Consider the following 72089-nt stretch of genomic DNA (forward strand, 5'->3'; position numbering starts at 1 on the left):
ATTGCACCGTTTGAACCATGGCGTTGCAATAGATTGACATTAACACTATATTGCTAAAACTTTCAGAGCGCAAAGAATAAATGACTATTCTCAATATGTCTGAAAAAAATCTAGCTCTGCATAACATGAGTTTTGTTTTAACTCTGGCATGCTTGCAGCACCTGGATATTTCTGTCCAGTAGCACTGATCTTCTGCATGACACATTGGGCGGGCTGGCTGCATGGAGCTCAGTAACTGCTAATTATCTGATATCGATAAATTACAGTAAGTAGGGGAGGGCAGATGGACTTGAGAGACTCTAGTGATCTGGCTTCAATTCTTGGCTCTGCCATGGACTTCTTGTGTGACATTGGGTAAGTCATTTAAACTCAAGTGCACCTCATTTCATAATCTTCTTGTCCGTTGTATCCCTTTTTTACTTTGTCTATCTTGTCTATTTAGAAAGTAAGCTCCTCAGAAAGAACATGGACTAGCATGTGTTTGTACAGTGCCTCGCACACTAGAGCCCTGCCTCTAGGCACTTTGTAATACAAATTATTATAAAAAAAGAATGGCTCTAGATATGTGCTTACACAGAGCCTTAATTCCATAATTACAGGGTTAACTGTCTCAGTGAAATGAGTAGTCTGAATGGGTTTCTATTTGTATTGGCTAGAAGTTCTTGGGAATATTAATAAGTAACACATTAGCTGCAACTAAAGTTCAGGACTTCTGCTCCTCGGTGTTTAATTAGTCTGGAGACAGCTTGAGAGATGCTATTAATGATTCCAGTGTATGTAAGCTGGTTAAATTGCTGTTTCAAAGATGTTCTGAAATATGTTCATATAACTTCTCTGTTTCAAATATAAGCCTACCTCTGGGCTCAGGCTGCATAAGGAGTTCTATGGCAGAGCTGGGAGTGGAACCAGAGTTTCTGACTGTCCTACCTTTTTATTTTAAGCACAAGACCAGTCTTCAGCCCCAGCAGAGCCCCTATCCATGAGCTGTGTTGCTCACCAGAACTGAACTAGTAACTCATAAGAAATAATTTACATAAAAGCAAATGCCTCAAACTCTGAGTTGTTCACAAGCTAATGAACAGACATCTTTTGCTACATACGTTGAAAGATTACATTTTTTGCAGAGCTCATCAAAAAATGGGAAAAAATGTGTGGGGAAAATTAATGCAGTTTTTCACCAAATGTTCAAATGTTGATGAAAAATGGCACTGATTTTTTAAAATTTCAATTCTTGTCACTAGATTTATAGTTTGTAAACCACTAAAAAAAGACACTAAACATTCATTACATTTTTCTTCATATTTTTTCCACAGAAATTTTGGCCAAAAATCTAATTTTGCAAACTTTCAACTGGCTCTAATTTTTCCTCATGGTGGCCTTACTTGCAGATTGCATTGGTGAGGGTGGCCTAGTAAGGATGGTGTCACTTACTTAAAGTTTGTCCAATAGATATAACATACTTTCCCCTTACTTTAGAATTTTTTTTTTCTGTTCACACATAGTTCAATGGCGCATTATGTAGAAGTTAGGAGGGCAGCAAGGGACTTGGAAACCATATCTTCCCTTATAGAAAAGTCCTATGAAATCTCATAGAAAATGAGCATTCTGACATCAGATAGCATTTGAGAAAATTATGTTTCAGATACACAAATAGATAAAATAATTACAACAATCTCATTTTATATTCAGTTCTGTAGGTTTTTAGAATAGTTTCTATAGAGCTCTATGAAATATTTGTAGAACTCTATTTGTTTCCTTCCTATTGAATTCCATAGGATTTTCCATATGGATTAAATTATATTTTTTACAAAACACAGTGTAGCTAGTCCTCTATTTTACTAATGGCTTGTCTAAAAAGGGAAACTTAGGAAAATTAAACCAATTTAATTTTTAAGTGGATTAGTTAAACTACATCAAACCGCTGCTTATGGAACTAAGCTAAACCAAATTAAGGTCCATTTAGTGCTGAATAAAAGCATCCACACAGGGGTTTAGGGTTGTTTAATTAATCCTCTTTAAATTCACACCTTTAGTTAATTTGGATTAATTTCCCAAGTGTTATCATGTAAATAAGCCCTGAGGATGTTCTGTTCAGATTATCTGGGTTTATTTTATATTGAGATGAAGGACAATATCTTGGTTAAACCATAGGAAACCTGGGTTTTATTCCAGCTTTGCCACAGCAAGTCCAGTAACCTCTTCATGCCTCATTTCTCCCCATCTATAGAATGGGAATGGTAATACCAAACTCTCAGAGCTGCTGTGAGGCTATAATTTCAAAGAGTTAAACTATTATCAGTCCTCCTACTATTGGGCTACTGTCCCTTCTGCATATAGTTTTATATTCAATTCACCCTCATTCTGAGAATTCCATATATGATAACACCCCAACATGTACTTTCTAAAAGTATCTGAGACGATTCCAGTTTGAGCTTGCACTTGCAGTCAAACACTTTCAAGTTTGATCCTTTTTGAGTCTCTGAAGTTCACCCACACAATTACCTCTGCTGTTAAAAGCAACACAGGGCTTATGAGGAAATAAAGAACAACAAAGGATTTCCCAGAGTGCCTTGGGAAACCAGAAAAAGTGTTACTCTTCTATTTCATGTAGTGGTGGTAATTCATCCCACATTAATGGCAAAATGCTGCCCTCAGATCTGTATGTCAAGGCTGGGCTAGGCTATTCTGTTCTCCCTATAGTAAATGCATGAACTCTGTCTCCCATTAGTTCCACACAGATAGGGAGAATAGAATATCGGATCTGTGTGGACCTGAGAGCAAAATTTTGCCCTACAGAGATATGAAAAAATGTGCAGGCAAGCAGGGACATCTCCATCAAAATACACAGGCAGATCTTCAGCTGATGTAAACTACTGTAGCTTTGTCGACTTCAAACTATGCCATGCCATTTTACAGCACTGGAGGATCTGGCCCATAGCTGCTTTATCAGTGAGGCATCCATGAATAAAAACAACCACTTTTCAGCTATTGCAATTGTAAAATACACAGAATGCTAACTAATGGTAAACTGTATAATAACAGTATCTTAACAGTTTCCTTTACAATGGTTAAAAATCAGTCTATGAATTGTATTTGTTGTATATCCCTTATTCCCTCCTTAGCTTCTTCTATCCCACTTCCAGCACTGACCTTACTTTTACCTGCATTTCTCTTCCTCCACCTACTTTTACTAATTAGGGATAGTTCTCTTTCCTGCTCTTGCTTCTTATTTCCCACCTGGATTAAAATCCTTTTTTTTTTTTTTTAAAGTTTCTGTTTTTGAAAAAAATTATATATAACCTCTTGGGATCAGCTTTGACCTACATCTTCTTATACCAAAATAATAGGCTTTTCTTTACTTGGTGCTTAAAATGTTTTTCATTTGACAGACAATTCTGTCATCTACACTTTCCTTCTTAGACCATCTGTGAAAAGAACATTACAAGGAAAAGTAAAGTCACCTATTGGCTACAATCTGTTTACACTGGGCATACATGTTTATGAATCAGATAAGAACTTTGTGTGGTAGCACTAAAAGCTTTATGTATCACGACATCAAAGCAGCTAGAGATGAAAGGGCATATTTTTGCATCATAAACAAAATTTACATATTGTGATATTCCAAGAATCTTTCATTTAAACAGGTGGAAAAACAGGGAAGCAGGCACACATGTAAAGCAAAGTCTTACTTGTGGTTTATGATTAAATTTTATATGGCTTTGATATAACCACTGCAATTAAGTATAGTGATGAGCAAGGACTTGTTTTGCTCTTTATAGGGTGCACATTGTTTACTAATCCTTGGTTTATACAATAAATCTATCTTCTGTTTGGACACAGCTGCAAATAAAAATTTAAAAGGACAATTTTCATTCTATGGAACAAATTTCATACTCTTCATCTCTTTTTTCCTTTCTTTCTTTAAGACATGCTAACTTAAAAGAAAACTTTTACGTTTAAACTTGCTGAATGCAAGAAAGCATCACTTTGCAGCTGATATTTTAAATTATAATTGCCACCTTTTGTCAAGCTCTGAAACAAGGTGTATGTAATGTAAACATAAGCTGAAGAGGCATTTACCATTTCAGCTGAAGGTAGCTATTAAAAACTGTGAACAGTGACTCAATCATAGCAAATCAACTCACTGCAATTTTCACTTTTCCTGATGTTAAGCATTCATCACCACTTGTACTTCACCCTTGAAAAGAAGGGCAAAAAGACAAATTACTTTAATTAGGAATTAGTTGTGAGAGAATGAGGTGTTCTAATTATATCTAGAACCTTTTAAATAGTTTCACTCAGGCTTATTTGATTTCTTAATTACTGAAACAGAAAAGCCATGCACAAATTGCATGGCTTTGAAAACATAAATGCTGTCATTCATCTGATATTATGGATTAGTATACAATGAACAGTGGTAAAGCAATAACACCTCCAAGACAGCACTTGCATTAATACAGAATAAATTTTTGTTGAAGCATTAGATAATCACCTCTTTCTATATCTCACCATACATAATTTTATGCACTATGATGTGAAACCATAGATGTGACAGGTTATAAAGGTATATTTATGAGACATTCTTTAATGCAAGAATACATTAGGTTAAAGATCCCATTTCCATATATATAATATGTCATGCTCTGCATCTGAGCTCTAATTGAGCTACAGTAGGCTGTGGGTATGTCTACACTACAAAATTAGGTCGAATTTAAAGAAGTTGATTTTTTAGGAAGCAATTTTGTACAGTCGATTGTGTGTCCCCCCACTAAGCACATTAAGTCTCATAGACTCTAGGACTGGAAGGGACCTTGAGAGGTCATCGAGTCCAGTCCCTTGCCCTCATGGCAGGACCAAATACTGTCTAGACCATCCCTAATAGACATTTATCTAACCTACTCTTAAATATCTCCAGAGATGGAGATTCCACAACCTCCCTAGGCAATTTATTCCAGTGTTTAACTACCTTGACAGTTAGGAACTTTTTCCTAATGTCCAACCTAAATCTCCCTTGCTGCAGTTTAAGCCCATTGCTTCTTGTTCTATCATTAGAGGCTAAGGTGAACAAGTTTTCTCCCTCCTCCTGATGACACCCTTTTAGATACCTGAAAGCTGCTATCATGACCCCTCTCAGTCTTCTCTTTTCCAAACTAAATAAACCCAATTCTTTCAGCCTCCCTTCATAGGTCATGTTCTCAAGACCTTTAAACATCCTTGTTGCTCTTCTCTGGACCCTCTCCAATTTCTTCACATCTTTCTTGAAATGCGGTGCCCAGAACTGGACACAATACTTCAGTTGAGGCCTAACCAGCGCAGAGTAGAGCGGAATAATTACTTCTCTTGTTTTGTTTACAACACACCTGTTAATGCATCCCAGAATCACGTTTGCTTTTTTTGCAACAATATCACACTGTTGACTCATATTTAGCTTGTGGTCCACTATGACCCCTAGATCTCTTTCTGCCATACTCCTTCCTAGACAGTCTCTTCCCATTCTGTATGTGTGAAACTGATTGTTCCTTCCTAAGTGGAGCACTTTGCATTTATCTTTATTGAACTTCATCTGGTTTACCTCAGACCATTTCTCCAATTTGTCCAGATCATTTTGAATTTTGACCCTGTCCTCCAAAGCAGTTGCAATCCCTCCCAGTTTGGTATCGTCTGCAAACTTAATAAGCGTATTTTCTATGCCAACATCTAAGTCGTTGATGAAGACATTGAACAGAGCCGGTCCCAAAACAGACCCCTGCGGAACCCCACTTGTTACACCTTTCAAGCAGGATTGGAAGCCATTAATAACTATTCTCTGAGTACGGTTATCCAGCCAGTTATGCACCCACCTTATAGTAGCCCCATCTAAATTGTATTTGCCTAGTTTATCGATAAGGATATCATGCGAGACCGTATCAAATGCCTTACTAAAGTCTAGGTATACCACATCCACCGCTTCTCCCTTACCCACAAGACTCGTTATCCTATCAAAGAAAGCAATCAGATTGGTTTGACATGATTTGTTCTTTACAAATCCATGCTGGCTATTCCCTATCACCTTACCACCTTCCAAGTGTTTACAGATGATTTCCTTAATTACTTGGTCCATTATCTTTCCTGGCACAGAAGTTAAACTAACTGGTCTGTAGTTTCCTAGGTTGTTTTTATTTCCCTTTTTATAGATGGGCACTATATTTGCCCTTTTCCAGTCTTCTGGAATCTCTCCCGTCTCCCATGACTTTCCAAAGATAATAGCTAGAGGCTCAGATACCTCCTCTATTAACTCCTTGAGTATTCTAGGATGCATTTCATCAGGCCCTGGTGACTTGCAGGCATCTAACTTTTCTAAGTGATTTTTAACTTGCTCTTTTTTTATTTTATCTTCTAAACCTACCCTCTTCCCATAAGCATTCACTATGTTAGATATTCCTTCAGACTTCTCAGTGAAAACCGAAACAAAGAAGTCATTAAGCATCTCTGCCATTTCCAAGTTTCCTGTCACTGTTTCTCCCTCCTCACTGAGCAGTGGGCCTGCCCACGGAGTGCGTCCACAGCGCCGAGGCTAGCGTTGATTTTCAGAGCGTTGCACTGTGGGTAGCTATCTCACAGTTCCCATGTTTCTGCCACCCATTGGAATTCTGGGTTGAGCTCTCAATGCCTGATGAGACAAAAACATTGTCGTGGGTGGTTTGGGGTACATGTCATCAATTGCCCCTCCCTCTGTGAAAGCAACGGCAGACAATCGTTTCACACCTTTTTCCATGCAGACGCCATACTGCTTTCAGCAGACAGTGCAGTAGGACTGCTAACCATCATCATCCAACAGCAGCTCTGCTCTCCTGGTGCCATGAATCCACCTTGCAGGTCCTCTCATCGTTCTTTATAAATATCTATTCTCGTGGCATCCCGTCATCATCCACCGCTTCCACTGCAACTCTGCTCTCCTCTTTTTGCCTCGATAGTGAATTTCTCCAGGTTGTCTTTCATGGGCTCCCGGGAACGTGTGTTCTTCATCAGGAAATGTGCACGGTGCTAACCGTCATCATCCACCACTTCTGCTGCAACTCTGCTCTCCTGCAGATGCCATACCACAGCAAGCATGACGCCTGCTCAGATCACTGCTGCTGTTGTGAGAGTTGTAAACACCTTGCACATTATCCTGCAGTATGTGCAGAGCTTGCAAAAGCAGGCGAGGAGGTGACAACCGTGAGTTCACGATAGTGATGTGGACATGGACACAGACTTCTCTCAAAGCACAGGCCCTGGCAATTTGGACATTATGGTGGTAATGGGGCAGGTTCATGCTGTGGTATGCCGATTCTGGGCCCGGGAAACAAGCACAGACTTGTGGGACCACATGGTGTTGCAGATCTGGGATAATTCCCAGTGGCTGCGAAACTTTCGCATGCGTAAGGGCACTTTCATGGAATTTTGTGACTTGCTTTCCACTGCACTGAAGAGCAAGAATACCAAGATGAGAGCAGCCCTCACAGTTGAATTACCATTGGGGACTTTGAAATGCCTATAGTTATCCCTGGGGACCCAGCCTACCCCTTAATGCCATGGCTCATGAGGCCATACACAGGCACCCTGGACAGTAGTAAGGAGCAGTTCAACTATAGGCTGAGCAAGTGCAGAATGGTGGTAGAATATGCATTTGGATGTTTAAAAGCCCACTGGTGCAGTTTACTGACTAGGTTAGACCACAGCAAAACCAACATTCCCATTGTTATTGTTGCTTGCTGTGTGCTTCAGAATATCTGTGAGAGTAAGAGGGAGAAGTTTATGGCGGGGTGAGAGGTTGAGGCAAATCGCCAGGCGGCCAGTTACGGTGTGACAGTTCTGTTTGTTTCTCCTTGATGAAAACCCACCCCCTTAGTTGACTCTACTTCCCTGTAAGCCAACCGACCTCCCCACTTCAATCACCACTTTCAGAGGCAATAAAGTCATTATTGTTTCAAAAGCATGCATTCTTTATTAATTCATCACACAAATAGGGGGGAAACTCACAAGGTAGCCCGGGAGAGGCGAATGAGGAGGGAAGCACTGGGTGGGGTGGTGGATGAGGGGAGGAGGGAAAGACAGTGCGACACTACAGTTCAAAGCTTACTGAATGCCAGCCTTCTGTTGCTTGGGCAATCCTCTGGGGTGGAGTGGCTGGGTGCCCAGGTGCCCATAGCCTCCTCTCCTCCGCATTCTTGGGCATCTGGGTGAGGAGAATATGGAACTTGGGGAGGAGAGCAGGCAGTTATACAGGGGCTGCAGTGGCAGTCTGTGCTCCTGCTGCCTTTTCTGCAGCTTCACCAGAGGCCTGAGCATATCAGTTTGCTCCGACATTAGGCTCATTAGCCTCTGGGACGGAGATGACAGGGGGAGAGTAGAAACATTTGCAGCTGCGAGAGGAAAAAGAGGGAGAGTAGTATTTAAAAAGATACATTTTAAAGAACAAATAGAAGACTATTTCACACTGAATCAAACGATTCACATTACACAGCACAGCTTCACCCCCACCGCCGACACTACATGGCTAGTATCAAGGAAGATGCTTCTCAGCCATACGCGAACAGCTCAGCATGAACGGGCCTCCACCTACCATGTGGCAAAGCCTTTTACAGTACCTCCAGGAGAGCTTCATGGAGATGTCCCTGAAGGATTTCCGCTCCAGACATGTTAACAGAATTTTCCAGTAGCTATACTGGCCACAAATGCATCCCAAATCTTCAGGGCAAATTAAACATTAAACATATTTGCTTTTAAACTCTGTATTATATTTACAAAGGTACACTCACCAGAGGTGCCTTCTCCGGCTTCACAGTCTGGGAGCCCGCTTTTGGAGGGCATTGGCTCCAGAGTGATGAACAGTTCCTGGCTGCTGGGGAGAAGGGATTCTCTGCTTGCCTGCTGTGGGCTTGCCTGCTGCATGGATTCTTCTCCCATACAGCGATCAGATCCAGTACCTCCCGTTCGGTCCATGCTGGAGCTCTTTTGCTATTTTGGGACTCCATGATCACTTGTGCTGATCAGCTCGCCACGCTGGCCAAACAGGAAATGAAATTCAAAAGTTCCCAGGGCTTTTCCGTCTACCTGGCCAGTGCATCTGAGTTGAGAGTGCTGTCCAGAGCAGTCACAATGGAGCACTCTGGGATAGCTCCCGGAGGCCAATACCATCAAATTGCGTCCACACTACCCCAAATTCGACCCAGCGATGTCGATTTCAGAGCTACTCCTCTCGTCATGGAGGAGTACAGAAATCGATTTGAAGAGCCCTTTAAGTTGACAAAAATGGCTTCGTCGTGTGAATGGGTGCAGGGTTAAATAGATATAACTCTGCTAAATTCAACCTAAACTCATAATGCAGACCAGGGCTATGTTTCAGGTACTATAGATATAATTACATATGTATATGTTTTACAGGGCCGCTGGGGGGGGGGGGCAAGGGGGGCAATTTGCCCCAGGCCCCGGGCTCCGCAGGGCCCCCCACAAGAGTTTTTCGAGGCCCCTGGAGTGGGGTCCTTCACTCGCTCAGGGGCCCCAGAAAACTCTTGCGGGGCTGGGCCCCGGAGCTTCTTCCTCTCCCGGTCTTCGCTGGCGGGGGAGTCCTTCTGCTCCGGGGCAGAAGGACACCCTGCCATAGCATTACCGCCGAAGTGGGACCTGCCGCCGAAGTGCAACCCGGTCTTCGGCTGTAATTCAGCGGCAGGGGGCCCTTCCGTTCAGGGACCCGCCTCCAGAGTGTCCCGAAGACCCGCAGCGGGGGCCCCCCACCACCGAATTACCGCCGAAGAGCGGGCTGCACTTCAGCGGCGGGTCCCACTTCGGCGGTAATTCGCCGGCGGGGGGCCCCCTCTGCGGGTCTTCGGGGCACTTCAGCGGCGGGTCCCAGAACAGAAGGGCCCCCTGCCGCCGAACAGGGCTGGCTCTAGACATTTCGCTGGCAGGGGGCCCCCTGCCACTTGCCGGTCCCGCGGCTCCGGTGGACCTCCCGCAGGCATGGCTGCGGAGGGTCCGCTGGTCCCGTGGCTCCAGTGGACCTCCCGCAGGCGTGCCTGCAGATGCTCCACTGGAGCCGCGGGACCAGCGGACCCTCCAGAGGCACGCCTGTGGGAGGTCCACAGGAGTCGCCTGCCGCCGGTGGCCCCAGGCCCCCAGAATCCTCTGGGCAGTCCTGATGTTTTATGAAGATCCCAACAACTAAGATTTCTCCATGACTTTAAATTCATTGGGACCTTCAAAATGTTCTATTTCTTATTTCTTCTCTGACTTGGATGAGCAGAAAACTTACATATATGATTAGTGATGAAGTATAAAGGAGTTTGGGGTGGTCCTAGTATTCATGAGTGGTTTACCATACCATCCTCGGTAGAGTGTATACCATCTATTTTTTTAATCTATTTTAGAAATGGTTTAGAACGTTTTAAAATTAATCATCAGAACTATTGTTTAAAAAATAAAGAGTGGGATGTTAAGAGCTTTTGGTATCAACCCAATTCTTCTCCCAGAGAAGTCAATAACCAACCCAGGCCACTTTTGATATCACTCAAAAATATTGAGCATTTGAAGATTGATATCTTATAACCATTCACATCTAGAAGAAATTCCTGGGTTCCAGTGGAAAACCTTGACTCTTCTTCCTAACAGAACATTCCTGTGTCTGTGTCATGGCTGTCTCCAATATTTTCTATGTATTTTATAGTCATATCTATGGCTCTGACCATTGTGGTGTCTGAGTGCCATTGGGCTAAGTATGTACCAGAAATACTGTGTTATAAAAACTGGGTACACATAATAACAGAAAGAAAAACACATCGGGTGGATTTTCTGGCCTGCCATGTTCCTTACTCACTGTAAAGTGAATTTAAATAACAAAGATTTTTTGGGGAGGCAGAGGAAAGGGAGGGAAGAAGAGGGTCAGGCTTATGCCTCACATTTAAAAAAAAAAACCTATTTTAGAAATACTTCGGTCAACCTGTGAAACTCATTGGGATGGGATGTTGTGAAAGACAAAATTAATCTGGGTTCAAAAAATAATTAGATAACTTCATGGAGGACAGGTCCATCAATGGCTATTAGCCAAGATGGTCAAGGATATAATCCATGCTCTGGATGTCCCTAAGCCTCTGACTGCCAGATACTAGGACTGGATGACAGGGGGTTGATCACTCAGTAATTGCCCTGTTTTCTTTATTCCCTCTGAAGCATCTGGCATTGGCCTCTGTCGGAAGAGAGGATACTGAGCTAGATGGACCATTGGTCTGACCCACCGTGGCCATTCTTGTGTTCCCTATGACACATCATTTGATCACCAGTCATGTGCCCATCACAGCTTAAAAACCCCTATTTCCACAAAACAGAAGTCTCACATGCTGCTGTCTTAGCCTTCTGCCAATCCCTGCTCAAACAGATGGGCTTCATCACATACCTGGAAGGTCAAATTGGGCTATTTCAATTGTTCAGGATGTTCCTTATTCAGTCGTGTCATCACCTAGGAATCAACCAACCAACCAAATTACTGTTGTGGTTTCTAGCTCCACAGCAACCAAACATGCTCTCTACGGGCCTGGTCCAATACCCATGTTAATCAGTAGCGGTGTTTCAGAAAGTGCTGAATAAGGCCCTGTGGGAATAGTTAGAATCTCAGGTAGACTGGAATGTGCATTGGTATGTTCCCTCAGAGAGGCCATGGAGACACCTTTTCATGTTCTACAGCACCCAGCTGGAACACTGCTGCATTGAAGGAACTAAGCTATTGCCAGTTGTGACAAGGTAGTTTATGGCTAGAGGAATACGATTTTGCTATAAACATCGGAATTTCTTTGAGCAAAGATTCAAAATGAATCTGTATGAATATTCTGAAAAGAATTCACAATAACTATGTTTGATTAATAATATCAGAGCAGAGGTTCCAAAACTATGGTTATGGTTTGCAAAGAGCTTGCAGAGCATGTTGTTCTGGCTCTCCTCATTGCTTCCAACTACTAAATGACATTAATGAAAGCTTAAAATCCACTAAATATTTTCCTCAAGTTACTTTTCAATGTAATCAATTGCTGTAGCTGTCACAGGGATGTTCCTTGGTTGCAAATGACAGATGAATTGTTTCATGATATTGTCCACCTTATGAAAAGGTTTAGGAATTCCTATAATAGAATATCAATATTTAAAGCAACAGAGGACAAAATTATAATTGTGATGTGTCATTTCCAAATAGAGATTACAATGCTTCAGCCATACAACAGGCATTTTTCCACTTAACAGGCTCATGGGAATTTTTCATGAAAGAAAACAAACACCTTTGTTCCAAGGAACTCAAGAGGCTGAATAGAATGGGGGCGGGGGAAAGTCCTATTTCCAGAAGTTATTAAGGGGAATTGCTCTTCCCAAAGTGCTTCTTTTTGTTAGGCGGTCTTCTTCTTGGGGCTCAGAAGCTCCAGTGAAAGGCCGTAAGGTTACAATGAGTCCATCTCCATTTTGCAGAATGAAAACTCAGTATAAAATCAAACCCTACCCCTTTCCATTCCCAGTTATTGCTCTGCTACATTTCAAGGTGTCCCCAAGGTTAGAGAAATATCATTTGGTATTTTACAAAGATCTTTCCGTTTCAGCATAAATATATACGTATACAAAGAGGACTCCACGATCCATCGATCAGTCCCTATTCTCCCTCCTTTTATTTTTCATCCCTCCAACAGCCTGTATCTTGATAAACTTTCTCCAGATAGGAGCCTGTATATGCCTCTCCATTACACTCCTTCAGTTAGATGGAGGAGGTCAATAAGGAAAGACATTAAAGACACCCTTCTCCCTGGGAACTGTGGGCATAGCCTCTGGAGCTGTTACTGCTCTTGCCAACCTAGTAAATGAGAGATTTCATCATATTCATTTTAATATCTTTCAAATGGCTACATAGATGGCTCGCAATCCTGGTAGAATATACTCTACAGGGTTGTCAGAGAGTGTGTATTGGGAACAAGTGTTTTTCTTGGCATAGACTTAGCATGCCCTTTGTTACATAATGAGACTTTTTGTAAGAATTCTACTCAGTACAGTAGCAGCTACCAAACATCGTCTTGTGCACATTGATGCAAAGGAGTTTTTTTTAAAAGGGGATTTCCCATTGCCCACAATACCATATATGGTAGTACCAGCTTGCCCTGGAACAATTTGTATAGTGGGGGCACTGAGAGCCATTGAACCAAACTGTAAACCCTGTAGATAATGGCAATCACATCGAGCCAGGGAGTGTGGCAGCACCCTCAGAACCTCTAGCTCCAGCACCTATTCTTGCACCACTGTAATAATCATAATATCTGTCTGTATCTCCATTATGTAACATCCCTCCTCCCCCCGCTGTTATTTCCAGGGGGTTATAAATCAGCTGAAAATAAAGGAATCTGGATTTAATGTTGTTCTTTAGAACTTCAGCTGAGTGCAAAGCTTTTTCTGTGTCTCTCACACACATACAGAGAGAGAGAGAGAGAGAGAGAGAGAGAGAGGCACAACATCTGATTTCCCAGACTGACTCATTTCATATATATGAATCCTCCAACAAAAAGGACTTTTACTTTCAGATGTTTTTTAATTCCTCTTAAAACAACGGAAAATGTTTAAATCCATTAGTGTACATTGTGGATTAAAGGCTTTGGGTATTTAAAAAGAAAAAACAGTTATTTAATTTTAAAACACAGTGACTACTATGCATACAGATAAACTAGATTTTGATAAATATTTCATAAGGAGTTTTAGTGAACATGCAGCATCTGCACTTACACTATAGACTCAAATGACTTCTTGTCCATGGTGACAATTATTTCTAACCTAGGGCATCTCTAAGCCAAACTTGACATGATAGCCTATAACTGCTCCTTTGCAGTGACTGTTTGGAGCATGAGCTTTCGTGGGTGAATACCCACTTCGTCAGATGCATTCAGGCTGCAGTGACTGCAGCCTGAATCAAGAATTAGCATGCTAAAAGAAGTTCCCAAGATGGCTTTAACATTACAAAACATAATAGCTCTGCAATAATGCACATATTAAGAAGTCCCCAAGTATGCATTTACAAGTAGTGTCTAATACACTTCCTCGGAGATGGTAATGGCTCTGAAGGAATTTTCATGATCTCAGTGGAAAAATACTAACATAATATGGAATTTCAGAGCTAGCCATTGAGATCTAGACTTTAATAATAAAGTAAGTTGTGAGTGTTTTAGTTCTCTTGAACGTGAAGGACCAGCTTAAGAATATCATTGCTTGGACGAGGGTAGAGATTGCACAGCTAACTTCTACGCAACTTCTCACCACAGTTTAAACAATACACTTCGATGCTGAACTGAAATAGCTCTGCTATTCCAGGCTTGGCCCCCTCCTGAGTGGAGACAGTGAACCATGCTGAATTATGGCAACCTGTCTGGTGGCCAACTCTGGACAACTGGGAATTAGCAGAAGATTAAACAACTCTTTTCTGCAAACTCAGACTTGATAGAGGGAACAGTTAGGGTAAAATAAGAGCCATCCTAAACCTTTTTGCACAGTTCGAAGTTCTTGGTTTTGATGAAATTCTTTTTATTCCACATTCACTTTCTGCTCTTGTGGAAGTAGACGTGGTCTTTGCACATCTGTTACGCTGCCTCATGTACTTGGAATGATCTTCAATAATTTGTCCATAAAGCAACCTTCCTCTCATCTTTCAAATCCCTCCTTACAACATATTTCATTTAGAAACACTTCCCACTTTCTCCTCCTTACTTGTGCCTTTGTCTTGTCTGTTTCAGACTGAGCTTTTTCCTATATGTTTTGTACCACCAGGGCTGAAATACCAGCCCCAATGAGGATGTCCACACTGAAATTTAAGCCTGAGCTGACATCAGACTTAAGCCCAAACTCCACTTCCATCTACATAAAAATCTCTCAGACTTGGGCTCGGACTTAGGGTCCTAGGACCCTGCTGGATTAGAGGGTCCAAGCCCAAGTCAAGCCAGGACCCAGGGTTTGAGCCCTATTGCTCTGTAGTGTAGATGCAGCCCTGCTTGACTCCGATCCTGGGAGTCAGCCGGAAGTATCCCCACAATCCCATAAGCCATCCTCCTTTGTCCTCTCTAGCCCAAGAATCTCCAGTCGACTCAAATGAAAATGGAAGCAAACCCTCTTGGTGTACAGCAGCAGCTCTGAGTCAGCATTAACTCTTCCGTTGGCTTCTGACCACCAAGTTGCAAACACACCATCAGAGAGCCTTCTGTGTTTGTAATGGAAAGTGACCAGAACAAGCCTTATGCAAAGCACGCTACTTCATGGTCATGGCAGCACAGCCAGATTTTGGTACATCTCTGATGCGAGGCCAGCAAAACTGCCAACCTTCATAAGATTGCCAGGAATGACCATGCATACCAGCAAATATCAAAGAAGCTGACATCTTCACAAACTTATCAGACCAGTGAGCAGGGTAGGGAGTGGGTTAAGCAGCTCAAGAGTGAGTACCAGAAAACCAAGGATCAGAACCACACCTCAGGCAAATCACCAGCATCATGTCCATTTCATGACGTGTTTGACCAAGTGCTGGGCACTGTGCCGAGCACAGAGCTAGTTGTGGTGCATGATGACCTAGTCAGCTGGGATGGTGCCCTGCTGGCCCTAGAATCCAGCATGGGAACTGGTAGCCAGCAGCAGGCACCAAGTGAAGACCATTAAGTCACTCTGTTGCTGAAACCAGCCCCAGAGGAGGCTTTCCAGCTACATTTTAATGTTTATTAATACAATCATAGGAGGGACTTCCACTCTATGAGCCAATGCAAAAGTTATGAGAAGCTACAGCCAGCAGCATGTATCCACTAATGGCAGATTGCATACCGGCACCTTGGTGTCTTCTCTGCCCCTCCACTCCACCACATGGAATTCAAAATGGTGACCTGGAAATGCAAAGAGTGGAGAACACCTTGAAAGAATATTTGTACTGGAAAAGCACAGAATTTTGCTAGTGCCATTCCTGTTTCTTAAAAAGAATAACCTTATATTGCCGTGCCTTTAAGTTTACCACTCTGTAACCACTCAACGGTCTATGGTTCCCACCTGGGAACAAAAACAACCAGGAGTTCTTGTGACACCTGAGAGACTAACACATTTATTTTGCTGATACAGACTAACATGACTACCACTCTGAAACCTGTCACCTGGGAACAGTGAACTCTGAGGGGAGGAGGAGTGAAAATGTGTTCCATTTCCAAATCCAGTCCATTTCAGTTAGAAGCAGGCCATGAGTGACAAAATTATTTATCCCAAGTACAACGAGGGTTTTAATTTTTGTCCAGAAATGTGCCGGGGGAGGGGAGAAGAAAGACTGTGAGGTTCTATGTGTTTGCAAGCAGCCATAACAGCATAAGCTATGTGGAATCTAACTCCTGTTAGTTTCCTCATGAATTCTGATCCAATCCCAGGTGCTGATAGCTGCAAAGTTTTCCTGAAGCAGGAATTTCAGATAGGTAGTCACATTGCGGGAAAGGGCATATTTTCCAGGGCCACCTTGATAGCTGACCAGCCCACTCCACTCACAGATGCAATAGTCAGTCACTATACATTTGGCTATTTCAGCTGCATAAATTGCAGGTTTCCCACCAACAGCTTGGAATAACATCTCCTTTTGCAAATAGGGCAGCATAAGAACAGATATATTCTCCAAAACATGAAAGACCTGAAATGATTGAAAAAGCTTTTGTAGCCAGACTGCTCCCCGCCCCTTCCCCAGGTAGGTATGCAATTTTTATAAAACAAAAACAGCTTTGAATTTTCACCTTACCATTGTCTCTGCATTTGTTTAACTGCCATTGACCAGGCTATGTTCAAGGAGATTCTGTGGTCTGAAGCATCCCTTCCACGATACATTGACGTTCAGTTTTGAAATATAATATTCCATGTTCTTGAAATTCTACAAGAATTTTTTCTGTGCTCCTCCACTGAGCTGTTTCAGACAATAACCCTCTGTCTTGTCCTGCTGCAGGCTCCTTGACCTCTACTGGCTACTGTACCTCCATAGCTCACCCACGATGCAGTACAAGCCTGGCCAAACATACCTTCACAGACCATTCCAAGCGGAAGTGCTTCCATGGTCAACTTATGATTGAAGTTCTGGAGATGGCCTACAAGAAGTTCCAGTGCCAGAAACAAACGGACTTAACACTAGAGGAAAAGCTTGCCCAGAGGCAGGAGGGAAGGCTGAGGCTCACAGCACAGTTTGAGGACAGGGTTTCTGTGTGGGAGCAGGAACTTGCAATGCAGTCCCTGGAACAGGAATGGTGGCTAAAGGAGGAGGGAAGAACTCAGCAGAGAGAAATGTTTGCTTGGTTCATCTCAATCATGGCTGCAAGCATAAAGGCTCCTACTGCCTCTCCCACACCACCACCTGATTCCCCTGTGATGTACCCTCAGTTCAGAAACAGCCTGAAAACTCCATGGCTGGTTGGCACATGCAATCAGGCATCATGAGCAGCTGGGCAGGGTAACTTAGCCCCATGAAGTCCTCCATCTTTAGCCCTTCTCCTATGAATGCCCCCACCCCCATGCCAACTGCACTGAAATTGGGGAGAGAAGGCAAAGGAGAACTTGGGGCCAGAGGACATGCAGTGGTAGGGAGTTTGTCATGTTTGCACTTGGTCATGCACTTATTTTGTTTTGGAAAGGTTCTGTTGTAACTGTTATGTTGTTGTAATGGCAGCAGGCACTCCTTGCAATGGGTAAATGTTGTGCTGTTTTATTACATGTTCATGAATAAAGCTTTTTATGTCTTCAAGAAAATGTAGTGCTATCACTGCATCTCATCATACCATCAGTATTTGAAATAATAAAGCTAAACACATGATCAGGAACATTTAGGAATTAGTAAACAGACACTATTCCTTTGTTAGTTAGGTACAGCAATCCACATCAATCACTTCCTTATATGAATCTGTACTGTGAATCATCCCCCACTCTCACCCCATTTCATAAGTCATCATGTCATTCATAAGTTCATTGCATGGCAATAAAGCCCCCGCCCCTTCCAAGCACTGCACCCCCCAATCAATCAGCCCCATCCCCCTCAAGCATATTCATACAGGTACTATTCCCCCTCTTCCCTTGGGCTATGCAAGTCCATAACGTGGAAGCATAAAGCATGCCTGACTTCTGTTGCCCAGGTACAGCTCCAGCTGTATTAGGTGCACTTTCTGGCTGAGGGTACCAATTCAGAGGCCCCTTGCTGTCATAGGTCCATTTAGGGGAGAAATGGCTTACCTCTGGCTGCACAATGATTGTGAAGACCACAGCAAGCCACAGTAGACTTCCAAACAGGTCGGTAAACATCTCCAGTGAGATTTCAATCTGCCCACAGCACATTCAACAACCAATCTGCACCTTCCAAGCGTATAATTAAACCACCTTTTGCCAAGGGCCTCTGAAATAAAGGCTTGGTTTCATAAGTCAAATCTATGAATGTAGACTTCTGATTGGCAAAAAACCCTGGCATCATGAACTTTCTCAGTGCAGCCCACATGGGCGTTCATAAATTGACATCTGTGGTCAATGAGGGCCTGCATAACAATAGAGTAGTACCCTTTTTGATTTATGTACTCATGTGCTCCTTGAGAAAGGAAAACTTTGGGCACATGAGTCCCATCGATGGCCCCAGAGCAGTCTGAAAACCCTATTTTCTCAAAGCTAGCAATTACTTCAAGAGTATCTTTTAAGCCCACCTCCTTGGGATAAACCACATGGCTGGTTGCCTCAGAAACCTCCACCACCACTTTACTTATGGTCAACTTTTCAATACTAAACTGGTTGGCAACAGATTTGAGCCCAGGTTAGAAAATTCTTAACACAGAGTTAAGAATCAGTGTAGATGCTCAAACCCTGGGTCTCTAACACAGGTCAGGTGACTCAAGTACCACTAACCGTGGGCTTACATTGCAGTGATGACATGCCATTGGTGTCAATGGCAAGACTCCCATTGACTTCAGTAGGGCCATGATTTCACCCCAGGTTTTCAAACTAGGCCTTTAGCTGGACTTAAGTAGAGCATAGGCCTCTCTGTACAAGGGTGAATTTCATCCACTGTATGCATTTAAAGCATACTGTACACATGGCACTTGCACTTTTTCCTGAAATAAATGTAGTCTGACAACAACATAGTATCTTAGTGTGAAAAATAAACTAAGAAACAGACTAATTGATATAAAGCTGGTGAATGTATATATTTGCAGACTATTTGCAGACATCTTATCGACATGTTGCTGTTTCCCTGAGCACTTCAAACAATAAATGGAAACATACTTCATGACAACACAGTGTATTTTTCTCTCCCGCACATACACTCTTACAAAAGTTTAAAATACAAATTTTGAAAAAACTTAAGATTGAAGTGGGGGAATAATCTTATTATGCAACAATTTATTGTCCTGCCAAAAGAGGGTACCTTGGAAGTCAAGAACAGCCAGTCAGCACACCTGTGTACATTGGCATGAAGTTAAATCTATAACAAAAATATAGGCTAACAGCCAATTATCTGTCACAAGGAGATTCATTTTATGTATTTAAGTGGAGTTTTTACAAGCACGAGTTGAATCATTTTATACTTAGAAGATAGTCCACATAGCATATTTACAGACACTAAAATGTACCATGATATTTATCTAAAATTGGTACATAATATTAATAATCAGCATCTAATAATTGTAATACTCTGGAAAAGTTTATTAGTGTAAATGAGTCCTCTCGGGTGTGAATTTATTTTCAATCAGTGGGATTTCTTGAGATTATCGTTCTGGAGTAGCTGATTATTGAAATATGTCTTATTTGTTCTACTGCAGGAATTTAATTGTCATTCTGTACATGCTTAGCATGTAAATGACAACTTCTTTGTAAAATATCAAAATCAGCCCTTCAGTTATTAAGAAAAACAGCTGAAACGCCACAGGGAGCAGAGTAGGTTCCTGTGGAGGAGCCCTGAGATGTAGCCCACAAGAGGCAGGGAGATCCACAGGGGCTATCAGTTGGAGTCCCTGGCTAAGGGAAGCAGTGGGAAATCTTGCTGAAGAGGAAGCAATTGAAGAGATTCTCTGCAGGGACCAGGAGAAGGGGCCAGGCAGAGGACTCAGTCAAGCCCAAGAGGGGCAGAAGAACTGTTCATTTGGACTTTGTAAACTTTAAGTTGCACCTCTAGTTATCCCGGAAGGGGAGTGAACCATCATGTGACTTGGCCAAACGGTTGAGCAACAGAAGACCAAAGAAGAGGATCAGGAGTAGACACCGTTGACCCCCAGGGGAGACTGGATGCATCCTGAAGAGGATAAATGGAGCCTAGGACTAAGCTTTTCTATGCTTCTCCTACTCACAAAGCTCAGGGGAATCTTGCTTCCCCTTGGCACCCACTCAAGGATCTTCCTCTGCCTTTCCCCACTGCATGGCCTCCTGCGCCTCCCCTCTGCCTGATCCACACCCTCACCTGGCTTTAAGAGCTTCATTATTGGCTCCAAGTCTCCTGCTCCACATCCTGAGCCCGGCACTGAGCTGTTCCCATGGAACCCAGATCCACAGCCTGGAAACCACTGCAGAGTCATAAAAGGCTTGCATCCATGTTCAGAGTAGCTGACAACCCAGGTGAGCAGGGTCAAGGGGAGTGGAACATGGACTCCTTGTTCCTGCCCTAAATGTCACCCAGAGACCACCACCCCACGTGGCCACCTGACCTCCTGCCATCTACCAACACAGTTGAAGAACTGCTGGTTCTATGCAAATCTGGTCCAGACACCCCTCTGTAGATATTTCTGGAGGGTGAACAGGCCAAATTTGAATGGCATTGCAACTCCATGCACCAGGTCACAATGCCACTCAAATTTGACATGACCCCTGTCTGAACATTTATGGAGGGGCAGATGGGCCAAATTTGAGCGCTCTTGTGAGTTTTCAAACACAGGGTTGCTAGTTGTAACACTGTGGTTGAAATACAGGATAAAAGGCATCCCATACAGGACAGCCAATTTTTCATTAAAATAAGAGACAGCCCATATAATACGGGACTGTTGGAAACCATATGACTAGATAACTGCTAATGACAAACAGCCTGACCCTGCAAGGTTCTGTGTTCCCTAAACTTCTATTGATTTCCACAAACATTGAAGCTGTATGCCACTTTCCTGGAGGATCACCACACCTGAGAGGATCAAACTCAGCGTAGTCAACTAACATTTTATAACCCTGAAGAGAGATCAGATGGCTTTTCCATCCCATGTGTCCATTGTGATGGTCTCATGTGGTTCATAGTTTTTCAGATGACTGGAATTGCATGGTGTTTGCCTTTTGCTAAATACTTGTACAATTCAGGGCAAGCTTTAAAAAACTCTTTCTGTACCGTATGATATTGAAAATGGTGAATGCCACCACCATCTTCTACAATGATAAAGCCATTTTATTTTTTACTGCCATCCTACCTAGAACTACCTCCAGTAGAACATGCAGTTTATTTGTACTGATCTGTTACATGACTTGGTCCAGTATGTCTACACCTACTGTTGTGTGATGCAGATCTATAGCACAGCCTACGGGGAAGATGACAGTCTTTTTTTCCTCTTTCTGCTGAGACTAGATGACAATATGCCATTAAGAATCCACATGCCTATCATTCTCTCTCTCTCTTTCTCCACAATCATATAATCCTATTCAATCTGTCTACCTACCTATTTATGATCTCCTTCACCATAGTATCTGAGCATTAATGTAGGGTCCTGGTAAATTCTGTGCAATCTTATGCTCTCAATACTGTCCATTTCAGGTAAGTTTATATGTGAGTATAAATTAAGGCCAGTTAACTACTTAAAGATAGTAGTGGTCTGTGTTACAGGCATCTTTCAGGAAAGCTATAATGAATGATGTTACTTTTTCCAGAAATCTTCTTCCGGGAATCCCGAAGAATGATTTAAACATGACAAAAATCAACAATACCCTTTTGGCAAGTCACATGAGTCTGCAAGAGGGCAGGTGTATGGCTATGCAGGCATATTTCTGTGTACTTCACAGCAATTCACAACTTGACATGCTTGTAAGGTATGACAATATATCCCACCTACATACCAGTTAGGAGTCACTATACCTTAATCTTAGCTACCTCAGAATGAGAGGTCCTCTCTGTTATTCTTTCCACTGTTTCAAAATTCTTGGATTTGATCAAAATACAATTTGCATCATCCTCAGTGTTCTTGTACAGTGCAATATTCTTTAACACTACTATTATCTGAGTTTTTGTGGGCTGTGATACTTATTTGATGCTGGTGTATCTCATCATGCCAGAGAGATCAGAAATTAGTTTTAAGCTCAGCAGTACCTTATGGATTGGAAAAGTTGTAATTTTCCTGACTATAAGATGAGCTCGATCAAGTTCAGTGTTACTGAAGAGAAAATTTACAGTATGTTATATTTTGTGCCATTGGGTACAATGACAATCGTTGATAAGGAAGATTCTCCCTTATGGACATATTGTTCCTCATGCAAATGTAGATATCCTCTGATACTTTTTTAATTATAGTAAAAAGTGACTTCAAGATATAAGATTTCCAACACTTCTAAAATGTCCATTTCTCCCCTCAAACCTAAGTTTCTACTGTTTCACATTCCTTAATTTAAAATAAAAATTGCAAATTATACAAAGATGTCTCAATAGATATATCCAATAGTGTTAATATTCTCTCTCTCTCTCTCTCTCTCTGTATATATGTATCCTTTCTAGAACTGAATTCACCACAATCTGATTGGGCAATTTACTCCATTTTACTGTATTAATGATCCCTTAACTAGATATACACTGGTTATATTAGGTATCCAATCCAAACTGTACTATTGTATAATCTAATGTCTGACTATAGCACTCACTTCTTTCTTTCTGGTTCTTTGGGTCCTGAATTAAGCCTTCTTATTCTGCATTTTTCGCATTGTTATACTCCTTTATGGTAGACATTATTGTGGAATCATTAAGCTTCTGTGGTTGCTGGCTATTAGACTTTAGCTTGACTTTACCTTCATTCCCACCATCATCATCTCCCAAATCCTGGTTCTGAACTATGGCTACAGCAAGACGACCTTGGATTCTCCCTAGTCTACTTAACGTCTGCAGTTCAAGATGCTCCCACAAGTCCGGAGGACACACAACATTCCTGAAACATGGCCCCAAAGTAATATCATCTGTGGTCAGAGTGTGTGGCAGGATCCATGTAGGGAAAGAACATTTATCTTATTTTGGGGACCTGAATATCAGGTTTCCTAAAATTACCAAGTACTTTAATATTAACAGCCATACGTTATACCTCAATCATTTCCAAACTACCAGATAATCATAGAAGTCAGAGATGTGAAAAACCCGTTAGGTCTCCTAGCCCGTGTCAGTGTAGGAATGTTCCAGACATTATGTTCCAAAGGGGAGAAAGTTTTTAATTATTTAACCCAGGGAGTTTTTGTCCGTTATTTCATTCTAACTGTTGAAATGCAACACACACATAAGAGGCATGATTCACCACTGCATGATTCCAGTTTCACACCAGCATCACTCCGCTGACTTTAAGACCACCTTCTCTCCTGGAGTCCTCTCAAAAGTCTCTATTACTTCCCGTTTCCCAGCAATGTGTACCTGTTAGATCTCACAAACAACCATTAGGTGGCTCCATTTTATAATGGGAGAGGGATAGCTCAGTGGTTTGCGCACTGGCCTGCTAGACCCAGGATTGTAAACTCAATTCTTGAGAGGGCCATTTGGGGCAAAAATCTGTCTGGGGATTGGCCCTGCTTTGAGCAGGGGGTTGGAGTAGATGACCTCCTGAGATTCCTTCCAACCCTGATATTTTATGATTTAACCTGTTTATAAACAGTCACAGGACAAAATGTCTGCTCATTTATAGGTGAGGTAATAAAATCTAGTAGACTACCCAAGAAAAAAAAATTGTTTCCAAAAATGAAACAAAGGATAGAATTCTCTTAAATCCAAAAAGCTTTGATAAAAACGTACATTAACTTTTCCCAGCTTTCATGTTGGAAGTAGTGGAATAAATACATCCCAATAGATGGTCACTATGAGGAAGTCTGTTTGAAGCTGCAGGAACAATAATTAATTTACACCTATTAATATGTGTTAAGCTCTGACCATGTGCTCTGATAGATAGTACTACAAGAGGCTCTGGGGAATGTCAGGAGGGTTAGTAAGTTATGTATGACCATCAGGGTCAGTTCACACAGCATATGAAATATGAAGCTGCAGGAGGCTCCTGGATTGGGGCTGCCAAAGGCGAAGCATCATGCATGTTCTATGAGAGTTCATTATGAAAAGAAGGAAGGAGCTGTGTGTGCACCTTAGACAGCATAAAGGCTCTGGAGGTGATCAGGTTGAGACTGCTGAGCTGCACTTCTTGTTTGCTGGGATATCTCCGTCCCCAAGTGCCAGATCAGACCATAATAGTGCCTTGGGTATCAACAAGCTGACACTGAGTTGAGAGTCCTCATGTGCTGTTAGGCTGGCTTGAAAGAGGCAGGGTTGATTTCTCCAGGCTAGTGTCTCCTCATCTCCAAGGCTAAGATAGCGTAAAATTCCCAGTGGATCCTTTTGCTGTACTTCAGGCTGATAAGGTGGAGGTGGATACTGATGTATCATTTCAGCAGAAAAAGCCCCGAGATGGAGAAGCCTTGGTTCAGAGTGACAGGGTTGATCTTGGCTGCATTACTTTTAGGCTGCTGGACTGGAGAAGAATGAGAAACGTTTGAATTTACCCCTTTGGGAATGAGTCCCTTTTTGTCAGAGAGAACTGAGACCTCTCTAACAATTCATAAGCTTGTTCCCAAGTCAGGGAAATGGCAGAGATGCAGACAGGTGGTGATGACTTCAATCTTCTTCTAAAGACCAGGTCTACATTTTTAACTTCACATTTATTGCATGGGATGGTCATTTTACTTGGACAATAGAGGAGTGCAGAGAACCTCTGTAAGAGGGACAGACTTCATTTCAAGTTATCCCTTGCTAAGATTAAGTCTAAGGAGGATCAATGTAATGCCTCCCACCAGTAAGATTTTACTTTTATTTTCTCAGACTTAGTGAATCAATATTTTAAAGGCCTAATCCAGAACCTTCCCAAGTCAAAGTAGAGTTCATAATTGCTTTCATGAAGGTAAAAATCACTGTGATGTTCTTACACTGTGATCACTACACATTCAAAGAAGATTGGTTCCAAAACACAACTTAGTCGATGCTGAAACATGGGGATTTTTAAAGAGCACAGTTGGGATGATTTCATTATAATCTTCCCACGCCCAGATAGTTGGGGTTGAGAGGGATTTGGGTAGCAAGTGCCATTGTGGAATTTCATGTTTGTAATTGTTGCACTCAGTGCAAGGTGCAATTAAGATAAAGATGTACAAATATTCATAACAATATGTTTAAAAAACTGGAAACACACATTTTTCACATTTTGTAACAGGCTTGAAAAGTACCAATGGGGATGGGGGGAAATGTTGCTGAGTATTTTGGGATTTTGAGAGGTGAAAATGTGCCTGTGTTTGAGTGGAAAACATTGCACAAATGTTTGTTTTCAGTGCAAAAATATACTACAATGAATTTTCATTCATTTTCAGAGAAGTATCATTGGTGGTACAAAAAGTGAGCACGTTTTCACACAAAATATAATTAAACAAATTACTGCATTCAGCAAAATTCTCATTTGAGACCAATCCTGACTTTTATGATCACTCTAATTCAAAATTAAGAAACAATAACTTTCCTTGAGTATATATTGATAGAGCATGTAGGAGTCCATATGTTTTCTTAACTTGTCCTGCAACCAGCACTGCTTACAGTAAAACCCAAAGTTCAAACTTAATTCCTTGCTTTCAAGTATGCTCTTCAAACAGCAAATATCAGTTGACCATCCCTCTGAAACAAGGTGCATCTTAACCAGGAATATATGCAACATATCCACATCAAGGTTCCTAGCATATACCAAAACCTTTTACTGCCATTTTTAAACATGCTTGCCACTAACAATAACAGTTGCAGTGTGTCTGTGACAAAAAAATCCTGGTATTTCTAAGTACTATAATGTCCTGCTTGCTTCCTAGTCTTGCAAATATCCTTGAAGTGAAACAATATTTAACAGAGGGCAATGCAGCTAGAAAAAAACAGTCAAAAAATGGGGTGGGGTGAGAGGAAAGTCAGTCAAAGTAAACAGAAAAATATATTTTGCACCACAAAAGCCACAAGCATTATACAAACATTGACCTATTTTTAGGACAATCACAGTTAGCTATTGCCCAAAGGTTGCAGACGTTTCCAAGACTGTTTAATAATGCATGAAGCCAAAGACTGAGGTATGATTGAAGAACTTGAGGTAACTTTTGATAGTGAAGGACAATATAACGACAATGTCCTGTTCTTCCGCCTTTCCCACCGATGGCTTGAAATACTGTGAGTGTTTGCTGTGAAACACCATTGTGAAGCTTTTCAGCTGAAGTAGGAAATCTCACAGATGAAATGCTGGTCAACATTGTGCTTGAGGGTATGACTACACAGCAACTAGACATCCACAGCTGGCCCATGTCAGCTAACTCAGGCTCACAGGGCTTGGGCTGCAGGGCTGTTTCATTGCTGTGTAGACTTCCGGGCTTGGGCTGGAGCCTGGGCTCTAGGACCCTGCGAAGTGACAGGATCTCAATGCTTCAGCTCTAGCTTGAGCCCAGAAGTCTACGCAGCAAAAACAGATTTGCAGCCTGAGCCCAAGTCAGCTGGCACAGGCCAGCTATGGGTTTTTCTTTGCTGTGTAGACATACCCATAATGCCATCTGTTATTTCTTTGTCTTCATACTTTAGTACATTGTTTATTTGTTTATAAACATTTCTCTGTTCTCATCACCTTAGCATATCAAAGCATCTCACAAACATTAATGAACTTGATCATCCATCTGTTTGCATATTTCTGATGTCTGTTACCTGGCAGTGCAAAATCCTAGCAGTGAAAGTTTCAATTAAAATATATTTTGCAGGCATATTGGCAAGAATCAGAAGAGATTTTTAAAATGCAGCATTCACATTGAATGAAACTGTGTTTACCCCTCTTACTCGACTCTTTAGAGCCATATAAAGATAAAGAAGCATGCAGTGCCTTAGTGGGTTTGTTCAAAATGGCAGTCACTCTCATCCCATAATTCTTCAGTAGCAGAGCAAAACTGAGCCATGAATGAGTTAGATGAGATCATCCCAAAAAGCTCAATGTCAACATTATTTTGGCCATCCTTTCAATGGATTCACACTGAGCACTTCAGATGATTATGGTTGTTGGTGATAAAACAATAAAGATAAGTTTGGGGAAACCTGTTATTTTTTGCAAATGGTATTATTGAGCAATTTTGAAATATTCTGTGTAGAAAGACAAGAAGAATAAATACATGGTGATGAGGAGTGTGAGATGAACCCATAGTTCACAAGTGGCTAAGCGAGCCAACCCTACAAATTGCTTGGAACCAATTTTCCTAGAGCTTATGGGTGAAATCCTGGCCGCATACAAGTCAATGGGAGTTTTGCCATTGACTTCAGTGTGGCTAGGATTTCACCCTGTAAATGAAAACTATATCACAGTATCCTTGTGTCAAACACTACAGTTTATTTAAATAATTCTTTAAGAATATGCTATCATGTATAAGTATATTAACAAACGGCTACCTACTGAAGTAGTTTTTGTTCTTCAAATGTGTTGCCTCTGCAGATCCAGCTTATGGAACAGTTGTCATGCCATGCAGCAATGGAACCCATTTCAAAGCAGGTAGCCATAGAGGAAATAGGTGACCCTATGTTTCAGTATTCTAGAATAAATTATATAAAGGCCCCCACCCTGCAAACGGACCTCATTTCCTCTTTAATTCCATCCAAATCCTTTAAGTGTACAAATCGAATGTAAGGAGCTTGAGTCATTATGAGTCTATGGACACAATACTTTTGGAGAACAAAATTACCTTGCTAGATAACCCTTTTTGCTCCTTCTCTGCTTTGCCTCTACAAATCCCCACGTTAGAAAATTTGCTAGCAGTGATACTCCTCAGGAGAAGAAAATGGGAAAGGGAGGGTAACTACAACACTTCTCTCTTGTATGAAGCATCCAATCTGATCTGGACCAAGTATTCGGGGAACAACATTTTGTAAAGAGATGCATTGAGTGAGTTCCAGGTAGTAGCCTTTCCGGCAAAGAGATAGCGCTGAAGATGCTTCTCCATCTTATAAAAAGTCATGAAGTCCTTCCAGTACAGGATCATCAGGGAGCACGTAGCCTGTCTGCTTAGATCATTTCTCGACTATCCCTTCAATTTTCATTAGAAGCCACAAACATGCTTTTTAAAATGTGTTAATTATATCTTTGACAGGACAAAAGTCCTTTTAACATCCAAGATGTGTAATGACATAATTTGGAAGATCATGAGTCTTAGGAAAAGTACAGACAGAGAAAATTTCTGATTTAAATGAAATTCCAAGAACACCATAGTCAAGAATTTGGGATGGGTTCTAATGTCTATCACAATATTTCTGCCTTAGAATGCTGGACAATTTCATCCTTATGAACATTTTTACCAGGCGTTATCTGCCACTAATGCCTGCAGTTCTGAAACTGTCCTTAACAATGCTATCATCAAGAGTGACAGAACCTTCAATGACAAATGCAAGGAGCATAGACAGAGAGGAGCCTGCAGAGAAATTGTGAGATCCAAGATCTCAATATCATGTACTTGCAAGTTAAGATTCTCAACATACACATTTATCTAAATTTATATACAGTATATTGTTTTCCAAAGGATGACAAAAGACTGAGCTTCTCGCACAGGCACATAGAAGGCAGAGATGGCAGCCAGGAAACTTTTGGTCATATCTCAAGGCAATCCAGAATCTTTCAATAATAAAGGATAATGTAAGGTGACCATTAAAGGGACAAGGGACTAGATGAGCCTCTTTGGACTATCCAAATCTTTAAATAATTTCCACTTACAGACATGACCCCCTAATAGAAGAGTTTTGTGCACACATTTGACTTTCCCGGAGAAATACAAGAATTTCCCTTTTAACAACCTAGGATCCAAGCCATCAGATACAGTGATTTCTAAAGTGAGCAAAGACCTGGGGCAAAATCCTGGGCCTATTGAAATCCATGGGAGCTTTACCATTGATTTTCATGGGGCCAGGATTTCATCCCTGACCTTACTGCTGAGGCCAAGTCTCTAAGTAGAGAGACAATCCTTTTTAAAGTCATACCAGTCCCACTGATCCGTTGCTATTTGACACAACTGGGGTATCTGTGAGACCTACCCCTGCCTTCCATCTAATTAGGGAGGGGAGGGGATCATGAAATCAAACCAGATGGACTTCAGCCCCAATTAGTTCATGTGTCTTGGTAGTACCAGATGGGGCCACTATGTCTAGATCTCATTTTTAAGAACACCTACCAGAAGTCTTCCCTGGATATTCTAAGATGACAAACTAATCCAGAGAAGCCTTTATAAATCTTGAACCTGTGTGGAACTAAGACCAACTTTCCCATAATCTCTCTTATCCTTAGAGTGCTGGATAGAGAACAAGTTATCTTCAGAGCATAAATCACACCCTGATAAGTTCAGGCCCTTAGAAGCCAGTTGTGTATACATGGAAACACCTGCAGTCTTGATAACAAAGGTTAGCAGCCACACCTGCCAGACACCCAGCAAACAACCTTGTAGTTGCTGTTTTCCCAAGTAAGTATTATATCTGGTATAACCAACCACAGTTTCCTCATTGAACCTGAGGTGCTTCCTGTGCTCCTGTTGAGATATGGAACTATGTATCCAGAAGGCCTTGACCAATCTTGAGAAGTCAAAGCAGGGATTTTTCTCCTCAGAGATGCAAAAGAAAGGATTAGCACTAGCACACATTCTGTAGCCTCCATTTATGGAAGAGATTGGGCCACATCCTGTATAGTCTTTTTGTAAAGAGACCACTCCGTGCAACAAAAATAAATCTATTCATAGCACTGCAGGCTAGGAACTTGCTATTTAATTTGACTGCATCACAACAGCGTGTGGGGAATACTGTCATTAAGTAAACAGGATGTGAGGGTGGATGAAACATGACTCCAACCCATAATACCCAGTTAATCCTTAGTGACCATTCTACTACAATTATTATGAGCAGGATTCCCAAATAGAAATAGAAGGAGATTTTGGAATGACCTTAAACTATTGGATGAGGATGCACTGATTCAGAAATATCCTTCTATGCCTGTAATAACCTGGACAACTGAAAACTAAAATTAAGGTCAGTTCTAGGTCCTCTAGGTCCACTAGAGCCAACAGAAAAAAAAATCAGATGAATCCAAGATGGGCAAAGATGACAATCTACATTTCTGGTAACTTCTGATTTTTTCCCCCACATTAACTAGAGAACCATGATGGACCTGGAATCCCCTTTGAAGAAGAGGAATGGAAAGATCAGGCTGTCTGATACCGGAAAGAAGCCTGTGGCTTCTTATGTAAAGACTATCAAATTAAGCAGGAAGGCATGGACCATGGGTTAAAAAGTGGCTGTCTGTATTTGGGATATAACTGGACCTAACCTTTGACTAAGTCCCTACCAGATCCAGAGGTGTACATTATTGGATGCTTGTTCACCTCTATGTTTCCCCTTTTAGGAAGAACAGGAAGAAGGTAAATCCAAAGAATCTCAATTCTTAGAATATGTGGCTGCTTTTCTCACAGGAAAATAACCTGAAGACCTTGTGTCCTGATATACACAAGAACTTCTCCAACAAGGTTGAAACCTAGAAGAGGCTGCTATGAGCATGTCTTTGCCTGATGGATGTGAAGATTTCTTAGGCAAAGAACTAGACGAATAGGACTGGGATCTTTCTCACTGAATACACTAACACCTTCTTAGGCAAAAACAAATATTTTAAACTAAAACTATTCACCAGTAGAAATGCTGATTGTGTTCCATTCTGATCAGGCTGATGGAAAGAAAGGAAAGTTGAGTGTTGGAGTTTCAATACCCCTCTTTCTAGATTGTTGGAACAGAAGGGCGTATACACTCTCCTCTATTGGCTAACTGCTTTGAAATGGATTCAGTTATCATGTGGCCAGGCATGCAATCTCATAGTGGGGATCTGCAGAGGCAATGTCATGAAGAAGAAGAACTAATGTATTCAAGAAAAATTGCTTTATTATAAGATGCAATGGAATATGTTGTAAAGACATGTAAAAAAATAATTTAAAAATAGTTAACAGATGGTGTTAGCCTGTTGCAGCCTGTTACAAAGCAATTATAAATTGGAGTACATACAATGGTTCATACATGTGGCTTCATGTCAGAATATATCATCATAAGCTAATTTGTTAGAAAAACCAAACTCTAACTTAAAGGTTACCTTAATTTACGTTTGCCTGATCTGATAATGTACTATATCTAGGGCCTTACCAAATTCACTGCAATGAATTTCACAGAGGAGACGAGTGTTTCCAAAATTGGGGGTCCTGACCCAAAAGGGAGTTGGGGGGGTCACAAGATTATTTTAGGGGGGGTGTGGTATTGCCACCTTAACTTCTGTGCTGTCTTCAGAGCTGGGCAGCCGGAGAGCAGCAGCTATTACTTGGGCCCCCAGCTCTGAAGGCAGCACCTCACCAGCAGCAGCACATAAGTAAGAATGGCAATACCATACCATACCATTCTTACCTCTGTGCTGGTTCTGGCAGCAGCGATGCCTTCAGAGCTGAATCCCGGCCAGCAGCTGCCACTTTCCAGTTGCCCAGCTCTGAAGGCATCGCTGCTGCCAGCAGCAGCACAGAAGTAAGGGTAGTAGTACCACAACCTCCGCTACAATAATTTGTGACCCCCGCCCCAACTCCTTTTTGAGTCAGGATGCCTATAATTACAACACTGAAAAATTTCAGATTTAAATAGCTGAAATTGTGAAATTTATTATTTTTAAATTGTGTGACTGCGAAATTGACCAAAATGGACCATGAATTTGGTAGGACCTTAACTATATCAGATTGCAGAATCTTGCTTCTGTGGAATGCTGGAACTAACATAGCTGGGACATACAGATTATGTCAAAGCCATCCAACTCTTTGAAGGATAATTACCATATACACATAACCATATGGTCAATCTCCTATATGTTTGTGTAGGGAGAGGTCATTAATTTAACAAACCCTCCAGCTGCTGACAAACTTTTTTCAAATCTAATAGTGGATCCTAAGATATGGCCTTCCACCTAGCATCTGCAGAAGGCTCATCTCCATGCTCATGTCATCTCCCTGGAAAAGCTATAAAACACCCTCCAGATCTGTTATGTTAGGAAAAGGGCCGTGCCATCAGTTATGATGAGATTGTTTGATGCTTTTTATTGTTTCACAGAGAAACACCTTCCAGACCATAGACTGTACAAGGATTACAAAAGCTATATGGTAACTGATGCTGCTGTAGCATGCTTTATATTCTGATGTTTATTACTGTTTTAACAGTGTTTGTGGATGTTGACTTAAAGAGGTATCTGGTTTAGTGTGAGTTTCTGCAGTTATCTGCTAAAACATTATTTTCCAATATAATACAAGAGGACTCTCCCAATGACTCACAAAATACATCCCTGCAACTCCTGATACAATTGCATTAGCAGGGTGATTTCCCATAACATCTCCAGCATCAGAGATGATGAGCGTCATAAGAGACTATGCTGTTTTGTATCAGGGATGTTCCTGTCTTCACAATCTGGATCCAAATGGTTGGCTGGGAAGAAAATAACCAAAAGAAATAGCAAGTGAAAACTGCCCATTTCTACCTACTGGAAACATTTTTAGGTGCAATGTATAAAATAAATAAAATATGCTGCTTTTGATCTGCATTGAAATCAGTGATCAAACATGCCTGGATCAAAGCCAATTTATGTTCCCAAGTGTCAGAATCCTATTGACAAACTTTAGGTTATTGTAAAACTGTATATTTTTTAATCTATGTCCAGAGTAGTTTATAGCTCATTAAAAATGCTTCGTCAAGTAGATTCTATAAATATCTGTAATATCTATGACATCTACAATACAATTCATTACTTACTGTAAAACTAGTAACACAAAGAACATTAAATGAGAGTCCTTTTACTTACATAAAACATATCATAGCTATTTTACTTCAAGATATAATTAGATTTAAGGCTTCATTTTGAAAATAGAAGATGAAAATGAGCCTCTTACCTTAGGGAAATCTGGCAATAAGTCAACAGCATACATTTATCATATAGCAAATTTGCCCGCATAATACGCAAACAAAAGAACTCTGCTGACTGTGCCTAACTGAAAGAAAAAACCTCAACTATATAGTGTGACATCAAAACATCAATTATTCGGATTATTTTTATCCATTACATCATTTTCTTTACTGTTACTCAGATGCATAAATATTTTTACAATCACGGTTGTTAAACCAGTACCATGTATGCAACTATACAGTAAAAGCAGCAAAGAGTCTTGCGGCACCTTATAGACTAACAGACGTTTTGGAGCACGAGCTTTCATGCATGCATCCGACGAAGTGGGTATTCACCCACGAAAGCCCCTGCCATAGAGGCATACTGTATGTTACATTGATTGATTGAGACAGAAAGAGAGTGTGCATCACTACTAGCAACCTAAGGATCCTTCCGTTACATCAGGGACAGTTATAGCATAAAGGTTCAGCAACTCAATTTGTTTGCTTTAAATCTCATAAGTCTACAAAGTCAGACTGGAAAACTCAGGAGAAAAGTCTGGACTGCAAGATTTCTTGTACTTCCACTTCTAGCTACAGTCTGAAATACACAAGAACAGCCTCCCACACAGTATTTTGACCCTTCTTGTGCCAGTAGCAGCTGGGACTTGAATGTGAAAAAGGCATCCACCATCTCAGAACCTTAAATAAAAGGGGCCAGTACAAGAATGGATCTAATAATAAATCAAGTGTCAAAAGTGGGAAGTTGTGTTCTTATATTTTCCAACCCTTCCTTCCCTCTCCTAGTAAGTCCTGCACTATGCTGTAACCTTGTGGCATGAGGCTACTGTGTTTGTTTCCTAGAAAAATCATCCTTATTATAACATTCCCCTATTAATGATAAACACATTTCTCAGCTGCCAATTAGAGGGACATACTCTATCTAGCTCCAGAAAAGCGCATTAAATAACTGATCAGAGAATGTACTACAGCTATCTCGTTTTTGAATTATGAATATTGAAAAGAAGCATCATGAATGACTTTGGTTCTTTACATAACATTCATTAAAAAAAAGACACTTTACAGAGACTTATTCCTGAGTTAATATTCAAGGGCCCATTCCTGCTTCTATTATGTCCATGGCGGAAGTCCCAAAGGAAAAAGGAATAGGCCCAAGGTAACGAAAACAATGCCACAGTTTAAAACAATCCCCATGCCTTAAACAATCTTCTAACTTCGCCTACTCGAGTAGATCAAGACACGTTTTATAGCTCGCTTGCATGTTCCAACCTTAAAAAAATATATTTATTTATGCCCTTCTTGTTTGAGAAGTTAAATCCCCAGAGCATCTCAATTTAGATCAAAAGCTACCAAGCTTCACCTGGCACACCTGTGCCTTATGATTTCTTAATTAGCTGCCTAACATTCCCAGAGCTATAAGGCAAAGATGCAAGATTCATTTAGCGCATATACAAATCTCTGAAATACACCTAATGTAACAGAGCCTTTCCAGAATGCCCGAGGTGTTAACCAGTGTTAAATGATCCCACACCTCCTAAGACACTTGCGTTGCAGCAAATTGCTTTCTTCCAGGTTTCAGAAGATAGCGTGCTATCACAAGGCTATGAATCTGTGGAAAGTTTTACTTCTTTCTGAGTTTCTTGAGAAAATGTCTTAACACAGCAGTTCTTAACCAGGGGTACGTGTACCTCTGGAGGTACATGAATATCTTCCAGTGATTACATCAACTCAACTAGATATTTGCCTAGTTTTACAACAGGCTACATAAAAAGCACTAATGAAGTCAGTACCAACTAAAATATCATACAAACAATGACTTGCTTATACTGCTCTATATACTATACACCAAAATGTAAGTACAATAGTTACGTTCCAATCGATTTATTTTATAATTGTAAAGTAAACATGAGAAAGTCAGCAACTAATTTTTCAATAGTGAACTGTGATAATTTTGTATTTTATGTCTGATTTTGTAAGCAAGTAGTTTAAGTAAGGTGAAACTTGGGGTACACAAGACAAATCAGACTCCTGAAAGGGGTAGAGCAGTCTGGAAAGGTTTAGAACCACTGTCTCAATAGACTTAGTGGACTATCCAGAGTCTTCTGTCACCAGAAGACATTGGACTTGATCCTGATATCATTGAAATCAGAGAAGGTAAGATACGGTCCTTTAGCGACAATAGTTACACTACATTATTATTAATCATGTTTATTACAGAAGTGCCTGGGGACCAGCCAAGAAGGGGGCCCAACAGTGCTAGACACTGTATAAACACACAGTAGTAGAGAGTTCCTGCCCCAAAGAGTTTACAATTTAAATGGACAAGGTAGACATAGGTTGGAGGAAAGGGGTATAACACACAGGCAGAGTGATCAGTGTAATGCCAGCAAATGTCACTTGGTTCCACAATTTTTCTTGTTTTGAGAAGGGTTGGGGCGGGGATTCGTTAGGTAGGGATAATCTAAACAGAAAAATAAGAAAAGGGAGAGGAGGACAGAACAGCGGAGAAGAGGCAGGAATTCTGCTCCCAGTTTATAATCTGCAAGTATGGAGTAAACTTATTGTTTTTATCTGACTTACTTTCAAATTTGACTGCTATCAGAATCTGGCCCCTGATTTCTGTGCATGAGCAGCTTTGTAATTTAGTAGGACATTAGCAATAATTTCTTGTTTGCACTTGTTTTGCTAACAGACTCTTTAGCCCTCCATATGAATCCACAGATCTCAGTAGGTCTTAATCAAACATTACAGTGTGGTTCTTGGGCTATTTGTCAATAGTGTATTTCACAAATTGAACAAATCACTGACTGAAGTCTCTATTAATCTGAATTTAATGTAGACTGCCAAGAAGAGTTCTATGGTTTTCCTTCTCAAGCTTAGGACATCTCTGAGGGTTAGTGCTACATTCCCTGCACTGCTTTAAATGTCATCTGCATATCAGTTGGTCCAGAGAAAACATGCAGGACCTTAATTACAGTTGATTAAAGGAAAATATTAATTATTTCATTATTCTACATTTTGCAATATTGTGTGCACAGAAGCCCCAGTGAGACTGGGACCCCTTACAGACACACAGAGGAAGAGGAAGTCTGTGCCATGAAGAGCCTACAGTCCAAATAGACGAGGATGAGAGAAATGGAGTCTCCATTTTACAGATGGGTGAGTAACTGAGATACAGGAAGACTAAGGCCCAGAACTCCAAGAGTATTTAGACTCCTAATGTGCATTGAAATCAGTGGAAATTAGGAACCTAAATACCATTGAGGATCTGGGCCTAGGTGACTTAAAATCATAAAATTATAGAAATGTAGGGGTGGAAGAGACCTTGGGGCATCATCTAGTTCAGCGCCCTGTGCCGAGACAGAACCAAGTAAACCTAGACCATCCCTGACTAGTGTTTGTCCTGCCTGTTCTTAAAAACTTCCAGGTATGGGGATTCCACAGCCTCCCTCAGAAGCCTGTTCCAGAATGTAACTACTACTTATGGTTTTTGCTAATATCTAACCTAAATCTCCCTTCTTGCAGCTTAAGCCAATTAGTTCTTGCCCTACTTCCCTCATCATAACAGCCCTTAACATATTTGAAGACTGTTTTCAGGTGCCCCCTTAGTCTTCTTTTCTCAAGATTCAGCATGGCCTTTGTTTCTTTTTAACCTTTTCCCCATGTTTTCTAAACCTTTTATCAATTTTGTTGCTCTCCTCTGGAGTTTCTCCAGCTTAATCAACATCTTTCCTAAAGTGTGTCCCCCAGAATTGGAACTAGTACTCCAGCTGAGGCCCCACCAGCGCATGAGTTGAGCAGGACAATTACCTCCCACATCTTACATACCACACCCCTGCTGGTAAACCCCAAAACAATATAAGCCTTTTTCGCAACTGCATCACATTGTTGACTCACATTCAATTTGTGATCCACTGTAACTTAACTAGGGCCCTACCAAATTCATGGCCATGACAAATGTGTCACAGACTATGAAATTTGGTCTCCTCCATGAAATCTGGTCTTTTGTGTACTTTTCCTCATACAATACAGATTTCACGGGGCAGACCAGCATTTCTCAAGCTGGGGGTCCCAACCAAAAAGGGGATCAGTTATTGTACGGCGTCCATTGTATTACTATCCTCACTATGCTGCCTTCAGAGCTGGGTGGCCAGAGAGCAGCAGCTGCTGGTTAGGTGCCCAGCTCCGAAGGCAGGTCTCTGCCAGCAGCATCACAGAAGTAAGGGTGGCAGTACCATACTATGCCACCCTTACTTATGGCTGCTGCCTTCAGAGCTGGGCAGCCGGAGAGTGGCAGCTGCTAGCAGTGGGCCCAGCTGTCAAGGGAGCAGCACAGAAGGGCGGCAATACCATGCCATGATATTCTTACCTCTACAAGCTGGGCTCTCAGCCAGCAGCTGCCACTCTCCAGCTGCCCAGCTCTGAAGGCAGAACTGCTGCTGGCAGCAGCAGCCCAGAAGTAAGGGTGGCAATACCGTGACCCCCTTAAAAAAATCATGAGATCCCTTCCACACTCTCCTTTTGAGTCAGCACCCTAACCTACAACACCATGAAATTTCAGATTTAAATATCTGATATCATGACATTTATGATTTTTAAAATCCTATGATTGTGAAATTGACCAAAATAGACAGAGAATTCAGTAGGGCCCTAACTATAACCCTCAGATCCTTTAGCCAGTTAATCCCCATTTTGTAGTTGATTTTTCTTTCCAACGTGTGATACTTTGCACATACCTTTACTGAATTTCATCCTATTGATTTCAGATCAATTCTCCAATTTTCAGAGGGGTATCCGTGTTAGTCTGAATCTGTAAAAGCAGCAAAGAGTCCTGTGGCACCTTATAGACTAACAGACATTTTGGAGCATGAGCTTTCCTGGGTGAATACACATGTATCTGATGAAGTGGGTATTCACCCACGAAAACTCATGCTCCAAATCATCTGTTAGTCTATAAGGTGCCACAGGACTCTTTGCTGCTTTTACATTCTCCAATTTGTCAAAGTTGTTTTGAATTCTAATCCTGTCCTCCAAAATGCAACCTCTCACAGTTTTCTGTCATCTCCACTACATTATCCAATGGATTCTTGAAAATATTGGCTGGTATTACACCCACACCAGACTCCTGTGGGACCCACTAGGTATGTCCTTTCATTTTGACAGTGAACTATTTATAACTACTATTTGAATATGGTCTTTCAACCAGTTGTGTCACCTGATAGTAATTTCATCTTGACCACATTTCCTAGTTTGCATATGAGAATGTCATGTAGGACTGTGCCAAAAATCTTACTAAACTAAAGATAGATCACATAGTCAATGGGAATCAGATACTTTATTCCATAAAGTACTTTTGAAAATTCCACCCTAAATGCCTTCAGGCAATCTGAGAGTTCAGATAAATGGGGAGAAAACAGTTATGTGCATGAAATCAAGTGCATAATCTTTAGTTTCTGGACAAACTGTTTTCAGTGTTTTTATTGAAAAGTAGACATTTTAATGAAAAATTTGTTTAATTGAAAACCCAATTTTCCATCAATAAGCAATCACTTCCAATGGAAAATTTTCAGCCAGCACTGACTGATATCAGAGCTCAGCACATAGCGATGGATGGTCTGAACTCTGCATGCAGTACAAACTTCAAGCAGAAAAGACTTCAGCAGACAAATATTTATGTGTGTATTTTGACACCACCACATAAATAGCTATGCAGTGAAGTTTAAATTCCTGAAGTCATCCAAGCATAAAAGCTTTAACACTTTTTGAAAAAAAGGAAATGGAAAGATGTTATCCTGTTTTCACCAAGAATGGGGAGGGAAGGTCCAAATAAGGGAGATTTGGTGAATGAAGGTGCTATTACATTTGCTACAGTTAACCTTGGAACTTAAATAGATTTCCTCTACACCCCAAACAAGTCACTACGTTGAAGCGAGGGTTGCAAGCCCATATTGGTGGTTTAAAAGCATACTACCTGTCAAGAACACTAAAATTAAAAAAACTCTTCAAGTATTAGATATGCAGAGTTAAGGCAATATTTTTCAAAAAGGCCATTCCCTGCCTTCTGCATGCAATAAACATCCTGTGGTTTGACAGCAAGGAGTTCTTCTGCTGAAAAAACCATAAGGGAAAATCACAGGACCTCCAAAAGGTCTGCAGAGAAGAGGACTGGGTGAAAATTGGGAGTGGGGGATGAGAATGGGTGCATTTTCCCACTCCAGTCATGTGGATCTCCTCAGGCCTCTAGTAGGACAAAAACAAAAGCTCAGAGGCCCAGTGACAATTCTATTGATAGAGAAAATTTTCTCACCCTTCAACACATCTCTTTTATTATTGGGTTTCACCATTAGCTCTGTCTCTGCCAGGAAAAAGGCTGGAGACTTTAATTTAAATGAAAGCTGAGATCTCCAGCAAGCATTTGGCATTCTATATTAAACTCACCAGAAGTAATGATCCCAAGTGATGTTACTAATGAAAATACTTTTAAACTTGTACATTACACAACTAAATGTTGGTCCTGTGCACTAGATCTCAGCTAGATCTTATATTCTACCTTGGACCCTGATCTAATTTACCAATGTTAAGATCAGTTTGATGGGGGGGGTTGGGAGAGAGGGTACAAAAATGGGCTTGTAGTATCAGTTCATTTACATCTTTAACTATGGAGTGACTTCCACAGTACCCATATAAATAAGAGAACACACCAGCTGTAGGTCAACACAAAGTTATCCTTAATGGAGTTATTTCTACAGAAACAGACTTAAGATGGCTGCTGCTACTCATAATTTCAAAGTAGACACGTCGGATGAGAATTTCTGAAGTGTTAATTGGCCTAACTCTGCTCCCATTCAAGACAATTGAAATGTCACCACTGACTTCAAGGGCAGCAAAAATAGGTCAATGCTTCTCAAAATTCCACTTTTAATGTTGACTATTCAGCCAATGCAAAGAGAGATGAAATACTTCTACATACCCACTACTTTTTGGTCTAAATTTTAGTTTATTAAATTCAATCAGCATTTCCAATGCTATAAATAAGAAGTCGTGATCTCTGACCCAGGAAGTTTACAATCAAATTGAAACAGAAAATAGTTCAAGCACATATATCGCACTTAAAGACAGTTTAATGCGAAGTTATGCAGATGTCTTAAGAGATATCTAAATTGGAAGGCTTTGCAGAGGAAGTATTGTATTGAGTGAAGAGAAGGATGGGAAGCCTGACTCTTCGTTCTGTTAGTAACCTTAAGAATCTTAAGTTGCTATTTAAAATTGTTTTTAGTTCACCATTCAGTTAGAAACCTATTTCTTGTACAATGCCTAAACAAAGTTTTCATCCAAATATTACATGATGTTACATTTAGTTTGAGAGTGGTGGCCAAATTGGAAAAAAATCAACACCTGACATTTCAATCTACCTTTCTTTTCATGTAATTTACTCAGTAAATAAATAGATGATTACCACAATAGGTATTCCTGGCTTTCAGAAGACAGGCTGTCTACTGGAGGCAACATATTTAAAGAATTGCACAGGTTTTAAAAAGCCTCTTCCAAATATTTATGACGTTCAAACAAACAACTGGATTTTTTTTTAAGCAGAGAATAACATTCTTTACTCCATAGCATTTTCCCTTAAATCTTGGCTGTCAACACTGGCTAATATCCCCACCTATCAGATGTCATGGATGTCCCAGAGTTCCCATCACCCTTGAGCCATTTAAAATGCTTTGCTTTCTTTTTAATTGGAATAAACTCAGATTAGCTCCCTTCTAACTTAGAGTGTTGTTTTTATAACGTTAACTGTCTGAGACAGAGCATGACAAACAATTCAAACCTTTCAATTGTTTCAACATATTTTAAGAGTTGTCACAGTTCTATAAATTGCTAGAAAGATATTAACACTGGGCCTCATTTGCCACTCCAGTTTGATTTCAATGGAGCTATAGCAGCATAAAACTGGAGTAATGTGGTGGTAAATTAGGAATACTGAATATACTCTGTGTATGCACGCACACACAGGACAGGTGGGACTGGTAGAACCCCACTTTGGTTTTTTTTTTTTAATTGCAGTTCATACATGCTTAGCAGAGACCGCTTAGATTTTAGCAGCTAAAGTCCCCAAATGTTCCATCCACACTGGACATGCTTCAGCCCAGGAATGAATAGGACTTTCCCTGCCATTACAGATCTGAGCTACTGCAGATCATACCAGGTCCAAGTCTGGGCACCTGAACTGAAAGCAGAGAAAATGTCTCTCGTCTGCTGTCAGTGACCCATCTATAATGTTGACAGTTTTGGTTGTATTTGTGTTTGGATGTATTCCTGGAGATTTCATCATATGACAATCTTTAATTCAAGATTAATCTTTAATTCCTGGTGACTCCAGACCAATCCTGGAGGGTTGGTAACCATACCTACCTACTGGGCCCAAGCAGCACTGAGGAGGAAGCTGTCCGATTGAAATGCTGAGGTGACAAGAACCAGGAGCCAGGGTCAAGTATCTGGGGGGCGGGGAGGAGAGACTGGAGACTGAGAGTGGGGAGAGGGAAACTGGGACTAGGGGAATACTAGGTCTGGCTGGGCAAGGAGCCTAGGACTGGGAGGTGGAGAGAGAAATAGGGGAAAGGGAGAGACTGAAATTGTATGAGGAGCCTGGGAAGGGAGATTGGTACCACGAGCCAGTGGAGACAGGGAACTTGGGTAGGATGGGGGAGGGAACTGGAGGTGGGTGAGGGAGAAGGAGAGAAACTGATAGGATGAAGAGCAGGGAATATCAGGAAATTGTACCGGCTGGACAAGGAGACTGGAAGAAGATGAGACTGGTATGGAAAGGCTGGAGGTGTGAGACTGGGACTTGCTGGGCAAGGAGACTGGGACTGGCATGAGAAGCCCGAGGGGTAGAGACTGGGACTGGCTAGGTGAGGAGCATGGAATTGCGATGAGGAGCTGGAGGGGAAGCAAGAGACAGGACCTGGTCAAGAGGAGTTTGGACAGGACAGAGAATAAGGGGTCACAGTTAGGGCAAATGAGCAAAAGAATCTGTGCTCACTATACTACATGCTACTTCAGACCCTGGAAAGGAACCCACCATTCCCAAGCCTCACCATTCCTCTTCTGCCAACAAATACCTGAGAAACCCACTGGCAAAGTGTCTCATCCCCAACTGGCATAATTACTCCACCTCAGCAAGAAACAGAAGTTATGTTAGCGGGAGACACTCTCCTGCCGACATAGCACCAGTGCAGACCATGCAAAACTTGTGTTGCTCCAGGGTGAAGGGGCGGGGAGATGGACACTTTTTCACATCCCTGAGTGATGTAAGTTAGTTTGACTTCAATGGTAGTGTAGACCTCTCCTGAGTGTTTGACTTTGCAACCTTAATAATGTTCTTTTAAGATAGATAATATTTTCTGTCTGTCGCTCTATCCCAATATTATAAGTATTATTCAAGATGACACTGTCATGCAACATTTAAAAGTCAATAAAATTTATCATTAGAATGATGCCTTATGCATGCCTTATGCAACAAGAGATGGAAGTTAATTGAATTCAGCACTCAACTAGCAATTACAGTTAAAAGATTTCCTTCAAGTTATTCTTACTAATAGTGGAGCTTAAATGCCATGGCTTGCATGATCATATATGGAATACTTCGGAAACAGGATTTAAGTTAAAAAGAAATTGTCTTGATTATAAGTTGACACCATCTGTACTTATGAATAATATGTAAAACTACAAAAAGAAAGTTTTAATTTGATTAAGAAAAATCACTAGCTATAATAGTTACAGAAAATACACCTTCACATTTCAAATCTGGGTTTAAAAAAACTAAATAGATTAACAGATTTATTCCTTTTCCTGTTTTCTATTTTTGCAACAAATATCCACGATCATATTATGTTCCTCAAAGCTACATTTGCCATCCATCTTGTTAGTACATGACTTTAACTGTAGTTCCTATTGAAATGAGGATTTTTTCAAGATTTTTGTCACATCATTAATATCTTCATTCAAAGATCATACATCTTTACTTCAAATAAAGCATTCAACCATACAGTCAACATCTTGTTGACCTCACTTACAAACAACCTTTGACAGTTAGTGGAAGCTTGAGTAATTGCATACCACCTGCCCTCCCCTTCAAGAATACTGAGTTATATTTCACAAGTGCTATCAATTATCACTCCTTTGCTACATCAGGAACATTAATGTCTAACCCCACAAGTATTGCCTTTCACAAACATGTTAATCATACCCCTGAATTACTCAAATTTTATTTTTTTTAAATGTTTCAAATCCTTTTTGTGGGGAAAGGTAAGTTGGTCCTGCTTAAAACAAGTGCCGTTTTTAAGATGACGTACTTAAAACAACCTTGAGTCTGCAGATGGTTTACAATCTACAACAGCAGCAAAGCTACAATAGTGGAAAGTATATACATTATATTCACTGGAACCTACATTTTCAAAAGGGATTACTAATTTTGGGTGCCCAACTTGATAAACCTGAAAGAGGCCTGATTTTCAGTGAGCGGGTATATTCAACTTTCTGAAAATCAGGCCCTTTGATAGGGTCCCTAGTTAAGTACGCAAAAATTCAAGCACATAAAATCACTAGTTACTTTTGAAAATGTAGGCCTTGTCATAACCTAGTCCCAGATTTGGACCTTAGCGTCCAAGATATGGGGGTTAGCATGAAAAACCTCCAAGCTTAGTTACCAGCTTGGACCTGGTACTGCTGCCACCACCCAAAAAATTAGAGTGTTTTGGGGCACTCTGGTCCCCCTGAAACCCTTCCCTGGGGACCCCAAGACCCAAACCCTTGAGTCTCACAACAAAGGGAAATAAAACTTTTCCCTTCCCCCCTCCAGGTGCTCCTGGAGAGATACACAGAAGCAACCTCCTTGAATCTAAGCAGAGGGAGTCCACCCTCTGTAATTCCAGTCCTGGAAACAAAAGCACTTTCCTCTTCACCCAGAGGGAATGCAAAATCAGGCTAGTAAATCTAACACACACAGACCTCCCCCTGACTTCTTCCTCCCACCAATTCCCTGGTGAGCTGCAGACCCAATTCCCTGAAGTTCCCCACTAAAGAAAAACTCCAACAGGTCTTAAAAGAAAGCTTTATAGAAAAAGAAAGAAAAATACATACAAATGGTCTCTCTGTATTAAGGTGACAAATACAGGGTCAATTGCTTAAAAGAAATATGAATAAACAGCCTTATTCAAAAAGAATACAATTCAAAGCACTTCAGCAATTATAGACATGTAAATACAAAAGAACATATAAATCCCTATCTGATCTTTGGTACTCACAACTGGGAAACAGAAGATTAGAAAGCAGGAAATAGAAAAACTTCTCATCCGAGAGAGCATACAGGCAGAAGACAAAGAACTCAGACACAAAATTCCCTCCACCCAGAGTTGAAAAAAATCCTGTTTCCTGATTGGTCCTCTGGTCAGGTGGTTCAGATTACTTCTTTCCAGGTGAAAGAGATGTTAACCCTTAGCTATCTGTTTATGACAGGCCTAGACTCTAACACCAAATTATGCTTTCAGGTAAACAAATACAACTGTATTGAAGTCAATGTTGTTTCATGTCTGAGAATGACAGCAGAATTTGGCTCAAAAACACATAAGAAACCAGTTAGGAAAACCGTACACTGAGCATGATCGCCCACGTCCCAGTCACTGATAGCAACAGCCCTATTTTTAAAACAGGACCACTGATATGCAAAGGTTACGAGTTAGATTGTTCCTTTAGGCACAGTCTTTACCAAGGGATGGTGTGTAAGATCCACCGTAGGAGCAGCCCTGGGATGTGGCATTACCGGGAGACAATCCTCTGAGTCACAATTCTTCCCCTACTTCCTCGTTCCCCCAGGGGGTTAGTAGTTTGCTGCTGGCCTCTATCAGCAGCAAATTACAACATCTCTATGGCAATTCATACACCAAACGTTGATTAGTGGGATTGGAGTCAAGGGACTCTGGCCTTTTCCTGCCCCTCCCCATGCATCTGCTCCAGGGAGAAAATAAGTGGCATGCAGCAACCACTTTCTCCAGTGTGTCTGGATCCAAAGTCTGGGTAGCCCACGTGAAGGGGGTTCTGACACTCATGGGTGGATGTGAAGGCCAAATCACAATCTAGCCCTACATGACTTGCCCAGGACCACAGAGGGGATCATGTCAGAACTCATCAGCTCATGCTTCCTTTTGCAGTCTTCACGCCACGCCTCCTTCTGTAATACGCTACATAGTCCAGTTTTTAAGTGTGTAGTAAGACAAGGGGCTTGTCTACTTGGAGACATCAAGGAACATTAATCCAAATTAACTAAAGGTGTTAATTTGAAGTGGATTGGGTAAACCACATTAATTCTGAACTGCAGTTTTCACAAAGTGATTTAAAGTAGCCTTAATTCACTTCTAACAGGCATTAAACTAAACAGAATGAAAGCTGCTTTAATTTGGAATGAAGGTGTTCACAAAGGGGTTTAATGTAGTTTATGTAATCCACTTCAAATTCAGACCTTTAGTTAATTCAGATCAATTTTCCTGGATGCCTTCATGTAGACAAGCCCATGGTTTGGGGGAATGTATAAAAAGGCAGCTACTCCAGACTCAAGAAATAGCAGCCTGCAGAAGTTCCCTTGTCACATAAACGGAGTTGAGTTTCTCCCACACAGTCAAGGATGTTCTGCCACATGCACTCATGCCTGAATTCTACTAAGATCAAAGCACTTTGTTAATTCTCACCCAAAGATCGCTTCCCATTGATGTGATTCAAAGTGGACCTAACTTCTACTAGCATCAGAGAATCAAAAAAACATTAGTCAGAGAATTTAGAAATTGTTTGCAAAAGGACCCAAAAAGGAAGTTAAAAGAGGAAAAAAGGCAGCATAACACAAATCCAGATGCCCATTCCTCCCCACGTGTTCTGCTGGCTGTTGTACTTTCAGACAGAATACGTTTCTTCACTCTCAGTGCCATTATGGGAGGCAGGGGGTAAACTAATACAGCAGTATCCTCCCAGGAAAGTGCCACCCAAATTTTGCAACTCTGAGGGCCACATGGGCAAGTTGCCAGAATCATACACTGGCAAATCCAGTTTTCCAGCCCCAGTGTCTTAGATGGCACTGAGGAGATCTACAGAGAAGAGGGAAAGAATCCACCCCCCCTCAAAACTGGACTGGCAAAGTGTTGCTCCTTGTAGACTGTTCCTGCTCAGTGACTGGAAGAGCCTCTATTTGCAGGATGTCCCCTCTGCAGGGAGAAGGATTCAAAGACCCATGTATTAGCAGACCCCTCAGCCCCATTCATGCCCAACCTATAGTCCCAACTGTCTGTCATTTAGGGAACCTCTACCATTGCAGAGCTGAGTCTTCACAGCTGTGTAAGAGGTGCTCATTCCTTCAGGGCTCATCAGATCCTGTCCCCCTTCCCACCACCACACACACACACATACACCCTTCCCAACTTCTCTTGCCTTACAGAACTACACTGGTTCTACTGAGTGCTACCCTTTACACCCATCAAGCTATGCCAGGACTTTTCTTAATTTGCATGTAAATGTAGATAACATTTAAATTAGGGCTGTTGATTAATCGCAGTTAACTCATACGACTAACTCAAAAAAATTAACCATGATACATTTTTAATTGTGATTAATCAGTTTTAATTGCACTATTAATAGAACACCAATTGAAATTTAATAGTTTTGGATGTTTTTCAACATTTTCAGATATATTGATTTCAATTACAACACAGAATACAAAGCGTATAGGGCTCACTTTATATTATTTTTATTGCAAATATTTGCATTGTAAAAATGGCAAACAAAAGAAATACTGTTTTTCAATTCATCTCATACAAGTACTGTAGTGAAATCTCTTTATCGTGAAAGTGCAATTTACAAATGTAGATTTTATTTGTTACATAATTACACTCAAAAACAAAACAGTGCAAAATTTTAGAGGCTGCAAGTCCACTCAGTCGTACTTCTTGTTCAGACAATCTCTGAGACAAACAAGTTTGTTCACATTATAGGAGATAATGCTGCCCACTTCTTATTTACAATGTCACCAGAAAATGAGAACAGGTGTTCACATTGGACTTTTGTAGTCAGTATTACAAGGTATTTGCATGCCAGATATGCTAAACATTCACATGCCCCTGCATGCTTCGGCCACCATTCCAGATGACATGCTTCCATGCTGATGGTGCTTGTTAAAAAAATAATTTGTTAATTAAAATTATGACTGAATTCCTTGGGGGAGAATTGTATGTCTCCAGCTCTGTTTTACCCCTTCTGTCATATATTTCATGTTATAGCAGTCTTGGATGATGACTCAGCATGTTTGTTTTAAGAACACTTTCACTGCAGATTTGACAAAACGCAAAGAAAGTACCAATGTGAGATTTCTAAGGACAGCTTCAGCACTCGACACAAGGTTTAAGAATCTGAAATGCCATCCAAAATCTGAGAGGGACAAGGTGTGGAGCATGCTTCCAGAAGTCTTAAAAGAGCAACACTGCATTGTGGAAACTACAGAACCTGAACCACCAAAAAATAAAATCAACCTTCTGCTGGTGGCATCTGACTCAGATTACAAAAATGAGCATGCATCGGTCCGCACTGCTTTGGATTACTATTGAGCAGAACCTGTCATCAGCATGGACGCCTGTCCTCTGGAATGGTGGTTGAAGCATGATGGGACATATGAATCTTTAGCACATCTAGCAGTAGGGTGACCAGATGTCCTGATTTTATAGGGACAGTCCCGGTTTTTATGTCTTTTTCTTATATAGGCTCCTATTACCCTCTAACCCCGTCCCGATTTTTCACACTTGCTGTCTGGTCACCCTATCTGGCACATAAATATCTTGCAATGCCAGCTACATAGTGCCATGCAAATGCCTATTCTCACTTTCAGGTGGCACTGTGAACAAGAAGAGGGCAGCCTTATCTCCTGCAAATATAAACAAACTTATTTGTCTCAGTGGACTTGTAGGCTCTAAAGTTTTACATCGTTTTGTTTTTTAATGAAGTTATTTTTTGTCCATAATTCTACATTTGTAAGTTCAACATTCATGATAAAGAGATAGTACAGCACTTGTATTAGGTGAATTGAAAAATGCTATTTTTTTGTGCAAATATTTGTAATCAGAAATAAATATTGTGAACTTTGTATTCTGTGTTGTAACTGAAATACATATATTTGAAAAAGTAGAAAACATCCTAAATATTTAAATAAATGGTATTTATTATTGAACAGTGCAATTAATCGCACAATTATTTTTTTAATTGCTTGACAGCCCTAAATTAAATGCATGCATGAAGTCATAATATTTGTTTGTACTTGTGTTTTTCCTGGCAGCTGAATAGAAATTGCTTGCTGTCCAGCAATAAAAATTTCCAAGATGATCATCTTCATCCTCATGCTGCAGTCACAGGAAGAGGCAGGCTGGGTACTAGGATCCTGTGGGCAATATTTGATCCATTGAGATGCATTCTGTGTACCCCTATTATCTTTAGCATCATATGCCCTGGAAAGCACCCCCACAGTACTGTAAAGCACCCAGATCCCTGCATTAGAGGGAACCTTATATTGACTGTTCTAGACTGTAACAGAGCCTTGCACTGCTCATGCCACAAATCAGCTGGAGACCACTTAAATTGCAAGCACCAGTGCCCTTTTAGTCACAGTGTCAGTTCCCACCACTGTCTATATACAGTCTGTTCAACCCAGCTTCCTCAGCCAGCAGGGAGCTGGAGCTACAGCTGCAGGCTCCTCCCTTTCCTGTTTGTTTGTTTGTTTGTTTGTTCCTTCGTTCCTTCCTTCGTTCGTTCCTTCGTTCCTTCCTCTCTCTCTCCCCCCCACGCTTCTTTCCTGCCAGCTTTATATAGCCCCTTTGCTAATAAGGCCCACAGGTATTTCTCCTCAAGCCCTCAGGTGGGCCACAGCCAGTCAGTGCCAATTAATTCCCCTTAATTGGAGGTAGGCTAATGGGCCTGGCTCAGGCCCTCCTGGCCAGCACCTTGTTACATAGACTTTTATGTGTATTCTCTGTGATCTCTCTACTAATGTGTCATGTTTTGTAAAATATGCATGCACAGAAGGTTTACAATAGATAAACTGCATTTCCTCTACTATTTCTCTGCTCCAGTGCTACAAAGAGTGATATTTAAAGCCAGGGTTCTTTCAGATCATTTCAGAATTGCGGCATCAAAATACTCTGTGAAAATGATAGAAACTAATCGCAAATTAAATGTTCATAGGGAGGAAAAAAAGTAAAAACACGAGTTTTAATTTAATCAGAGTTCATTTTGCCTATTTAAAGTTAGAAGGCATTATTATTCTGCATTAGCAATGATGATACATAATGTTTTACAGTAGGACTAGGATGGTTACAGTGTGAATATGGAGGTTTTTTTTTCCCTAGAACATTCTATTTCTTCCTTCAATTTTCTGTGTAAACTGTAAATGAGTTTTCCTACATTGGAGGCAACATGGTCTGGCATTGGGACTGAGAATCAGGAAAGCTGGGTTCTTCTCCCACTCCTGCCTACTGCCTTGCTGTGTGACTTCAGGCAAATAACTGAACAGCTCTGGTGCCTCAGTTTCTCTACATGAAATATAATATAATGATCTCTTCTGTTTCAACCTCTGTAAAAGTGCTTTGAGGCAGATAGATATGTTTGGTGTATTATATAAGTCATGTCTTCATAACAATCAGTTCTAATAAAAAAATCAAGTTACATTGCCATTTATTTAGAACATAATATTTGTTCAGTTTCACATACTAGATTTTTGAGTCAGCCTTCCTAGACTGGATGGCTGGTGGGCTCTTCTTCTCATTGTTCTTATTTGTGGGAGGGGAGATTTGCTGACATACATCTATGTGAAAACAGAGAGGGAAAAGAAGAATCCTGTAGAATATTGTATAAAATAGTTTTATTTTATTTCCCAAATCCAATTCTTGACCTGATTCCTGTGGATATAGAGTACAACAATTACAAATTTAACATGCTCATTTATATAAGGTATTAAGCAAATTACATTCTCTGTTATAACTGGACCTGCAATGTAGCGCCATCTGGTGCATGAACAAAGAATATGATGTAACACAGAAAGATGTTTAAGGTTTAAAAATCCATATTGTCACAAGGAAAAACTGCAACATAGCTGTAGCAATAATAATCTTTAGCATTTATCTTATATGTGCTTTAGAAACACTGAGACCTGACCTACACTTAGAATTTAGGTCAATATAACTTACGGGGCTCTGAGGTATGAATTTTTCACACCCCTGAGTACCATAACTATGCCAACCTGAACCTCCAGTGTAGATGCAGCTAGGCTGACAAAAAAAAATGCTTGCATTGACCTAGCTACTGTTGCTTGAGGAAGTGGGTTTCCTATAGTGATGGAAAAACTCCTTCCATGGCTATGCCTCTGTAGCTCCCATAGTGTAGACAAGCCCTAAGTAATTAATCCTTAAACCATGTCAGGTAGATAAGCATGATTTCCTCATTTTGAGGACAAATATACAGGGGCAAAAAGGTTATCTGAGTTGCCTAGGGCTATAGACGCAATCAGTGTTAGAGCTGGGATTAAGCATTCCTGACTCCCTCCCTCTGTTCATATTCAACCTAACTAGAGAAAAAGGTGTGGTACATATTTAGACAAAAGTGATTGCCCAGTAGTTCCAGGGCTAGTCTGTGACTTGGGTGCTTCAGTTCTCCCTGTCTCATAACATACAAAAAATAGGACATTCAATTAAATTAAAAAGTGAATAATTCAAAACTGACAAAAGGAAACACTTTTTTCCCCACAAACTATATAATTAGACCGTGGAACTCATTGCCACAGGAAATTGTTGAAGCTAAGACACCAAGTGGTTGTAAGAAAGCTGACACTCTCCTGCAACTTTCCCTGCCTTCCCCTTTTTATATACGTTACATTAGCTTAAAGTCACTATCTCCTGCTTCCCAAGGTTTAAGTTACATCACCGTTTATTTTGTCACAGAAATTGGCCTATAGATTAGCCAGCATTTTTTTAAACCCCCAGATGATATTAGGGGCAGGGGTGAACTCCTGGGTCAACAGAAGTGAATGGCAAAACCCCCATTGACTTCAGTGGAGCCACAATTTCATCCAACATCTTCAGCTGCTATAAATTGGTGCAACTTCACTCAAGTCAATGGAACTATGTTGATCTGGCCCTAAAAGTTTAGCTAAGAATGGTCATTTAGTTTTGCAGAAGTAATATGCAGGCTCTTCAGGTCTCAAAATCAAGTTCTCTTTATTTACTCTATACAATATGGAAAATATTCTATAGAGTCTATATTCTAAGTGAAGATGACAACATGTTTTCTCCTTGAAATAGAAACCTTCAACTCCAAAATACAGACATCAGTTTAACTTTCTTTTAAAAGTTCTCTAATGCTGACAGTGTGCACAGGCTCCATGTAAAGTGATAGCACAAGTTACAAGCTATGAGGTAACTCAGAATTTCCCACAATATATGACATCTCACACAGTAAGTAGAAACAGGCAAACCTCAGAAGGGTGGAGTTTGGGGGCGGAGGGATTGGGTTGGCAAACAATGCTGCTCTGAAGGTTATCAGGACGATCAGTGAAACTGCATTGGAAATCTCATGGTAAAAACCTTGTGCGCGTCACTTCCTCTTTCCTCCTGAACCAGAACCAGGCAGCGGAGAGGGTGGGGAAAATGAAAAGCAGTTGCCAAAGGGCAAGGTGAGGGGTATCCACACTTGTTTGAATCTCAAAAACAGTTTCGTCTGGGGCAAAAGTTTGGAAGGGGTAAGTGCCGGTGTTAGTTTTTACTGTTATTCAACATCTTACAGTAAGACCTGGAGGCCAGCCAGATCAGGGCCCCATTGTGCTAGGTACTGTAAAAACATAGTAAATGGCACCCTGTTCACCCAGGTTCACTACGGAGGTACCTCCTTGAGGCTCATCTGGGGATTAGCTTTCAACCAGTCCGATGCCTGCTCCTTTGCTGTCTCTCTCCCTCTCTCTTCATGACTTGGGGTCCTCCCTTTTTGCGTCTTGGCCCTCTGGCCAGGTCACTGTAGTTTTCCCCTTCCAAAGTGTCAAAGTCCCACTGGGTAGCCATTTCAGGCAGCCTTCTACTCTACTGCCCAGACTGTGGGAGGGAAACCCTCACCCACAGTCTACTCTGGGATCCAGCCCAGGGACCCTATGTCTAGCAGCCACAGTCTACACAATCCCAGACCCTGTTGCTGTTTCCTGCGTCTCTTCAGGCCAACCTCCAGGTTACCACTGGAGCTTCCTCTGCTCCACAAAGCTACTTTCCCCTCTCAGTGTCTTACCAGAGTCTGTAAGCCAAGGCAGGATCCCAGGGCCTACTCTCCCCCTAGAACGCCTCTGAAGTTAACACCCACTCCACCTCTAGGGAGTAGATGCAGACCTTCTCCCTACAGCCCTCTCTTACTACTAACTTTCTGTCTTTATGAGCCTATCACAGCTCCTCTGCCAGCTGGGGGCTTGATCAGCCATTAGGCCTTGGCTCCCCTTCAGGTGCAGTCTATAAGTTATTTGGCCTATTTTACCCTTTCAGGCCTTGTGTGGGTGGATACCCCGTCACATACCCTCTACTCCAAACAGTGTACACCCTAAAGCTCCTTATTTTATCTAAAAATGAGACCAAACCAAAGCCCAGATCCAAATGCTCCTAAACTTTGAGGTGTTCCAAACCTGAACCTAGAGATAGAACCACATTGTGCAGGTGACCAATCAAAGTCCTTGATTTGGACACCCCTGAATTTTCAGCTGTTCAAAATCATGATCCTAAATTTGCAGTTTGAGCCCACATTCAAGCAAAAGCAGGACCAAACTTGGTTGCAGTCCTTTCTTGGCTATGTAAATGTTATGATATTTAATGTGTAAGGCTGTATCTACACACGGAACAGTTATTCTGGTAGTGTAGCAGTATTGTTAAAGCAATACAACCCTCGTAGCATGGGAGCAGTTATACCAATAAAAATGTGCTTATCCGGGTATAGTTTTATAATAGACTATACCTGTGAAAGCACCTTTTTACCAGTATAACTGTGCCCCACACTAAGGTTTGTATTGGTATAACTACATCAGGAAAAAATCACACCTCGACCAACAGTTATACTCATACACAAAGTGTGGGTAGACCAGACCTGAGATATGGTAACTTCTCTAAACATGTGTGACTCATCATTAGGCTCAATCGAGGATCAACATTTCATGTTCTCTAGTTTTATCTTAATCTGTTTGCTCCCCCCTTAGAGTTTTCTAGGCTGGGATTTATTTCTTAAATGTGTTAGCTACAAAATGTTAACAGAGACTGGTAATGGAAAGGAACTTTACTTACACTCATCACTTTAAATCACCAGAATAGCATAAAGCTGCTTCAGGGTAGATAAGAATCAGGGCTCTAGTGTAAACAGGCCACAGTTCCCTCCTAGGATTCAACTCACCCAGATAATGTGTTAAAATATGGCTTGTCTGTCTACACTAGGATTTTTAAATGCGTTAGTTAAAATATTTTAGCTCACACATATTAAAAATACACCTTTTTTCCTAATCTAAGAGTGCTCAATCCACCAACCAAAAACCAGGCTCTACTGTATTCAATGCTGTAAAACAGAAATCCTTAGTTAAATTTTCTCCATAAATCATCAGTCCCCCTTCAGTTACACAGTCAATAAAGTTTACTACAATGTTCCCAACTTAGATAGCGTACCACTTTAAAGGAGTGTATAGGGTCTCAAAGAGGAATTTGTTATATGCCAGTAAGAAAATAACAGCACATCAGCACCTTTATATTATAATGAACTTTTGTCCTGCCACTAAGTAATTTAATCAAATTTGAGAGAAGAAATAATGTTTCAGTTGAACAATGGCATTCGCACTTGGAAAATGCACTGCAGAGTAGCTCTAGGGTGCTCTAAAAGGATAAGGACCATAAACAAAGAGTAACGTTGTGAAAAATGTATCAGTCAAATCTAGCCTTTTTTCCTAGTTGCAAATAATCCTCCAACAGATTGTGATTGTTATAAATATATCAATCATTAAAAATTGTTCACTCGATAATCACCACAAACAGATTTCAACCTATGGATTGTTTACAAACTGTTTGTACTCAGTCATTCTTAATTGAGTATTAACTATTTTTACACAGTATGACTGAGCAGCTACATCACATGATACTGTTTCTGTTTTCTGATTGGATGACTGAAACACAGACAGGGATAAAAGCAACCGTTCATGCTTTGATTTTGTCATGGAGTAGACTGGGGAAGGAACATCAGTTAGAAAGGCCAGGAAATAAGCAGACCTAGAAAATGTTAGGATGTTTCAGATCTGTCCCTGCCCTTTGCTGTATAGGAAAGAGGATTATATCTGACTTTGCACATGGATCTCAGATTTTAAAATATCCCAGTAAGGGAGAAGAGAAGACATATAAGCCATATTTATTGGCTGCTTAGCAGACCCTGTTCAATTGCCTCTTGTCCCATCATATTTGTGTCAAGTATCAGAGGGGTAGCCATGTTAGTCTGGATCTGTAAAAGCAGCAAAGAGTCCTGTGGCACCTTATAGACTAACAGACGTTTTGGAGCATGAGCTTTCGTGGGTGAATACCCACTTCATCAGATGCATGTGTATTCACCCAGGAAAGCTCATGCTCCAAAATGTCTGTTAGTCTATAAGGTGCCACAGGACTCCTTGCTGCTCATGCACTGAGACTGCGTATGTTCCATGCTCTCACGCAGCATGACCTGCGCTTCTCAAACATCCTTAGCTCAAAAGAGGAAGAAGAGTGAGTACAGATGGAGACAGCCATAAAAGGCATTCCCATCTTCAAGGAGCAATTTATAGCTGCTTACAAAGAAAAAAATCCAAGAATACATGCATGTAGTGTTTCCTGCTCCCTTCCAACCCTGATAGTCTATGAAAGTTAGGCTGTCTATTAGGAAAATCTCCTGTCAGTGAAATCTGTTTGGCTAGAGAATTGTCTCCCATGAAGATGGCAGGAGCCCCAGTTGCTGGGATATTTAAAACTACACTAGATAATGAACTAGTAAATGTCATGGTTGGCAAAAATGCCTGCATCTGCAGGATGGATCCAGATGATTAGATGGACTAAATGACCTATCAATAATCTTTTGCATCCATAATATCTATCCACACTTCTGTGATAAAGTATGTTATCAGTGTTGGATATGAACCAGTATGCTTTGTAGGGATAAACCTAATTCTGATGTGCAAATGCTTTCAAATGAGCCGCAGTTACAAACAGGGAAATACAGAGGGTAGAGTTTATATGACTGTTTACAAGAATGTCGTTATTACCGTGCTATAAAACACAAAGGAATGTGACCAGACTAGCACAGAACATCAAAAGAATTGTAGAGTCATTTTAATTAGTTACTAGAAACTAAGTCAGGTTCTGCACTTTTGGAGCTATATGGTTCTACTTTGTTCATGCATTTAAGCTATTTAGCAACCTTTATACAAACTGCAGTATGTTAGGGGCTTATCCTAAGTGGTGCTTAGTGCTCCCAGCTCTCCAGCTGGAGAATACATCCTATACATAGGTTACATTAAAGAAAGATGCAAGTAAAGCCATCAGGCCTGATTCTCTGCCGCCTTGTCACCTTGTGTAGACCTTTACACCTGTGCAGCGTCAGCCAGAACAGTAGCATTCCATACCCACTATGCACGAGGTGTGAGATTCACTTGCATATAGATTACATTGCATAGACTGACAGATGTAAACAAGCATGATGGGTTGTTAGATATACAGAGTGATAAAATTATACTATTTTTATGCCATATGCAAGTTATGCTTTAGCAGGAAAATGAGGCAGATTTACAAAGCCACAAATGAAAATCAATGGCAATTGTCATCTAACAGCTATTATTGCCTTTGAAAATCTGTCCCATGGTGTTTCAAATCTGTTCCAGTATTATATTTTCTTTTCCTTTAACATTTTTCCATTAGTTATTCCTTTCTAAGATACTAAGATACCACCTAGCTGCCATAATACCATAGATTAGATTCATATTGTCTTTTATTGAAGACATTGATTACAACACTTTACTATCCAATATATCTTTCAGGTTCTTATACGGCATCCATCATCTTGTTATTGGAGAGCCTATGGGCCTTATTCTTGGAGGTACTGTGCACCTGCAGCTCCCCATTGAAGGCCAAGCCATCTGTTTTTTAATGTAGATCTTAATGCTTGTGTGAACATAACACATGAAATGAAATTTATTTTAGATAAATGGGATTTCAAAGAATGGAAGGTTTTTTGTGCAGGTGATGCACATCAGAGAATATCACCTCTGGGGTGTCTAACCCTCAGCTCAAGATAAACAGAGCTCTCTCCCCTCCTCCTCCCCTTTCTCAATCACAGTGGAAAGCACCACCATTCTGCCTGTCACTCAGGCGCATAACCTGAGCATCATCTTCAGTTTGGGCCTTTCTCTACAGGCTCACATCCAGGCTATATCTAAGTCTTGCTGATTCTTTCTAAATGACATTCTAAGATAATGGCCCTTCTTTATCCATCCACCCAGCTAAAACTCTCAGCCAAGCTCTCATTATCTCACTTCCTGATTACTGCAACCGCTTCTCTCTGGCCTTGACAAATGAAGCCTTGCTCCTCTCATATCCATTCAGAATGCTGCTGCAAAGCTCATTTTCCAAGCCTGTTGTTTTGACCATGTCACCCCTCTCTTTGAATCCCTCCACTGAGCCTCATTTTCTTCTACATCAAACTCAAGCTGCTTGTATTCACTTTCAAGACTCTTCACAGTCAGTCCCTACCCTACCTATAATCTCTCACTTGCTAGCAAGTGGATAGATTCTTCAACCGTGGGATGGTGCTCCAAGAAGGAGGCGTGCTAGACAGAGACGGGTTCCACCTAACAAAGAGGTGGAGGGAAGAGCATCTTCGCAAGCAGGCTGGCTAACCTAGTGAGGAGGGCTTAAAATTAGGTTCACTGGGGGAAGGAGACCAAAGCCCTGAGGTAAGTGGGGAAATGGGATATGAGCAGGAGAGTGCAAGACGGGAGCACTCCTGTTTGAGACTGAGAAAGCAGGACAATCAGCGAGTTATCTTAAGTGCCTATACACAAATGCAAGAAGCCTGAGAAACAAGCAGGGAGAACTGGAAGTCCTGGCACAGTCAAGGAACTATGATGTGATTGGAATAACAGAGACTTGATGGGATAACTCACATGACTGGAGTACTGTAATGGATGGATATAAACTGTTCAGGAAGGACAGGCAGGGCAGAAAAGGTGGGGGAGTTGCATTGTATATAAGAGAACAGTATGACTGCTCAGAGCTCTGGTATGAAAGTGCAGAAACAACAGAGTCTCTGGTTTAAGTTTAGAAGTGTGAGCAACAAGGGTGATGTCATGGTGGGAGTCTGCTATAGACCATCAGACCAGGAGGATGAGGTGGATGAGGCTTTCTTCCAGCAACTAACAGAAGTTAGATCGCAGGTCTTGGTTCTCATGGGAGACTTAAATCACCCTGATATCTGCTGGGAGAGCAGTACAGTGGTGTGTAGACAATCCAGGAAGTTTTTGGAAAGTGTAGGGGACAATTTCCTGGTGCAAGTGCTGGAGGAACCAACTAGGGGTAGAGCTCTTCTTGACCCACTGCTTGCAAACTGGGAAGAATTAGTAGGGGAAACAAAAGTGGATGGGAACCTGGGAGGTAGTGACGATGAGATGGTCAAGTTCAGGATCCTGACAAAAGGAAGAAAGGAGAGCAGCAGAATACGGACCCTGGACTTCAGAAAAGCAGACTTTGACTCCCTCAGGGAACTGATGGGCAGGATCCCCTGGGAGAAGAACATGAGGGGTAAAGGAGTCCAGGAGAGCTGGCTGTATTTTAAAGAATCCTTATTGAGGCTGCAGGAAAAAAACATCTCAATGTGTAGGAAGAATAGTAAATATGGCAGGCAACCAGCTTGGCTTAACAGTGAAATCCTTGCTGATCTTAAACACAAAAAAGAAGCTTTCAAGAAGTGGAAGATTGGACAAATGACCAGGGAGGAGTATAAAAATATTGCTAAGGCATGCAGGAGTGAAATCAGGAAGGCCAAATCACACTTGGAGTTGCAGCTAGCAAGAGATGTTAAGAGTAACAAGAAGGATTTCTTCTAGTATGTTAGCAACAAGAAGACAGTCAAGGAAAGTGTGGGCCCCTTACTGAATGAGGGAGGCAACCTAGTGACAGAGGATGTGGAAAAAGCTAATGTACTCAATGCTTTCTTTGCCTCTGTCTTCACGAACAAGTTCAGCTCCCAGACTGCTCCACTGGGCAGCACAGTATAGGGAGGAGGTGACCAGCCCTCTGTGGAGAAAGAAGTGATTGGGACTATTTAGAAAAATTGGACGAGCACAAGTCCATGAGGCTGGATATGCTGCATCCGAGGGTGCTAAAGGAGTTGGCGGGTGTGACTGCAGAGCCATTGGCCATTATCTTTGAAAAGTCATGGTGATCGGGGGAGGTCCCAGATGACTGGAAAAAGGCTAATGTAGTGCCCATCTTTTAAAAAGGGAAGAAGGAGGATCCAGGGAATGACAGGCCAGTCATCCTGACCTCAGTCCCTGGAAAAATCATGGAGCAGGTCCTCAAGGAATCAATTCTGAAGCACTTCGAGGAGAGGAAAGTGATCAGGAACGCTCAGCATGGATTCACTAAGGGCAAGTCATGCCTGACTAACCTAATTGCCTTCTATGAGGAGATAACTGGGTCTGTGGATGTGTCATTCCTTGACTTTAGCAAAGCTTTTGATACAGTCTCCCACAGTACTCTTGCCGGCAAGTTAAAGAAGTATGGGGTGGATGAATGGACTATAAGGTGGATAGAAAGCTGGCTAAATCATCAGGCTCAACAGGTAGTGATCAACGGCTCCATGTCTAGGTGGCAGCCGGTTTCAAGCGGAGTTCCCCAAGGGTTGGTCCTGGGGCCGGTTTTGTTCAATATCTTCATTAATGATCTGGAGGATGGCGTGGACTGCACTCTCAGCAAGTTTGCAGATAACACTAAACTTGGAGGAATGGTAGATATGCTGGAGGGTAGGGGCAGGATACAGAGGGACCTAGACAAATTAGAGGATTGGGCCAAAAGAAATCTGATGAGGTTCAACAAGGACAAGTGCAGAGTCCTGCACTTAGGACGGAAGAATCCCATTCACTATTACAGACTAGGAACCGAATGGCTAGGAAGCAGTTCTGCAGAAAAGGACCTAGGGGTTACAGTGGACGAGAAGCTGGATATGAGTCAACAGTGTGCCTTTGTTGCCAAGAAGGCTAACAGCATTTTGGGCTGTATAAGTAGGGGCATTGTCAGCAGATCGAGGGATGTGATCATTCCCCTCTATTCGACATTGGTGAGGCCTCATCTGGAGTACTGTGTCCAGTTTTGGGTCCCACACTACAAGAAAGATGTGGAAAACTTGGAAAGAGTCCAGCGGAGGGCAACAAAAATTATTAAGGGGCGAGAGCACATGACTTATGAGGACAGGCTGAGTGAACTGGGATTGTTTAGTCTGCAGAAGAGAAGAATGAGGGGGGATTTGATAGCTGCTTTCAACTACCTGAAAGGAGGTTCCAAAGAGGATGGATCTAGACTGTTCTCAGTGGTACCAGATGACAGAACAAGGAGTAATGATTTCAAGTTGCAGCGGGGGAGGTTTAGGTTGGATATTAGGAAAACTTTTTCACTCAGAGAGTGGTGAAGCACTGGAATGGGTTTCCTAGGGAGGTGGTGGAATCTCCTTCCTTAGAGGTTTTTAAGGTCAAGCTTGACAAAGCCCTGGCTGGGATGAATTAGTTGGGAATTGGTCCTGCTTTGAGCAGGGAGTTGGACTAGATGACCTCCTGAGGTCCCTTCCAACCCTGATATTCTATGATTCTATGAGGCCTAGCAAAAAAATTTGACAACAGTCAGGCAACTGGTGAGTTGAGACCACTGCCTACCATGCTGACCAATACTGTCTCACTGTATCCCCCATCTATCTGTATCCATCTGTTGTCTCTTGTCTTATACTTAGATTGCAAACTCTTTGGGACAGGGACTCTTTTTTTGTTCTTTGTTGTCCAGAACCTAGCAGAATGGGGTCCTGATCCATGACTAGGGCTCCTAAGCACTACAGTGCTAATAAAATACTGTAGTAATAATAACAACAGTAATACCTAATATTCCAGAACCAGCTTTTTAGCTAAGAAGGCTTCATATACACAGGGTTCTACTTTAATCAGTTCATGTCTTCTGGTATTGGCACTGGCTGCTCTACAGATCTCAGGAACCATTGCATTTAGAACTGGTCAAAATATTTTTGTCAAAAAGCAATTCAACAGGAAATGGTTTTACATTGAAAATGAAAGTTTTCAGAGAAAAGTATCATTGACATTTTCATGGGAGTTGATAAAGGCACAGAAACCAAATCCCCAAAAGATTTACCAAAAATAGTTTTTGAAAACCAAAAATTTTTCATTTTGTGGTTTGATTTGGTTTTGTTGAAACACTAAAAACCATTCACAGGAAATATAGACAAAAGTTAAATATTCTCCAAAAAATAGTTTACGCTTTTCGACTAGCTTAACTTGTGTTGTTTCTCAACCATGGAAGGACTTCTTGGATCTTCAGTGCAGCTGTCAAAGGAGGTTGCTGCTCCTCCCTCACATCATGAGCACATGGGGACCATCCACCACTCCAGAACACTTAGTAGGATTAGCAGGACAGCAGCCTACCTTGACATTCCCCTCGTAGATGCCAGTAGGGAAAATCAGCCAGTTGGAGCCCCACAAAAACATCAAGAATTGGGGGGACAGGGTGCAGGCCTCCAAATCACCACCTCCATAAGAATTCTACTAGATAGAGAGTGGGGCAGTAGAGAGATGGTGCCAGTGTGGTGGAAAACCCAGGTCAGTGGTGGATGGGACCTGTAGGACGGAGGACATGGGGTCTAGTAGGGCATTTTGAGTAGCTGGAAACTCCAACCCAAGTACATCCAAAACATGAGATGGACCTAGATGTGAAGGTCTAAATTTGAAGATTTTCCATCCCACACGTGGGAGCTGGATATGGAGTCTGGATTCAAATCCATTACATTTGCAGATGTGATTTGTTCAGGAAATTGGCTGACGCAATCAGAGAGTTGTTAAAGGAATGTGTCCCTTTTTTAATGCTTTCTTTAGTGGAGGATTCAGTCAGATTTTAGTTCCAAGGTAGACAGGACATGATCTGATAGATTAATGGAGTCTATTTATTTCTGAGTTTGCAAGATGACACTTTGGAAGTTACAAGTTGGCCTGTTTTTGATAGTTATTGTGTAGAAGGAAAATGGATAGAGTATAAATGAAGTTTTCAAAAGTGCATAATAAATACAATTTTTCGTATGGATATCACCACTGTATATGTGTTATATATATGTATATGCCACATAAATAAATAAACTGAGATACACACAATTTGAAAGTTCATGGTGAATGAAAAACACTTCTCTGTCAAAGCAGTTAAACACTCAGATATTAAAACTCATACTTGAGACCACAGCACTCTCATAATTGCCACTCAGCCTTTTGAGACACCAGCTTCTAGTCTCTTGTGCTTTTTTGTTTGTTTGTTTTTGTTTAATTAAATGAATTTGTGGTTGGTTTGAAAACTCTGTTTATCCACAGAGCAGCTACAGCTGCACTGAGAATGTCCCCTGCGCTATCTTGCTAACTTGCCTCTACTTTGACTTGTAAAGACTACATCTAGCAGATACCTAGATTCTCTTTATAATTTTTCCAGTAGTGCACAAAAATAATAAAGGTTTCTGACTCTCAGCCTCTGTCCAAGAATCAGATGGTTAGTCACTGGAAATAAGAATCTTTCCTACTTTTGTTGCAATCAGCATTAGCCAGAGTTCCGGGCTGATTATGACTTCCCAAATTCCAGGTGCAGAATCTCACAGATAACATTCTCACTCTCAGTTTTATGTAGCAGCATCCCTCTGCAACAGTGCAGTGTCTTTAAGTGTGTGTGTGTAATAGAGCACTGAAATAGTAATATTAAGGTTCAGATATAGCTCTACAAAAGCAAGGTTTTAAGTTGTGGTAGTAAACACAGTTTGACGCACAGTACATATGATCTTATATCACAGAGCCTCAATACAAATGATCATCTTCCTTCTTGTCTGGGACACAATACCAAGGCACTCGGAAAGTGAAATGCAAAGTCACACTAGGTCCTTCCAACCACTGAAGGTGGAGCCTTGCAAGAAGAAGGGTGAGCAAGCCAGGCAGGGGCCCTCTGTAACCTCTGTGCAGAGCTTCAGAAGGATCCCAGCACAAGCCCCAAACAGGCCTGCACATATGTGGTTTGAGGTGGAGCCATACAATCATGGTTCCTCAGATCCACTGGCCCTAACACTACATATAGAGGCTGTGGAACAGCAGCTGCTCTTCCAGCCTGTGGACTGGGATAGCAGCCAGAGAAGGGCCATGTAGTGCAGTTCCATGAGATGCCTGTGGATTTGGGGACGTGAATTTCAGACCTCGTAAACTCTTTGCCATGCACTGCCCAAAGCCCAAGTCAGTTAACTGAGCTTCATACAGGTGGAGTGAATTCTGCCCTAAGTGATTAAATACAGTGCATTAAACCTTAAATCCTAATGTCCTTGGAGCGATCTGACCCTTAACATTAAAATAATGTTCTTCACTTGTATTTATTGTTCATGGTAAGTTCAGCAACCAGCAGAGTGAGCCGATGATTTGACAGTAACCTATAGAGTATCCAAAGAGAGCTGCTTTTTTTTCAGTTGACTGAAACACTCGGTGTGCATTTATGACAGGGGTGGGCAAACTTTTTGGCCTGAGGCCAACATTGAGATTGCAAAAGGATAGAGAGGGTCAGATAGGAAAGTCTGTGCCCACCACCCAAACAGCCTGCCCCTCACCCCCTCTCTGTTCCCTCCCACTTCCCGCCCCCTGACTGCCGCCCTCAGAACCTCCAATCCATCCAACTCCCCCTGCTCCTTGTCCCCTGACTGCCCCCTCCTGGGATCCCTGCCCCTAACCACTCCCTGGGACCTCACCCCCTATCCATCCCCGCCTCTCTGTCCCCTGACCACCCCCTCCCAGGACCCCCTGCCCCTAACCACCCTCCTGGGATCCTCCCTCCCAGCAACCCTCCCAGCCCCTTTCAGAATGTGGCCCTGCGAACATGGGCAGAGGACTCAGGAGGAGCAGGGGTAGCCACACACTGGAGAGAAGCAGTGGTTTCCCCTTCAAAGCGCCATTTCTCTCTGGCTGGCTGCACAGCTGCCTGGTGCCTGTTGTTGGAGGGCCTGTGCCAGGGCATCCTGTATTGTTCACTTGTAAATCTGCCCCTGAGCTGTGCCACCTGGCCAGAACCAGCCACACCACTGCACTGCCAGCACGGTGAGCTGAGGCTGCAGGGGAAGGAGGCAGCAGGGGATGGGCTAGGGAAGACCGGGAGCTCAGGAGCCGGGCAGGACAGCCCTGTGGGCCGGATCTGACTCATGGGCCATAGTTTGCCCACCTCTGATCTATGACCATGGAACAAGAGCTGTGCAAACCTCAGGACGTTCCTTACAAAGGGAGCTGTCTGACTCATTTGAGGGGAGGGAGTCAGTACACATAGGTTTGCATTTGAAACAAGTCCCCGATTCACAGGGCTAGTCTATACCTGTAATCCACATGGGTGTGGATAGAAAGAAAGGACACAACACAGCCCAAAGGGAGTGAGGAGGAGTGGGGCTAAAGAGATTATGCAGCAGGCACCCTGCGTGCTAGGGAGCTCCGGGAAGGATTGTACCAACTTGTGCCTTAAAGGCACAGTCTGGCCAAAAAAAAAAAAGAATCAAAACCAACTCAGGTTCACTGGACACGCAGCTAGCTATCAGTCTCATGTACTTGTATGACCCTCCATCGCTACAGTATTTGAGCACCTTACAGTCTTTTGTGTATTTATCCCTACAACACCTCTGTGAGGTAGGGCAGTGCTATTATCCCTATTTGAAAGATGGGAAACTGAGGCACAGATAAGCTAAGTGACTTGCCCAAGGTCACACAGGAAGTCTATGGCAGAGCAGGGAATTAATAGATTCCAAGGCCAGAAGGGGCCGCTGTGATCATCTAGACTGACCTCCTGTATAACAGAGGCCATTGACTCACTGACCTTTCAGGGTCCCTTCCAGATCTATGAGATAGGGATACCTTCCCCACAATAATTCCTATTTCAACTAGCACAGGTCTTTTAGAAAAACATACAATCTTGATTTAAGAATTGCCAGTGATGGAGAATCCACAACTTTTGGTAAGTTGTTCCAATTGTTGATTACCCTCACTGTTAAAAATGTATGTGTTATGTCCAGTTTGAATTTGTTTGGCTTCAGCTTCCAAGCACTGGGTCATGTTGTACCTCTCTCTGCTAGATTGAAGAGCCCATTAGCAGATGCATTCCCTATGTAGGTACTTAAAGGATATGTCTACACTAATGACTACACATCTGTCCATGTGCATGCTTGTGCCATAGTCCCCATACCATCCACACTTAAACCCCTTGAGCAAGTGTCAAGGCAAGTTATGGGTGAGTTAACTAGCACACATAAAAGATGTGTGGGTAAGTACATGCCTTAGCACGGGCACCGTCCTGGACACATGCCAGTTTGCAATGTGAACGGGGATGAGGAGTGTATACCAGATCTCAAGTTTCACTAGTCCTCCACCCACATTCCGACAATGCACTCATATCTTTTTCTTCCTGACCCTTACACAGTCTAGGACCCTATCCACCTGTGCACCAGTGTGCAGTGCTGAGCACAGCAGAACAGCTTTGGTCTGAAATGGTAACAGGTGACGATGAAGCCAGCTACAAGAGCAGCTGCATAGCCCACCGAGCACACCCAGGTGCTAAGCAATGTATGGACACAGTACACGTTCCTCCACAATTCTGGCCTGAGCAGCAAGAACATCCACCTGTGTTGGGAAAACTCCTGGAAGCTAGAGTAGGTAGGCTTTCAGCTGACTCCATCCTAGTGCCGTGAACCTATGAGGTATTTGAAACTCCTGTACAGGAAGGCCAAAGACAGCCACAGGCAGTCTGGAATGGCTTCTCGTACATGCCTCTTTATATGAGGAGCTTGACTGGGTGCTGTCACGGGCTCTGCGTTCTTAGTCTGAAGTGGCTCATGGTCTCCTCCTCAACCCCTCTGGTCTCATTGTCCAACAGGACACTGATGAGAACCAGGGCAAGTAGGTAGCAGGGGCTGTGGAGGATATTATAGAAGACCTGGAGGATGAGGAAGCATGTGATTCTGCACCTTTGCTCAAGACCCCACCATGAGGAACCTGAGGAGGACCTCGAGCTGCGGCAGGAACCCGAACCCCAGGCTGGTAAGTTACAATGCTCCTCCCCCAGCTTCCCCACCAATATCCCCTTTTATTCTGGTGCTAAAATTCCCAATATTAAGATCAAGCATGTTTGAACTACTGTGCACAGATTTTTCCTCCCTGGATAATATGCTATACAGTGCTGAGTCTCTGTTGTGTTTGAACTGCAATACTAAAGCCACCGCATTGTCAGGCATCTATGCCCCATCCCTTGCCAAACTTCTCTAACTTCTCTCCTCCATCCAGTTCCTGCTGTGCTCCACACCACGAAGGTCCTCAAGTGAGACAGTGATTCTATAACAGTGTTTTGGTGATTTCGGATTAACCACAATTATGCATTTGGTTTCGGGAGCTATTTTTTAAAAATATTTTATAAAAGAAAAATCAGTGTTGCCCTGTGTCTCTGCAGTTCCCAGGCACCAGTCAGGCAGCAATGAGAGGTCCCAGGGAAGGTAGAGCAGTTTTGAAAAGGTCCCGGTTGGGGAATGGGAGATAGTTATAGAAAACTTAGTTGTCTAAGGCAGTGGTTCTCAAACTTCATGGCACCACAACCCCCTTCTGACAACAAAAATTAATACATGATCCCAAGAGGAGGGACAGAAGCCTCAGCCCAGCCACTCTGGGCAGGGGGGCCAAAGCTGAAGCCCAAAGGCTTCATCCCTGAGCCCCACACCCAGGGCTGAAGCTGACACCTGAGGCCTAGGTGATGAGGCTCAGGCTTTGGTCTGGGGCGGTGGGGCCCAGGCTTTGGCCCTGGGCCCCAGCCAATCTAATGCCAGCCCTGGCAATTCCCTTAAAATGAGGTTGCAACCCACTTTGGGGTCCCAACCCACAGTTTGAGAACCACTGGTCTAAGGAAACGTGAATTACAGCAGTCTGTTTTCCCTTGGAAGATTACTACAAAATCTTTGCAGTCTCTGTCTCTTTTGCTGCACACGTTCGCGGCAGTAGGGATGAGTGGCCCAGTGCTCAGATAAAAGGAATGCAGTGCCCCTTTGCAGTTGTCTGAGGCAAGGGGTTGTGGTGCTGAGTTGAATCTTCAGGAAATCCAATGAAGTTGCCATGTGTCTCTTTCTTTCCTGTCCATTTCACCGTTGTTAGGCAGGCAGAGAGGTAGGATCTCCTGGTGAAGCCACGGGTGGGATGGGGGATGGATTGTTGTTCACTCTCCTTTTGTAGGAAATCTCTGTATGCTAGCTGAGAAAGTAGTCGATTTCCAAACAAATTGCATCACAATCCTGTAAGCATATTTCAGCAAACTTCTGTTGCAGCAAGAACTTCAGCTGGTTCTTCAGGTTCACAAGCAGTGCAAATCTGTTAGGACCACCTTCAGAGCTGACCAAACCTTTCCATTCAGCAATATGTAGAGGGGTGACCATTAAAAGAAACATAGATTGCCAGATCTCCTCCACAGAACTGAAAGGTCACTTCTCTTTTCCATTCTGGAAATCACTATGTTCTTCAAATGTTGGCCAGCCTTAAGGGAGGAAATTGTAAACTGGTAATATAGCCCCTAGAAGGAATTACCTCACCTTCTCCCACCCCCATGGAGACAGTATGAACATTTTAAATAGCTAAAAACTCTAGTTCGGTTTTCTTACCGTTACTAGACTCTGCTCCTTCCTCACAATCTGCAAAAGGTGCCTAAGAACCAAGGACAGTGAGACAGTTACATTCCTGGAATGATGAAAAGTATCACAGTTGTGGCCTTCTACAGCAGAGTAATGTTATGTGGGAGTATTTCTCAGTTTGCTCCAAGGCCAAAAAAATAATTCTTTCCTTCTTTTTTTCTCCTGGGAGTGAAACCATGCCATCAAGAGGGCAGGAGCAGCACCCCAGAGAGAGCAGAGTTAGATGGAGATGAACTCTGGAGGAGCTGCTAATAGGGATGGACAGGAAAAATGAGGAGCAATTTGAATTCCTCAGGACACTGGAAGAGTGGCGTATTCAGCAGGAAGAGACATTTATGAACCACCAGTTCCTCAAGCTGGAGGCACATCATAGGGAACAAGAGCATTCTCTAATGGAAAGGCTAACTGAATTGGTGGCCAAAAAAGTGCAATGCCCACCTGCTGCCATGATCCCAGAACAAGGCCATCAACCACCACTATCTTCTCCTCCTCCTCCTCTGGCTGCTGCTCAGGACACTGCTAAGCCAGGGATCCTGTTACAATGAACTCTCCACCTGATGAGCCAAGAAGAGAATGGTGAGCCTGCAGGTGTCCTGGACCACCCCCATGTACTGGCTCCTGGAACTCCTCACATGAAGCATCCTCAGTTTTCAGCAAAAGTCATTTTCCCCCCATCATTCACCCCTTCTGATGAGGAAGGGAAGGAGATAGGTGCAAAAACGTCATACTGTGGGGGGTGTTCCTGGTTGTGAACCATTCCTTCAGTATACATACACTGTTCTGATGTCAAAATCTTTCCATTAAGCCTTCTATGTCATATTTTAGCAAATGTTATGCTTTGTTTAATGGTGTGTTGGTCTTCCATCCTAATGATGAACTGAAGGCATTTTTTATTCTTGAATGAGCCTTAAGCTTCCTACATCATTTAATCAAACAGTGTGTAAAACTCTGGTGTCATCATAGGGCAAATATTTCTGAACCTTAGGGAGGAGGCTCAAAAGTATCTTAAGCTGATACATGGGAGGGATGGGGAAGGTGCAGTGTATGTTATGTGCTTCGAAAAGCATTACTACTTTTCATGCATGTCTAAAACACATAAAAGGGGTCAATTAATTTCTTAATGGCTTTATTAAACATGTTGAAAATCAAAACCAAAGAACAACAACAAACAAAGAGGGAATATACCAGCAATAAGAGTGTCTGCCAGTGCCTTGTACAGAAACAGTGCCCCCACCTCCCCAAAATCTTAAGCAATTTCAATCATATCAGGGATTAGTGCTCTAACAACTGTTAATTGCATTTAGCACTGCTGACAGTAAAAAGTCACAAAACACAATGGTTGGAATATTCCCCCTAGTTTACCCTATCAAAGCAAATCATCATAAGCTTGGTAAAAAAGTTTAAGTGGTCCGGATAAGACAGGTTTCTAAAGAAGACAAAAACATTGAACAATGACCATGTAATAACAGCTACCAGCCTCTACAGCAGAAACCCAACCTCAAGGTGATAATCCAGTGGAGATGCCCTGTTACAATTGTTTTTAATATGTGCAATGTCACATGAACAAACGACTAATGAACTTCAGCTACAGGAGAACAAAACCCTCACAAAGCTAGGTAGCTCCCTAAGTATGTACCAATATTTCCGCATTGTCAGGATCCCAACAAGGGCACAGAGGGCCAAGTGTCAAAAGAGGGGCAAACCTGAGGCTAGGGCTAGCCAAGGAGTTTGTACTCTGTTCCAGGTCAGGGTTGATATTGAGGGTCAGAGTCCAAGCCAGATTTCAGGGTCAGAGTTGGGATGCAAAACAAGCTGAAGTCAAGCTAGCAGTTCAAGAGCATAGAACAGGAACAGTTGTGGCAGTTACAGAAGATCCACACTGTTGCCTGGACACTTCCTTGAATGCCCCTTAGGTTTATATTGGGCAGGGAGCCAATCAGGATCCGGGGGGATGCTGCTAGGGTGACCAGACAGCAACTGTGAAAAATCAGGATGGGAGTAGGGGGGTAATAGGAGCTTATATAAGAAACAGACCCAAAAATCGGGACTGTCCCTATAAAATCTGGACATCTGGTCACCCTAGCTGCTGCCTGTCAAACCCTTCAGGTGGAACTTCCCATGGTCTGTGTCCACAATGGGTCATGGGAAGTGGAGTGGGGGGAATTACAGGTGCCACTGGCTGTCAATCTGGAGATGTTAACTGCCTGCTAGCTCTATGGGCCTGGGTTCTAGATCCATGGGGCCCTACACTTGTGTGTATTTCCAGCATCTTTACAGGAAGTGAAGATGTCCCTTGGCACAGGCTGATGTCATCCTCTGCTTCCCTGCTGTGCCAAGATGTGTACAAATATGGCATCCTTGATCTTCCTTGCCTGTTGGGAACCATAATTAGTGTGCATCTTGGTGGGATCTGACTGTCTGTAGAGAGTTTGTAACCCCAAACTTGTCCCGAGCCCACTTGGGACAGGAACACCCCCCTTTGCCATCACAAATGTTATGTAGGGTGCAGCAGGCAACAATTATACAAATGGAGTTTGCCACATTGGCATCCAGATAGGAATGTAGGCAACACCAATGAGTTTTCAGCTTACCAAATGCACACTCCACAACCATTCTTGAGCCACCTTAACTTGTTATTGAATTCCCTTTTGCCATATTCATTGATGTTAGGGTACAGCTTCATAAGCCCAATCAGGAGTGGGTATGCAGGGTTCCCCAAAATAACAGTTGGCACAGACACATCATACAGAACCATATCATTTCCAGGAAATAAAGTCCCTTCTTTCCCCATCAAGTATAATTCTGATCTCCTCAGCACTCTGGCATCATGAACTTTTCCTCTGTTTCTCAGGGTTGTATTCATGAATCTGCCTCTGCGGTCCACTAAGTCTTGCAGAACAATTGAACGGAAACCTTTCATTTACATTCTCAGGTTCCCCTCATGGTGGGCAAAACACTGGGATATGAATGCCATCCGTGCCCCCTGCACAGTTCAGAAACGTCAGCTTCCCAAATCCCACCTATTATTTCTGGAACTTTTCTTATGGAGCCACATGTGAGTAAGTCACAGTGTTCATTGTTTCACAAACCTGCACAACCATGACCCTGACAGTGGACTTTCCAACCCAAAGTGGTTTGCACCAGATCTATAGCTGTCTGTTATAGCCAGCTTCCACAGGTCGATAGCAACCTACTTTTGAAACAGTATGGCTTGTCAGAACCAAGTGTTCTAGCGGTGGAAAGTTGGTGCTAGCTCATCACACAGCTCCGTGAAGGTCTGGTTCCTCACTCAGACATTCTGAAGCTACTATTGGTCATCTCATGTTTCCAAAATGGTATGATCCCAGCACACCATGTTGGTTGTCCTGCAACAGAAGCAATGGTTAACCAGAGAGCATAACGTGACAACACGGTCATTGACCATATCTGTACAATGTGAGCTGAATGAATCATCATTGATCCTCGAGGTCAGCCATCCTCAGCTGGTCAGAAAATGCTGTCCAAATTCCATTCAGCATCTCAATGAGCACCTATTCAAGTGCATAACCATTTGCCCCTCAGTAAGAAGCGGGAGCAGAACAAGATCATCATCCTATTGCTCCATGTCTTCCACCCAATTTCGCAGGGAACAACAGTGAGGGGCAACAGGAACTGCCACTGGCAAATGTATGAAGGTGGGGGAAAATACCAACAAAACACATAAAATCAGTTACTAGAGAGTCTCCCTGTGACACACTGAACTCAGGGATACTGCCCCTGAAATAGTAGAGCTAATGTCATGTATTTATAGCAGCAGCATAGAAGCGGGTATGTGTGTGTACACAGCCTTATACCAGTGTCCAGCAAAGTATGTGCGGATGCTTGGGCATGGACATAAGAAGCACACATTAATGTGATTCAGTCCTCAGATATCAGTGCAAGTGTAAACATAGCCACAGATTGTGATAAGTCAACCCTTAAACTTGTCTTTCTTAAACTAAATAAACCAAGCTCTTTCAGTCTATCACTGTTCCCTAATCCATTCTTGTGGCTCTTCTCTGAACCTTGCCCAATTTATCTACATCCTTCTTAAACTGTGGACATCAGCGTTACACCAGTGCCAACTACATAAGTAGAATAACTTCTCTATTCCAACTCAAAATACCTTTGTTTATGCATTCAAGGATTGCATTGGCCCTTTTGGCCCCAGCATCGCCCTGAGCGTTCGTTCTCAGCTAATTATCCATAACAACTGCCAAATCTTTTTCAGAGTCATTGTTTCCTAGGATAGCGTCCTCCATACTATAAGGATGGCCAACATTCTTTGTTCCTAGGTATATACTGTGATGCTGCCCAGCACTGTGTGGCACCTCACCACCATTTGCTCTTAGTATGAAGAAGTCTGTTCTGAGTATGGTGGATCAGTTCCCTGATCTACTAGCCTCTGGCAACATAAGCACTACCTTCCAGGCCCCAGCAGGCCTCACTCTTCCTGTACAGGTAGCAATAGCCACATGTCCCAATCCTCAGAGCATTCACTGCAGTGTCTAGCTCTGCATCCACTGGACACTAACAGAATTACCAGGTCTGTTACTCCCAAAGGAACAGAACACACTAGCTTGTAATATTCAACTGAGGACCAGCACTTTGCTTAGCAATACAGCAGTTAAATATATCCAGTGGAAACAAGAATATACGTATTATCAAACATTCAAATAATAGAGAGTAAGAATACTGGAAACAAATAGTTACATAAAAAACAAAAGCATGATACTCCTTCTAGAGACTAAACTTA

The sequence above is a fragment of the Gopherus evgoodei genome, chromosome 2 (assembly GCF_007399415.2).
Source record: "Gopherus evgoodei ecotype Sinaloan lineage chromosome 2, rGopEvg1_v1.p, whole genome shotgun sequence".
In the NCBI taxonomy this organism is placed as follows: Eukaryota; Metazoa; Chordata; order Testudines; family Testudinidae; genus Gopherus; species Gopherus evgoodei.